Source organism: Corvus kubaryi, unplaced genomic scaffold, assembly GCF_017639235.1.
Source record: "Corvus kubaryi isolate FWS band 111438036 unplaced genomic scaffold, C.kubaryi_AGA036_p1.0 37357, whole genome shotgun sequence".
Classification (NCBI taxonomy): domain Eukaryota; kingdom Metazoa; phylum Chordata; class Aves; order Passeriformes; family Corvidae; genus Corvus; species Corvus kubaryi.
This window is the reverse complement of record NW_024581117.1, coordinates 12,000,596-12,072,684: the sequence shown is the minus strand read 5'-3', so window position 1 is coordinate 12,072,684 and position 72,089 is coordinate 12,000,596. Positions and strand designations below refer to the sequence as shown.

General features: G+C 41.1%; 2 long non-coding RNA genes across 2 annotated transcripts; one reads left to right on the top strand and one right to left on the bottom strand.

The window, feature by feature from the left end:
- The first annotated feature begins 36,066 nt into the window (after positions 1-36,066).
- Positions 36,067-47,235, top strand: LOC121667093. The gene is made up of 3 exons (XR_006016907.1): positions 36,067-36,531; positions 41,227-41,467; positions 47,155-47,235. It is a non-coding gene; the product is annotated as an uncharacterized LOC121667093 (long non-coding RNA).
- On the bottom strand, positions 45,363-66,625 carry LOC121667094. Its single transcript, XR_006016908.1, has 3 exons — positions 66,547-66,625; positions 62,775-62,867; positions 45,363-47,560 (listed from the first exon to the last, which is right to left on the bottom strand). It is a non-coding gene; the product is annotated as an uncharacterized LOC121667094 (long non-coding RNA).
- Between the last annotated feature and the right edge of the window lie 5,464 nt (positions 66,626-72,089).

The following is a 72,089-nucleotide window of genomic DNA, read 5'->3' as shown; positions in this document are numbered from 1 at the left end:
CTTGTGCCTTGAACTTAACATTATACATCTGCAAAGCATGGTTGGGTTATCTCACATATTTAATTTAATTTCTTTGTCTCCATCTCGTTGTCGTGCCTATTTTAGTTGTGCATCAGAATAAATCAATATCCTGTTTCACAGGAACTATCACAAAATGCAAATAAACTGCAGGGAAAGGATTCAGGGGGAAAATTAAGATGAGATAAACCCTCAGGTTATAACAATATCTTATTTTTATCATAGTCCCTTTAAAAAAAAAAAAGAAAAAAAACCAGAAAAATCATAAACATTTGTGTGGCTGTGGGGAAACTTGCACTCCACTTGTCTGTGAGAGTTTTCCCGAGATTGTTGCTATCAGGCACGTAAATTTCTACTGGGAAAGTTGTGTGGCTTCTGTCCTTTGCCACCAGCTTCTCAATTGCTTCCTAATTTTTGTGTGATACCACAGTTTTTACAACTCCCCTTGATGCTGGAAAAAAATGGATACACTGGCTACTTTGCCCTACCCAAAAAAGAAGGACAAGGAACAATTCACATACGCTCCTCCTTTGTGTTGACCACTGAAATGAAATGCTGACTGGGCACAGAGCTGTCTTGGGCAGTCTTTTATTTCTGGTTTCCTCTGATGGTGGATTTCTGCTGTAAACTGAGAAGACTTCTCCACACAGAAGATTGTACTGCAAAGAGATGATGTTAAACCTTGCAGGGTTTTAATTTCTGAACAACTCAGAGGCACTGGGCCTTGCTGTGATGGGGTTCCTGTGTGTCCCTCTGGACAAGTGGCACACCCAGCAGTGCCACCTGCTTACACCCAGGTGTCTACACGTTCCATAAGTGCAGATGCCTGGGTAACTGCCTCAAATCCTCAGTATCATGCTGATAATAGTATTGTGAGCACAGAAAGGTGTTGTACAGTTCCAATGTGCTCTTTGTGGCACCATAAAGTTTGGTGATCCATGCCTCAGGTTTTCCTCAAGGGAAGGAGCTGAATGAAGACATAAGAAATGTGGCAGTACCATTTCAGGTGAAGCCAAGCATGTGTTTTCTGTGCTTATGGCAATTGCAACTGTCTCTGGCAATATGAAAGGCAGAAGTATTTAAATTAATATTTAGGAAGAAGTCTGAATTAAGTTTTTGTTTTCTGTCTCTGTGCTTTAATATTACATACAGCTAAAGCACGGTATATAAAGATACATTGAGAAGAATTATCAAACCATGGATTCTTGAGAATCATTTAAAAAAAATCTTTAGAGAAAATGTCAAGGTAGAGAAGCTGAAGAATGGTGGCGGTCGGAAAACTAAAGTTTTAGACTGTGGTTAAAAGGAAAGCCAAGAAATCAATCACAATTGTTAGAAGTTGCTGCAAGAAAGCGCTGCATATGACAAAAGAAAGGGCACACTCAGAATACATCAAAGAAAAAAAAGGCATGATCAAGACATCTTAGAGAGGATGTGATGTCCTCCAATTCTTATTCTACAGCAGAGTAGAAATAAAGAAATGACAAATGGGGAGCATTTGGTTCACCTCAAGCATGTACAAAAAAATTTAAAAGAGAAAATTAGAAAATTAAACATGATCCATATCTCAATTAGAGCTAAACAAATGACAAAATAAAGTTACACATCAGAGTAGTAAAATGCCCTTTGCAATAGCATGACCCTTAGGGATAAAACTGAAATGCTCTAGATATTTCACTGTTTTCAGACCGGCAAGTAATGATGAAGAAAATCACTCCCATGAGAAAAAATAAGGGGAAAAAAAAATGGTAAAGAGAAAAGAGAAGGGAAAAATTAAATTTCATCTTTCTCATGAAAGTCTTTTTATGTTTAGATGTATGCCTCAGCCACAGTTAAAATTTGCCCTCTGTAGCTCTGACTCCTCTTCTGCCAGATGGAGCACCATACTCCCTCAGCTGGATTTCTGCAGAGAAGAAGTGACATCCAGTGACTTTTCCCCCCTGTTTTCCAGGAGTTTGATCCATGCAGGCAGCCCACCTGTTGCTGCTTTTCAGGAGCAGTCCCTTTTTTCACAGCTGAATTTCCTTATCCCAGACAAATGCTCATTACATTGATGTATCCCTTGCTTTGATACATCTGTCTCCTCTCCTATGGACTCACTCCCTTCTGCAATAGTTTTGCTCTTTTTAATTCCTTCTGCTCAAATGCAAGCCATTGTCCGTCCACATGCCTTTTCAGGACTTTGTGCATTAAGTATTCACGATTACGCCAGCTGTTTAGAATGATGTAATTGCTGCAAGGATGAGAGTGGCAGAGTCATCTCCAAGCCATACATATTGATTTGCTTTATGAATTCTAAGAAGAATTTTAAGTAACTCAAGGGGGACCTCGCAGAGCTAAGGTGATTAGAGGAGATGATGATGCAGACGTCAATTGGGAAGAATAAAAATGCAACACAAACTGTAAAGAAATGAGTTGTATGAAGGAAACCCTGTCACAGTGAGTGACTCAGCAGAGGTATCAGCTCTGTGCAGTGAGGGGAGTGGAGCAGAACCATCATGATTATTGACAATATATGCTTGTCTGTTCCATCTGAAGGATGCTCCTGTGAGCAAAACAAATGCAACTCTAATGTTCTCCCCACAGAAAACCATATGGCAGCAGAGCTAGAAAGCCTTGAGGAGTGATTACTGGATTAGTACAGGAACTTGTAGAGAGAAATTCATTTGACATTATCTCTGAAGTGTCTCAGAACAAGTTCTGTTTGCTTTAGTGAGAACTATGCATATGAAGTGTTTTAGAAAACAGTTGTATAGGTTGGTAAAAATGGATTTATTACTATTGAAAATACGATGCCTTATTTGGACAGCTGGATGAGTGTTCTCATTTAAGCTTCTGCATTTTAATCTTATTTTCTTTATCAAGAACACTTATTGGGGAAAAACTTTAATAGAAGCTGTCTCACAACCTACAAAATGGAAGGTATTCAAGCATTTGATCTTTAAGAGTACATATATTTCTTTCAGTTTGGGACAAACAATACTGAACAAAAATTCAGCCAGAAGTTTCTGCATGTAATTTGACTGTGACAGCTATAAAGTTTTGACATTTACAAGAGGTACTGACTAATAATAAAAAACTGTTATTTCATATAGATGCTGGAGCACACAATTGTATATATGGGGTTTTTACTCTAGTGCAGTACTGATATGGACATTCAAGCAAATCAACAAATTAAACTCAACTCTTCTTAATACATTATATTCCTTGCCTGAAGACATGAATAAGGCAAGCAGTGAAGTTTTCTTTAAAACATGAGATACTTATCTGAATAAGAACAAAGAGCAGCCTGGCTCTGTTGTGCCCAGATGATATTCTTTAAGTTTCTTAACTTTTAGGAAACTTACACAGCAACTTAATAATATCTCAAGGCTGTAATAAATGCCTTGATTCAAGTCAAGTTGAAATCAATGATAAAGTCAATGAAATCAGTGTAATGCCAGTGGAAATTCAGTCAGGTCCAACATTCTGGCAGGCAATTGCTCCTGTACAAAATGCTGGATTATGTCATCCTTATACTGATTTACTTCATCAGAATCAAGCCCCATGTACTGAAATGCCCCTAGAGGGCTGTAGTTTTAATTCAGTCTAAACTACTCAGACTAAAAGGGGGGAAAGACTTTTCTAAGCTTGGGCTTCCCTAGACCTCCCATGTTTTACTGCACTCAGTCACCAGAATAGTCATCTCTCTCACAGTCATATTGGCTCACTCATTTACAAACAATCTGTCCATCTTTCAATGGGATGTGCTCATGTAAAAACCGGCTAGCATGGAACAAGAGACATTTTCAGAAGATTATTTATAATTCATTAATTTAGAGCAAAGGATTTGTGCTTCAGCCCATGTGAAAGATGATTCCATCAGGTTAGTAAGACTACTCTCAGGTTGAAGGTGTTGCAGATTTACTGTTAGGATTTTGTTCCATTTATTTAGAGTAGGAAATGCCTAAGAAATTAAATGGCACAATGCATGATGTGTAGTTGAGAGCACTTCTGTGCAGCAGTGGGATACAAGACAAGATCTTCCTGTTTTAAATGAAGCTCCAGCAGTATCTCTGAAAGCAAAACAAAGGAAAAAAAAAGGGAAGAAAGATTAGAATCATAACACTATACTTGTACAATTTCTTGTTCCTTCAAAATTAACAGAAGCCAGAGTAGAAGATAAATGATCAACATGTTAAAAGTATGTCTTTGAACTGTTACAACCCACTAGGATAATGAAAGAAAGCAGCTTAGTTGGGTAGATATTCCCACTCTGCCTTTGTAGATAGAAATTGATTTTTTTGCTGTTGTTTATGACATTAATAGGGACATAATGAATTAAGGGACATAATTAATTAAGCCTGAATTTCAGTGGAGACTCTAGAGAAGGAACCTTAAAGTTCACAGGAGAGTGGTTACATCTATGCCAGCAGGAATTCAGCTTCAGAGGAGTGGCTTGGTTGACCAAAACAACTCATGCAGAGTTGTTATCTACTGATATTTTGCATGTCTTGGGGGGGGTTATACCAGATGAGAGATAACAACGTGGTCCTTGAGGATAAAGGCCTCTAGGGTTTGTGATTTGAAGCTTTGTGCAAGGAAGAAGCATTAGGGATGTACTGAGAGAGCTTTGTTGAGGCGACAGGGCCTCTTGGGCTGCGTGACTTGTGGCATGGAGCCATCCCAGGCGTTCATTCCTCCCAGAAGGAATCTACCCTGGGAGCATCAGGTCACTCTGAGAACTGAACCAAAGGCCTGTCAGGGGTTTCACTTCACAGCTGCCTCACTGGTGTCCAGCAAACCACTTGAACACAGCCAGGCATCCCCCATTCTGTCTTCAGACACTGTAGGGATTTGTAATTTTCCATAAATAATGGCATAATAGGGCATTTTGATGCAAATTGGTTTTGAGCATCTCTGCAGAACAATGATAAAAGGGAGAAAAAATAAATCAACTGAGTGGGAAATAACAGGGAATCTGTCTAGAAATGTCACTAAGAGGTTTCACATTATTAAATAGAACTGGAGTTACCAGTGAGATAACACAGGAAGAGCCAGCCCCAAAATTCCCTGCATGTCACACCTCAAAGCAGTGCAAGCAGTAATGCTCACAGTAGCTCCAGTTCTTGATTTTGACCTCATTTATCCCAATGGAGCAGCATGGGGCTGAGTTATAGGAATCCTTATTTCCACCAGCATTAGTAAGATCAAGCTCTTGTTTGCAAATGAGGGAAATCTGACATTTGGAGCTCTGCAAAGAGCAGTCAGTTGGCTTGTGCTTTCTGTCAGCTTTTATATATGCACCTAATGAATGGTGGGAAACGATTACAGTGGAGGCATGGAAGTAAGCATGGGTGCTATAACTTACAGCTTATAGCAATAAATAAGAGCTGATATAAATCAGTGGCATTTTATTGACTTCAGTTCTGCTGGTCTGATTTAAATCAAGAATGAATTTTGCCCTAGGGCCTGCAGAGAAATCTCTGGGACTGAATCCTGCCATCTTGGCTCAAATAATTTTTTCCTAAATTTCAGTGAGAGTCATGGTTGAACAAGGATCTCGGGATTCTGCTGTCACATAACACAAAAAACAGCTCTCATCAGCAGCTCATTTAGATTTGAAATGTATCTAAATGTTTCATGGAAATTATAAGCTTTAAAATAGTTCCTGTTGTGTTTTTAATGCTGAGGTATTTCCCCTCTTCATATGTTCAGAAATGTCACATTCTGCAGTTAAAAAAAATCAGAAGCATATATTAAAAAACCTCCAAACAAAATAATTTTTTTTTTGGTGTGTTACCTAAAATGTAGAAGTTGCACGTTGAAGAGCAACAAGTAAAATACCAGTGGGTTCAGCACTGTAGGTGGGGAAGCCAAGCAATGTGAGGTTTCTTCATTTTCCTTTCTTGCAGCTTTTCTTTTGGTGTTTTCAATGCAGACCCATCAACTTTACAGTGTCAGACTCTGAACAGAACCACACATTAAGATAATTAGTAATTATGGAGAAAGGAAAAAGGCATGAAAACTACATTAATTTTTTAAGAGACCTGGTAGTCTCCAGGTTTTCTACTTCCCAGGGTAAAGTAACTGCATTGCTTTTGAAATCACAAACTAAGGCGAGAGTATAATTCCATATTGCAGTTAAGTGCTAAAGCAGATCTACATTTTTATGATCTTCTGCCTCATTTTCAGGAGCCCATCCCTGTCTGTGTGTAAGAGAAGGATGGCAGGTCAGGCTCAAAACTTGCTCAGAAAGGGTAACTTCCATAACCCAGCATCCAACATGGAGCACACGCGCCCCGCCCCAGGATGGTAAAGGCTGCCAGGGCCCAGGGGAGAGTGAGCACCAGGGCTGCCCTCACACCTGGGCCTTGTGAGCCTTAATTAGGCTCAGCTGCAAAGCACCAATCAACCCTGACGAGGTAACAAGGTGTGAGGGCAGGAGGGACATAAATGCCTGAGCCACCACGCCCTCTAGTCTGTTACATTGGGATTCCTTCTCTTTGTCGTAAGGAAGCTTATTTCTCCTTAGGTTGAGCCAGGAAAGGTATTGTTCATTTGTTTTATGAAATATGTGGCTCTAAATAGGCATTTGAGGGTGGTGGGGCTGGGTTGTTTTTGTCAGAGTTTGCTCAGAACAGAAATACAGTTCAGGTTAAATAGGAAAGATATTTCTCTTTTTTTTTTTTTTTTTTTTTTTTCGGGGGGATGGAGAGAAAGGAGAAAGATGACCAATGTAAGTAACTAGCCAGTTTAATATAATCCTCAAATAGGTATTTCACTTTCTGTGGGGAATAGGAGATTGTGTTAAAAGTAAACTTGTATGAGTTCCATAACAAAACCATTATTCCCCTAAGAAAAAAGGAGGGACTTTATTTTTAAGATGTTGCTGTGATGGTTTTGGTTTCCTTGCAGTTTTGATCTGTTGGAATTGCTTGACCAGTTATTGTACACTCACATAGTGATTCAGGCAAATGCCTGTGAGAGGTCTTTCTAATTCAAAGAAAGTAGTCTCTTGTAATGTTTTCCTATTTCTTCTTCAGAGCACGTATAAAAAATTCTCAATTTGGCCTTTGACTGGATAAGGGGCTCTGAAGAGGTCTGAGTGTCTAGTTTCCATTGAAGCCATGAGATAATGTTCTGAGAGCTTGTAGCATTTCCCAGGGTTATGTTACTAGCTCCTGCTGAAGTTCTTACACGTATTTTAGCTGCTCCCATAACTTCGTGGCTCTGAAATGTCTGTCCCACTCAAGAGTGTGCTGCTTTCACAAGCATGAGCAAATTGTCTGGTTTTGTATTGCAATATCTGTAGGCTGTGCCTTTTTTTGTAGCAGATAGATTTTAGTTTGGGTTAGGGATGAGTAGCTCAAGGAAAATAGTGAAAATATCTGAGCTTTATTTCTTAATGATGCTGTGAGGGGATATCCTTCTGTCAGAAATCCAGCCTTATGTGAGTGGTTATGTGCTGTCCTCACCCAAGTTTGTCCTGGGAAAATTTGTGTGTCTCTTGAGATGTGGTCATTCAGAGTTTTCTAGGAAGAGGAAACTCCTGTTTAATTTACTTTAAATGTATTAAATGCAATTCCCCCTAGGAATCAGCCACCCTGGATCCCTCAGACTCCCTGTTTTCAGAGCAGCCCCTTTCTGCTCCTTTCCCTCAGCACAGATTGCTCCTTTCCCATCACCTGTTGGGCTGTTACTCATATTCCCTGACCTGGCTCATCACTAAGGCTGCAGCCAGCAAAGCCAGGTTTACTTTGCTGCTTCAATTTTCTGGGAAAGTGCAGCATTGATCCTGAAGCAACTCACTTCATTGCTGTGGTTTGCATATCCTGATGATGAATCCAGACTGTACTGCCTGTTGCTGTGCCTTTAGTGCACAGGCATCTCAGGTGTGCAAATGCACCCTGCAGAGGGGACAGGGCAGTGCAGGGCATGCTGGAGCTGCCTGTGAACACCGTGAGGAAGGGCAGTGATGTCGAGGACAGAGATAGCACTTGGCTGTCAGGCCTTGCTCTCCAGCACATTCCACAGCCTGTGCTTTGTGTTACATTCACTGCCTGCACCTGCCGACTCTGGAAAGCACAGGCTTTGCCCAGGGAGGGTTTCAGATGATCTGTCGCTGTGTTTAGGAAAACAAGTCGCATTATTTTTCTTTTTGAGGTTGTAAAAATAAGAAATAATTAATGGAGGATAGGAAGTAGCTATTGAAATCAGAAATAAATGTATGTTAATTGGTCTGTTTTCTTCAATTCCATTGGAACACTTTTGTGTAATATCCTTGGAGTTCCAAAGTGCCCTTTATCTGCCAGAGAAAGCTATCCTTTGCCATTACCATTTGCTTAGCCCTCAAGTGAAAACGTGTCAAAGAAATGAGCAGAAGTCAGTGACATTTATCAGAGTGGAATGATTAATTCTGAGTTATGTGGCTTAGGCATGGAGAGACATGATCAATGTTTCAGCTGAGTGAGAGGAGAAAAGCTAACCCTAAACTGCCCAGGGGAAACAGTAGGTTATACAGTGAGGGGGTATTTTGGCCAAGTGGGGTAAAGCAGCTTTGGGAACAAACATGACAGCAGAAGAGGATTCTGTAAAACAAAGAGCTTACACTTGGAAAGGAATACCGTGCGATGATGGTCTTCCCTGTTTCTTTCAACTTTGAAAGGAGTATATTTAGTTCCTGTGCTGTCTGGGTGAAGGTGGGATGGTGTGCATATGATCTCAGCCCAGTTTTTGCAGATGAGGTAGGTGCACGTTTCCATGTATATGGATGATTGACTGAGCTGCGGCAAACTTTAGACTCTGCTGAGGCTGATGCATGTGCTAAGCCTGGGATGCCCCAAGATGTTAATTTCAGTGACAGAAATCTTTGGATTGCACATTGCTCCTGATTTATAGCCACGTACCTCCATTATGAAGATATGTAGTATTCAGCAATACTAAAGATTTAGAATGCTTACCTAAAACCCCAACTGAGCTGGGAAGAAGCTTCTAATGTCAGTGTGGGTAGTTAGGAAAATGCTGGGGATTTGGGTATTTTAAGCCTTAGTACACAACTGCACTTTAGTGTTCTTTGAACCACTCTTTCTGTATTCTCTGAGGGAAAACACAATGATTTGTGGACAACATATCACTCTCTTAGAGTATTTAAATGTTTTCAGTGACAGGAATAGTGAGGGACTGTTGTTGCTGAAAAACATGTCCCTGCTTTGAGGGCAGAACCCTCCTGACACCCCCCAGCTCCCTGGGATGAAAGGGTGGGATAATGCCTTAGGGCACAGCAGGCTCATGAGGGACATGTGACAGCCCCAGGTAAGGCAGAAGGATGTTCTGGATTGCAATGGGATGGGAAATAGCCAATTGCAGGCAAGCACAGAGGACACTGAGAAAATGTGGAGGTCAGCGTGTGACACCAGATCAATGTCCCTTAGCTGGGTGGATTAAATAGCTTAAAGACAGGGTCTAACATTAAAGTGACAGTGAGGAAGAAGACATCCTTCCCTTGGCATGCAGAATTTAGTCCAAAGCCACAGCCCTGTTCAGAGCATGCTCCAAGCACAAGGATCACTGTCAGGTCTGGTGACAGCAGCCACCTGGCTGCAGCAAGGTGATACAGGGACACCAGGTTTCCAGTGCTTTTTTTGTATCGTTGTCTTGATTCTTCTTGATAGGTCAGGTCTGCTTTTTGTAAGGGCCATACTCTTCTGTTAAGGTGGAAACATTTATTTATTTATTTGGTTGGTTTTCCCTGCAGTGGGACTGTTGCCATGTGGCACTTTACACGTAGAGCTGTAAAGGACTTCCCTTGGAAAAGGTGTGTCACTGCCACGGGTTTGTTAATTTATATGCATGTGAGATCACCTCATCTGAGCTTAGGCAAACTTCGTTCAGCAACTGAACTGTATTATACTGGCATCAGTGATCTGAAGAGCTCACTGATGGGTTGTGTATGATGTTGTGTTTATCAATCTAAGCCATGATTTATTGTACAAGCTTTCCTGTTAATGGCTGTTTTCTGGGATGTGTGGCTTCTGAAAAATGAAGAGTTAAAAGAGCTGCATTTATCACTTGGCAGTTTTGAAAGTTCATAAAGCTCTGAAATAGCTGAATATTGCCCTCAGTTTCAGTTCCAAGCAGCCCTAGAAGACCTCAGAGAATAGTTTTTAATGGAAACACTGAGAAATCCCTCTGTTTTATGCTAAAACCAAAAACACATAGAATATTTAAAATATTTTTACTTTGGGTCTACCTACCAATATGAGGAAGCAAATAAAAAATTACCAGAAGAAATGTCCCTGAAAGAGCAGTCTGAGTATTCTTCCTTTTAGCAGGCCACAGCTGGAGTGTTTACCAGGCTGCCTCCAGCTGAAGTGTGCCACTGCTGTTGTACAGGGGATGAAACACAGAAGGAAAAAAAAGGGAAAAAAACCCACAAAACAAAACCCAAACAAAAAACCAAACAACAAAAAAATCCCCTGTGACTTACAACATTTGCATATGCAGGGTTTTCTCTTTCTTTTCAGTGTAGCTGGTTTGTTAGTTTGCAAATTGATGGGAGGAGTTGTGTTAGTTTTGTCTTGTTGGACTAATTCTCTTGTATTTTATTTTTGATTTTAGCTGAAGTGAAAAACTCAAAGCAAGTTAAGACTTAAAGAAAGCACCACTTCTAAATTGTATTTAGTGGTTAGTATTAAGGAAGATAATTGTGGAAATAACAAGGAGATACTGATGCTAATGTTTGAGCCTTTGTTCAACATGCCTCAAGAGACTAAATTTTCTGCTTTAATTGATGTCAGAAGAGATACAGTAATTAAATAATAGTGTTTAGAAATCAGGCTGAAGATGTTTAATGGGTTTAGTTGGTTTAAAGTTAATGCTATTTGAGTGTGGTTACTGTTTTCTTAATTAAATGTAATTTCTACTACTGAGTAAGCTAGGACATCTAAATATATCCTTTTGCATCACAGCTCTGTTTTGTAAACCCTGTCCCTTATCCTTCACAAGATTGAGACAGTGGGAGTTTAATCTCCTATGTTTCTGCCTTTTGCACCAGCTGAAAGGCACAGATCAGTGTTACAAGGCCTCATGGAAAATCCCATTGCTCCTCTCTACAGACTTTGTATTCTCTGCAGAGCCTCATGGTGTGAGGAGAGGCAAGGAATAATCATGTATAGCAGCTGGTGGGAGCTTCCCCTGAGCTGGGCAGGGACAGGTTCTCCAGAGGTGATTGTTTTCACAGCAGGGTGCTGGGCTGTTCCCAGATTTGCCTGGTTAAGTGATGTTTGGGATGGGTGTTAGCCTCTGTATTATCTCCTGGGTCAAACTGGGAGGCTGGGATGTCCCTTACCAGCTCCACAATGTGCACCTTGCCACATGTGACCCTGCCAAGGCCTTGCAGCTTCCTCCAGCACAGCCAAGGGGCCTTCAGCCCCTTCTTGTTCCTCACAGCAGCCCACCATCCACACCCCAGCTGCCTCCATGCAGCAGATGAGCCCCCTGCCTTGTTATTCTCAGAGAGCTTCTCCCAGATGTGAGCAATCCCAAATGCAAGATTTGACCCTTGTTTCATCTTCCCTATTTTTACTTCTTTGGTTGTGTTGTTAAAATACTAGTTTATTTTGGGGATTTGTGAGAAATGTCTGAAGGTAATTTTGGTAATTTAACTTATATTTTCACTGCCTGATGAGTTGGTTATGGTGAGAATGGAAGCAGATGAGATTGTTAGTACAGAGAGTGACTTCAGCTATTCCAGAGCTAAGTCAGCTCTTTCATGTAGCCAGTGGGAGGTTACATTTAAAACTCATGAAGATAACCCTGAAAAGACTAGATTAGTTCTGATGTGTTATTTCAGCCTTTACCCATTATACAAGCAGCAGATGGTTCATCATGTTATATCTTATTGACCTACAGGAAGTGATAGAAGAGGTGTTTTTGTCACTCCTACTTGCTATAAAGCCTACAAAAGTTGCTTTTAGCTGTTAACCAGTGACTTCAAATTGGGTATCTGTCTTGTTTAATGAGGAGAGGAAAAGAGAAAAAAAAAGATCAATGAAAGTAGGGTTTGTAAATATATTATCTGAATCCCCTGGGCTTATTAGGTAGGATAGTCTTGTAGACAGCAAGATCCATATGGAAATCCTTGAGGTAATTTCATGCAGTGTTGTTCCATACTTGTAATTCTTTGGCAGTGCAGATGATTTCTGATCTGACCAGACTAAGTAAGTCGGGTGAGTCACCCATTAAGAGGATTAAATGCTTCTGGCTAGAAGAAAGCAGAGACCAAGCTTTCATGTGTGGCATGGAAGCGAGCTGGTGTGATAAAAGGAATGCAAAAAACAATCTAATTTTCATTTCTGACATGCTTAGATAACAGAAGAATTTGTAGCTGCTCTATTTTAAATGGGAAACATAAATGGCTTACAAAGGACCATTCAGGAGTAAATCAAGTTTTGAATATAAAAAAAGCAACCTTTGTAACTTTTCTGTGAGTTATTCTCCTGAAACAAATGTAGTCTGGAGCTGTCTGTCTCTTGAATGTTTTATAGCCTTAGAAAGTTATATCAAAAATCTGTGCTTTGACAAAATTCTGACCTTAGGGCATAGGAACTCTACTTTTTTAACTTGTACGGAGAAGTGGTTCTGTCCAAGCCAAATTCAGAGATACGGAGACTGGGAAGTGTGGCTGCAGCTCCTGGAAGTGTAAACAAAACCCCTCAGATATGCAAGTGCCATAGTTCAGTAAAGTTTGCAGATCAGCCATAAAGCTGGAAGGAATTTATGGATATATTAATTTCAATCAGCGGGGCACAGGTGGCATTTACATGTGAAGGACTGAGGCCACAGGGATGAACAGACAGGAAAGTGGTCTCTAAGAACTGGTACCAATCCTGATTCATATCCAGCTTTGATCTCTTTGGACACCCTGAACCTGCAGTGGGAAGTTGCATATATTTAATGTAAATAATTTCTGAATGATGAAGACTCCTAGGGGTGGCTCTACTCTGCAAATTGCTTGACAGGTTATATCCCCAAGGAAAACTTTGGAAAGCAAAATGCTCTGAGGTATTTAATTTCCTTGGAGTGGGTTTTGAGAGCCTCTCTTGAGCCAATGTCTGTCCAGCTTTACTGTTCCTCCATGTGTGCCTTGAATGGGTCACCTTTGTGTTCCTCCTGCTTCAAATCTCACTGTTTACAGGAGGATTGCTGGTGATGACTTGTGCTTTCTTGCTGTAGTAAACAAGCCAGGTGCTCTCATTTCACACACAGGGAGAAGTGAGAGCACATTTCAACAACCCAGAAAAGACAGTTCATTTGGAAATCCTCTTGAATTATGGTTGGTACTTAGGGAGAGATGCCTCAAAAGCAGGCAAATGTAGTATGAGGCCAAGGCAACCACGGGCCTCTTGGAGATCTCATGCCTCAGTCAATCCTCTCTGCTGTGAAAGAGGCACAGTGGCTTCCTGATGAAGTAAGGTACTTGCTCAGCGAGTTTTGACTGGTGCTCAGTGTGGTTTTCAGCTGGGAAATTTCTTGTCAGCTCTGTAACAGCTTTCATTGACTGAGCAGAGAAGTCCAACCCAGTCAAAGACAATGAAGCAAAAAATAATTGACTTAGAGTAATGCCCATGTCATGTGAAAGCCTGCTGTAGTAAAGAGTACAGCAAATCTTCTTAAACATTTTTCCTACTTAAGTGCATTTTGAGTTGCTGAAGAAATGCAAACAAACAGCAATAAATCAGGGACTGAATGAAATGTGTATTTGAGCCAATTTTCCTGTGCATCCCAGCAGCTTTACTATAACAGTTTGGCATCTATCTCTTTTATCCAACAAAGCTTTGCCTTCTAAATACAGCATAATACTTTTTTTTTTTTTTTTTGCAATCTGAGTTAAGTCACTCAATGTCAAGATCTTTCTCTAGCAAATCCAGTTGGTCTATTAAAAAAGCAGTTTATTATACATACATGAAGCTTGATATAGGCTTGGACAGGGAACAGAATGAAGCCCTCCTCTGCTGTTGTGGCACCACTGTGCTACCCTTTGCCCAGAGAAACTGTGGATGCCCCATCCCTGGATGTGTTCAGGGCCAGGTTGGACAGGGCTTTGAGCAACCTGATCAAGTGAGTAGCAAATGAGTGAATGAAATTATAAGAATTGGGTGGTCAGAGACCAGACTGCAGTTTCTTGGAGAAGGTACTTACTCGTGTAAGGGAATCCAGCCTGCTTGGTCTGTATCCCTTCTCATACCCTGCAGCCACATCCCAGAGTCCTTGAAGTGGATCCCCTTCCACCTAACCCTCCGTTCCATCTGCCTTGCCTGTAGGAACAGGCATGATGCCCAGTCCACTGGGGTCTGGGCACTAATGTGTTGTGTGCTATGAGTTATTCACAGCCCCACTGGACTCAGTGTAGGAATGGAGAGATTGCAGCTCAGAAAGTGTCTGTAAATGTGTTAGCTCTGTAGCGTGCTTGGACTTGAAATGCAGTTGTGGGGAGAAAAATAACTCTAATTTACTCACTGAAGGTCAGAAAGGGGGAGCAAATAGTGAAAAATAGCAGAGTGGTGGCTGTAGGAGGTACTTTATCTGATATTCTTAGAGAGAAGCCCTGCAGAGCTGTAGGTATGTTGAGTTCAAGCCAGTAATTTTTTTTTTTTGAACTGTGGGGTTAACTGCAAAGCTGTGTGAAGTCACCCTGCACTCACAAGCAGTGGTTTGAGGCCTGAGAGCTCAGGGCTTGTCTGGCTGGTGCCAGGTTCCCTCCAAACTGTCCTGCTTCATTTTCCCTTCTCAGCAGGTCTCAGCCAGCTTACTCACTGAATGACAGCTTGGGACAAACCATGGTAATTTTCTATATGAGCTTTGCTTTGAGCAACCTATGCATGTCGTGAAAGATACCTGCATTGCCCAAGTGTTTTTCCTAAATTACAAGCATCTAGTCATATTGAGAGCACATTTCCTATTTGAGAGCTGGATATGCACATGAGTGGTTTGGCAAATGTTTTCTGAATAATGGACAAACAATTGGAAAAACCCAGTGTACATTGGCCACACACACAGAGCACAGGTGTGGTATGTGAGCTATGTTATTTTTTACTGATTTTTTTCCAACAGGATCTAATATACTTTTCCCTTCTCTTGAGGAGAGACCAGGGAATATGTTCTGTGGTGTATTTCTATTTGATTTCTTCTCTCACTGAATGGGGTTTACATTTAAAAATTATCTGCTGCAGATAAACTTTGCCAAAATGGCCTATTCCCTCATGTCAACCTGCCATTATTTTTCTCTCTCCTTATAGTATCCCACTTTTTTTTTTCCCCAACCTTCAAAGAGTAGAACAGTATTTCCAAAATCCCAAGCTACAGCACATTACCCTAGGAGCATCTTGCAGCCAGAGCTCTGCAAGGTGAGGCATGGAGGGGAATTCCCACTGCTGTTAGAGTACAAACAGACAGAAAATATGCTGTGCTGTTATTTGAAACATCAGTGTCTTCCCTTTAGTAAAGTTAATAGATGTGTGCAGGATCAACATCAGTGAAAAGGTGGTTTCTTCACTCTACTATTGCTGGAAAATGTTATTATTTTCTTTTTGAATTAATGGGTTTAAATCCTTTCCTCCCAGAGCAGTGAGTGCTGGAAAATAGCGCACCTTGGAGGTTGTCAGAATTAGGATTTGCTCACCCCTCGGTGCCGAACGCTCAGTGGCAGTGAGCTGTGTCTCCAGCCAGCTGTTGGCAGGGCCCTCAGAGCCCACGCAGGGCACAGCCCAGAGGTCAGATAACTCAGTATCATTTGCTCTTTCTGGTAGCTCTGCACTCAACAGCAAGAGCTAAACCTCAAAATGAGCTGCTGCTATGAATGTGGCTGTAGGGGGAGTTGCTTGTTCTGTGCTTGTTCCCTCTGGGTGTCCTTGGGGAGCTTCCTTTTCCTCTGCTGCTGTTCAAGCCAGGATCCGTGGAGTATTTAGCATTGCCTGTGTCATGGCTGCTTCCCTGTGTTCCCAGTGAGGATGGCATGGGCTGGCTTTGCCTGGCACAAGCTGTGACTGCTGTGTGTGACATGGTTTGACAGCCTGACCCCTCACCTTGGGGCTGCCAGGCGCCCTCTGCAAAGCTGTGCTTGCACAGCCCTTGACTGCAAGCCAGAAGGCCCGTGGGACCAATATTTGATTATTTGCCAGGTGGCACGTGAAGCAGACTGTGTGGTAGTGCTGGAATGAATTCAGAGGCCAGCAGAGCTGTGCCCATCACCTGCCCTGACTTTGGAGGAGAAGGGAAACCAGCCACCTTTGCCTCTGCAGCTGGAAACAACAGACCTACCCCAAGTTCCTTCAAGAAGTGATAACACTTCTCTTCCCAGCTCACCTTTCCCCCAGGTGCTCCAGGCCGTTACCATTTTGAGGTATTTGAATTAGAAAATCTTCATGTTTATTCTTTTGGGTGCTTTCTCTCCCCACCTTTTTTTTTGTGTGTGGCTTTCTCAACATGATATTTGAAATTATATCTCGAGGTGCTTCAATATTGAATGCTTTCCTCGCAGCTAACCTTGGCAATGCACAGGCACAAATATACACATTTTCTATTTTGATGTTGTGTGCAGTAAGTGATATCTATGCTCCTTCATTGCTTATTTTTATCCACTTATCCATTTTCATCCTCTGTTGCTACATTGCAGCTTTGCTAACCCTTTTCCCTTTCTGTAGCAAAAAAAGGACACTCAGATGAAGAGATCTTTTTCAGCTTTTGCAAAGTTTACGTTTTTTAGGTTGTCCTTTTCAAAAGTGAGATTACTAAAGGTAAAAAAAGAAAAAAGCATGAATGATTCTATTAAATGCAGTGAAAACTTTAAAGGGTAGGTTTTTAAGCTCTCTGGTGTGGGATTTTCTGGTGGGGGGGAGTAGGGGGTGGAGTGTATAAAAAAACTATTGAAAAAAATGAGCATTTGCTGTTAAGGACATAACTGAGAATTCAGGGTTCCCCAGCATGAGCATTTGGATGATTAGCAAGGAAACAGTTTGAGTATCCTTGTGAAAAATGTAAGGTGACCACGCAGAATTTGGCTTGTAATGATAGCTGCTTCTGGAAGTTACTACACTCTATTCCTATTCCACAGATTGCATGTGTGTAGCTGGAGGTCAAAGGTTACCAAAAGTCAGGAACAATCAACAGACTGGGATTTTTGCTTTCCAGAGCTGGCTTTTTACCTTGGGCAGGCATTCATTTCTCATCTTGTTGGATAAGAGACATGTTATTGTTTGCTGAGTCATTCAGTAGCTTGAGGTCTGAACCGGATGGGTCCCCCCCCACATTACCCATTGAGGAACAGAGGATTTCAGCTCTCCCAAGAACTCTGTGACTCTCTGTGACAAGGAAGGCTTATGTTCCTGGTGGAACTGGTGATGTTTGTTTCTGTAGGAACTGGTGAGGTTGCTGAGGAATGGTTTGCTTCTCCAAAGGCAGGGCAGTTCTGTGGGATGGAGTGGGGCTCGTAACACCCAGGATTTTTACATCCCACCACCCCAGCACACAGGTTTGTATCTGTCTCCATCTGCTCCCCCCTACAGACTGAGCCAGCTAGGTGAAACAATGCAGCATTTGCATTTCTTGCTGTAGGGCTTGAGAAATTCATGACCAGTTACTGATGCTTATTTATATTTGGATGTAAACACTGCATCAAATGTGCTTTTATTGCCATTTGTTCCAATAAAAAGGTAAAAATACATAATCTAAATGTAAATTTGGCAGTGAATAAAAGGGGGCCACAAAAATAGCTAGAAAGTTATCAGTCTTGCTGAACATGAAATACTATGGAAAAATATCGTAAATGCATATGGAAGGAGAAATGGAAGAAAATACATTCGTTTGGGGAAAAAAATTGCAAAGAAGGAGACAATTGTACTCCATTCTGCCAGAACATAATATAATAAGCTCTCCTGATTCTTCAGGGTAATTTTCTGTAACTTTTAAAACAGTAAACAATAAAAAACTAAGAATGCAATATGGATTACTCCTCTCAGGAGTGTCTGCAACTTTAGGCTTTCACAAAACCCTTGTCAATAGAACTTCTTGGCCTTTGTTAGGAAAAAGAAAAGTGTATTTGCTGTTCAGATCATCTTCAGAAGAGCAAAGCAAGGCAATAAGAAGATACTTGAAACAACAGGTTTTCAGCAGCACAGAGCATTCTAACATGCTGCTTCTAAAAGTCTGCATGGCTGGTGTGCAGCCCAGAACTATCTAAATGTAACTTCATTCAGAACTTTAAAAACAAGCCCACAAAATCTTTGTGTTAAAGCTGTGTCCTTCCCTGTGCTGATACAGGCTGGCTGGTGCTGCAGGGTAATGCACTGTCTGTTCCCCTTCATGTGGTTGAGACCCTGGGTAATTGCAGAGGAGCAGGACTCCCCTGGTCCCAAAGGGAACTCCTGAGCAAGCACAACTAATGAAACTGCTTTCTTCTTGGCTTGGGTCACTTGGGTCAATTCATTTTTAAACTTGGTTATAGATGGAGTGTTTTGCTGACTCTGCATACACCAGAATGATTTCTCTGCTTTTTTTGCCTTGAAGCCTTTCCCCTTTTCCCCACACTGAGTATTTGGCAGGATTCACCTGCAGAAAACAGCTGCAGCAACCATCACCTGGGTTTTGTAAAGTGCCAGCCTTTGTTCTCTAAGTCCCTGTTTCTGTAAAACTCCCAGGAAATTGCTGACCTTTGAGAAACAGGAAACAGGGGCATGGTTCATGTAGCATTATTGTGTGGTTCCTGTAACAAAAAAAATCCCTTGGCTTTTTCCTATTCCTGCATGGATAGCAAGTGGGTTTAGTGGTCATTTGGGGATTTGCAATTTGGGTGTATCTGAGTGTCCTGTGTGCCAGGTGAGCTGCATCTCAGAAATAAACTCAGGGAATGTGTGCAGAGCCCTTGTCTGTACCTTGTCAGCCCCAAGCCAGTGCTATGTAAAAGCTCATGCCTTTGTCTCTTACAGACCTTAAAGTGGCTATTTTTCAACTTTGAAACACTGTTTGAAATCATTAATAACCTGGAGTTATAGGGTGCTTCACAATCTGCTTTCTGGAAGCTTTCCTGACACCTGGAAATAACCTCCATGTGAGGGGACAAACCAGGCTTGGTTTAGAGAGTTTTACATGCAGTAGTATTAATTTTGGAGGTTGAAAGTTCTCACGACCTAATCTGAGAGTAAAGAAGTATTTATCCTATCTGATTGCACTTCAGGGTGGGTTTTTGTCCTTTTCTTAGCACATGGTCATAGTTGCGCTGCTCTAATGTAAGCCAGGAGATAGTGCTGAGATTAAAGAGTTCTGAGCTGCTTGACAGTGCAAATTATAATCAAGACATAAATTATTTTTATTCTAGATTGGAACAGCAGATTAGAATAATTTAGTATTTTAATAGTACTTTATAATAAATGTATTGGCTTTTATTACTTGTAAAAATACTCAGAGGATGCACCAAAGACTTGAAAACAGAACAAATACCAAAGCAAAAAGGAATTCTTGCTAACAGAGTGATATATTTGAGTAAGATTCCTTTGGTTTACACCAGTTGTTCATGTTCTTGGTTTTATGTTGCAAGTCTTGTATTTGGATAGTGGCCTTTTCTTCTATAAAACTCTTTTTTTTCTTTTTAATTCTCCCTTGTTCAACTGCAGAGCAATATGACTTAAGGTCCTGCCATGTCAGAGGCAAAGGTTTTAAGGATTTAGTCACTGTTGACATCGCTGCTGTGCTCCCAGGCCCCTCAGCCTCATTTTGAGAGACCAAACATTTGTGTGAATCATGAGGGCGGCATTGAAACAATCAGGCAGGGTCAGGCCAGGAGTGCTGAACGGTGTTGTCCCTTTCGTGCTGGCTTTTGTCCCATCTTCTTCTGGGAAGCTACTTACAGTGTCTTTCTTTCAAGGAGAGCATTTAATTTTGGTTTGTGTGGAGCAGCATGGAAATGGGATTGAAGGGATCAGCTACTGAATTGGGTGTCCTTTGCCTTTTATTAGAGGTGTTAGTCCACATCTTGATGAAGGATGTATTATGTGATCACAAAAATAAAATAGATTTAACTCTTTTTAAATGCCTTTTATCAATTTCCTCTTGCCATAAAGTATGAATTATTGACAAACCCCAGGCCTTCTGTCACACCTACTCCTCTGGTTTAATAGCCCTCTCCTACGTGCCCTTGTTGCTATGGTGCTCCGTTTCACAGCTACAGCGCCTTATATATTGTAATAAGTGACATATGCTCAAGGCAGCCCAAAAAAGTCAGCACACTAGCAATTGATAACTTTGAATTCTTAAGCAAAAAATTGTGAGGTAGTAAGGCTACCAAAGGATTGATGGTAATGGCAAGGGTGCTCAGGAGATAATTCCCATGCTACCTTCCTCTTGAAAAAGCATTATGGGATGAGGGATTTGACTAGAAGTGAATAAAAAGACAGTTTTCTCAGATGTAGATTATCATATTTTATTGATGTTTTTGGCTAAAATTAAATAAACAAACCTATTTTCTATGCTGATTTCCTTCTGTCTTATAAGTAAATATTAGCAGGAAGAGTGCTGATGGCTTAAATGTGTGTGAGATTTCAGGTGTTTTTGTGCAACAACTCGAAATGAAAAGTCTGGAATTTTTCAGATAGGAAAAAATACCCAAGCAACTTTCCATTACCTCCTTTCCTATGATAACAACTTGTATTCTGCACCTTATTTTGCATAGAACTGCCAGGATTATTTTAAAAAGAAAAAAAAAAAAAAAAGGAAAGCAAAACTTCAGTCTTGGGAATTGAATCTTTAGTGTTGTTCCAGGAAAGTTTTTGAGATAGTGCTGTCCTCGTTTGAGAAGCATAGGCCATTAAGACAGCTGTCCATGTAAAAAGCATTTTCAATCCCCAGTGTTTGAGCATGCGCCTTCATTGTAGTGCTAATGAAAAACTTAGTAAAGCTACATTTATTCACTGAATATTAAGGTTTGTGCATTATTATTCATGCACAATAAAGTGAAATAATATAAGCATAAAAAGTAGTATTTGACATGAGCTGCTAGAAAATGTCAAAGAGAAATGGGTCCAGGTGTAAATCAATTCTTACTATGTTAAAACACATCTGTGAGGGTCTTTCTAGATGAGTATTAATGCTAACACTATACTGAAGCAAAATACATCACCCAAATTTTAATTTTTTTTCTTCAAAATATGGACTGTAAAAGTGGGAAATAAACACAGTCGTAAAGATCATGTTCCCACAAATTAATGGAACTGAAGCACAGGCCAGCAGTTCTCCTGACGCTCAGCTGGACATGCTCTGTGATGGGCAGCCCACCCTTCTGTCAGCCTGAGTGGGAGCATTGGGAGCCACATGGACAAGACACATTTTAGAGAAAGTGTTGAGTGTCTAGTCTTGGTGGACATTGAATTTTCTGGCAGTGGTGAGTCCCCTGGAGGGCAAAACCCACTTAGGATATCCTGCAAAAGGAGGGGTTTGTCTGATTTTTGTCCCATTTGCAAAGTCCTCTCATCACTGTTTTTCAAGGTTTAGTTGCCCAGCCCTTTTCTGGCTGCCCAGTCCTTGTTCTGAGCTGGTTCTCAGCCCTGCCAGCCCCACTGCCAGGCAGGTGCTGCTGTGACCCTGGTGGGGAGGGCAGGCAGGTGGTGGCACACGACTCCCCAGCGGTGGCAGTGCTGCTGCTCCCACTGTCCTGCCATGAGCTGTGTCCTGCTGCCAGCACAGAATGAGGCAGACATCCTTGTCTCTCTGCTTTTTCTCCTGTGTCACCTTGTGATGTTTATCTAGCGAGCAGGAGTAACCTTAAAAATAACTCTGGGGAAGAAGTCTAACTCTGGCTTTGTTCTGTCTTTAACCTCAGGCAGACTGTGTCAGCAAGAGACTTTGAAATGATTTTTTTTTTCCCCCTCATACCAGCTTTTTTTCTACCAGGCAGCACTGTACTGAGACCCAGAGACACAGACTGTATTCCCAGCTCTGATGTTTTTGGTACCTCTCTTTATCCCTTTCCAAACCTTCCACTGTGTATCTGGCTTGTCATACACCACCCCTCTTGGGCATCAATTTTTTGCTCTTTGCTGCACGATTTTACGCCGCCTGCCAGGTCTCTACTGGGGTCTCTGGTTCCATGCAGAAGATAAATAACAAAACTAAGGGGAAATTGCTAATAGGACCAATCTCAAGATTTCTTTTTTTTTAAATATTCTACCAAAAAGCCTGAGTAAAAGGCAGGAGGGGTAGATAGTGAAAAGCACAGGCTTTATTTTAGCAAGAGTCAAAGTGATGTGTGTGCATGCACAGCAGCTGCCAGGCAGAACTTAACTCCATGGAAATTTCTGATCTCTTAAAATATGTTTTCAACCCAAAATGGACAAAGGCTGCATTTTGAGAACCTTAGAACTGACATGTTCCTAGTTTTTGGTATGTCAGATCATTTTTCAGAGTACACAAGAGAATTCCTTGCAGGGAAACAAAACTGAAGTCTTTTTGGAATAGGGTCAAGGCTCTATGATATAAACATCAAATAACATCCATTATTAAGCAGGCTGTATAAATAACAATTGCCACTAAGTTCTTTCACTCATTAAATCATTGAATAATTTAGGCTAGAAGGGGCCACTGGGAGGGTTGAACAGTCAGCTTGCTGAGGGGTTCATGCAGCCCTGCACTGACCACCTGTGACGGAGACGCCACAGACGTTTTGGACAACCTCTGTAGTGCTTAACCTTTTCATGCTGTTCTGTTTGACTTTTTTCCCCTCTCACCTTATAGACAGCCATGATTTATGAACACTTCTTTAATCTTTCACTGACCACTTCTGAGAAAGGTCAGCTCCATCTTCTCTGGATCCCTCTCCAGCTGATTGAAGACTGTGGCAGGTGTCCCCCTTTCTTCTCCTTGTCTGGAGGCTGAGCAAGCCCAGATCCATGGGCCCCTCCTGAGCTGTGTGCTCCATCCCCCTCCATGGGGTATCAATAGCCCTCTCCTAGGGAAGGACAGTGTTTTAGGCACTACATGTGTGATTGAACCTTCCAGATGCCCAGTAGTAGGAAATAATTAATTTCCAACCTGCTGGCTGCTCCATTGCTGAAGCTGCCCAAGGTGAGGGTGCAGGGCTTGCATTTGCCTTTGCTGAGCTCCTTGAGGCTCCCCTGGGTTTTTTCCTCAGTTATTTGGTCCCTGGTAGAGGTGCCCCTGTGTTGATTCCTAAGGATGCCACTCATAGCCAGCCCCTGGTTTGAACCACTGCCCACCCAAACACTTCAGCCCCATTCAGGCTGTTACCCATGCCCAACGACAATTAATTGTTACAGTGCTTCTAAGAATTATTCTTTCTAATTTAATTAAAAGTGAAGGCAAACAGAATGGAAATGGGAACAGTGGCATGTTTTCCAGACCTGAAATGGTGTTTCGGCATGCCTTAAAACTGGTGTGAGTTATTTTGATATAGTTATCTTTCCTTTTCCTGCTTTTCATTTAAAATTCAGAGATTGCTAGAATCAACTTCTGAATTATTGAATTTTTAAACAAAATTAAGTAGGCACTGTCTTGGCTGTTCTGAAAGTAAAATTAAGACATAGGAATGATCCTTTGAATTTGTAACAGAATTTCAGGATATATATATTAATTTTTTTTTTATTAAAGGAAAAAGACAGATATGGTTGCCAGCCTGGACCTGAAATTATGAACACCAAGGAATAATAATACACTGTTGCTCAGTTTCTTGCTTTTTATTGGCTTGCTTGAGTGTTATGGCTGCTCTGGAGTACCAGTTCTGCTGAGAATGTTTGACAGCAGCCAGACAGGTTCCCTCGGCAGAGCCGGCACGAGGCCGGCATCAGCGCTGCTACTGCTAGGAATTCCACGAGGCATCTCCCCATAGCTGGTCTGAACGTTGTGATGTCCAAGATTTATCTTGGTAATTTTAGTGCTGGCCCATTGGAAATGTTTTTTAGCCTTCAGGCATGCTGCTGGTCAAAGCTTTCCAATGGGATGTGAGCCACAGACTTTCTCAGTCGTCATAGCTGAGTTAGTTTGCTACTCAGCTATGCAGAAGCAGCAGGCCTTTAGGCTAATTAATAAATCATCAACGCATTTGTGGTGTGAAAAATGAAATATTTATGCTTGCCAGAGTAATGTTTCTGTCTTGCAGCCCCATGCTCTGTTGATGCCTGATGGAGGATGAAGTAAATACCAGCTGGTGCAGAATGAGCAGAATATAATTACTTTCTACAAAGTTAACTGAATATTAAAAATAGAATTCAGAGAAGCTGGCAAAAAGGGAAAAAATATATAGATACATGCCTGTGAGGCAGGACACAGCCAATACATGAAGGGAACACTTGCCTAACTGGTGCTGTGGGGCTAGGAAACCTGCAGGATCCATATTGTGTACAAATGTGTCACACAGAGGCCTTTTCACAGAGCAGTTAGTGGCCAGCTGGAATAGTTAAAAGGCCTGAAGGGAAGCCAAGGATGCTCTCCTTTTCTGGTTGGTCATCACTGGGGGACCAGTGAAGGACTTAAAGCATCAGCTGTTGTTGCTTTTCAAAATTGTGTCCACTAATAAAAGAAAGAAAATATTACTTCTAGGTTTTAAGGCAACCAGGAGCTAGTTTTGTTCTTTGTGTTCTGACACAATAGTAGATTTACTGGGGCTGTGCTGGGTGTCATTTTTGCAATCACTGCCCTAGTCCTTCTCCACAGAATTGAATGTATGAGCACCAGGCCAATCAAACCCCTTGAAGAAAAACATTATCATGCAACAGAAAGAGGATTTAACCCCTTATTTGAAGTGGAACCTCTTTAAAATAATCAGCTAAAAGTGATTTACACAAGTGGCTGATTTTAAGTGCTGGCAGTTGCAATCAGAGGGATTGAAAGGGTGAGCCATCAAAAAGGCTTTTCGGACAGGTGGAGGGGTGGCACTGTGCAGGTCAGGCATCAGCCTTCCCCTGTCTCCCAGTTCTAATTTCAGGGGTTTTTTTCCCCTGGCCAATTTAGTCTGACTTTTTCCCTTTTGTTTTGTGTGTACAGTCTGGGGTTGTGATAAAATTCAAATGTTCAAAATCCAGGAAGAACATTTGGATTTTTGTGATTTTTATTTTTTTTTCATTTACTTTCACAGCCTTTTCAGAGATTTTGTTCAGGGGTTCAAATCCTGTTGAGTAAATGAGCCTCTGAGCCTGTCTAGGCCAATCCTCAATTCCAAACCCTTCTGACTGGTCACACCACCTGTTGTATTTGTTCAAGTCTGAAGATTTGTAGCAGAATCTGTATGGAAGGATGGACTTCTAATGTGGATTATTGGTCTAGTTAATGAAGCATTTGTTTTAAAATAACAAAGAAACATAATTTTCCCTTTTGGTTGTGACATTTCTGAAAGCAGGCAGTGGCCTGAGGTGGGCACACAAGACAGTAGACAGGTTATCAGGCTGTTCCTCTTAAGGGGAGTGGTCGGCATCAAGAGGAAGAAAAAAGGTTTGCGAGTTGTGGGGTTTGGTCTGCTGGGTTTTTGTTCTCCTGTTAAAGATTTGTTGTGGAATATTCTTACAGCATCACTGTAGCTGTTTAACAGTTGTCCCTGATGTGTCCTTAGGGCTGTTATGATCCAATGTCCCCATGGGATAAAGCATTGTCCCAAGGCACTGCTCCCTGCCCTCGAGCACCTTGCTGGAGGAGTGGAGGAAGCTGGAGGTTTTGCCCATTTTCTCCCCATCACTTCGAGTTTGTGAGCACCAGGGCAGTCATGCAGAGAGGGGAAGTGACATGCAAGAAGCTGGAAGTCCTATTCCCAAACAGGGAACAAACAGGATGCAGCCAGGTCCCCTCATCCCTGTCAAACTGCCTGCTAATTAAGATTTGAAGGAGCCAGTGGTATAGGAACAGAGAGGGATGGATGTACCCTTTTGCACTTGTCTGACAGATTAAAATCAACGGCTTTCAAGGAATTTGAGAAATAGATATAAATATTTCAGGAAGAAGTAAATTTAAGATCTTCAAATGCTACTTTAAAAGGATGCTGGACCATTTGAGAATACTCATTTTAAGTAGAAGAGTTACAGAAGCAGCAAATGATCTCTATTTGCAACAGGGATTAGAACTAAATGTCATATTTTAGGTCCAAGCTTCATGTTTGCTTCTACAAGAACAGACAATTTAAATGTCAGTTATTATAGCTTGTCAATAAATTTCAAAATCTAAGCAAATCTGGAAAACATGACTGACAGCTACAAATTAATTTATCTTTGTTAAATAAGCAGCCAGCACTTCACTGCCATTGCTGACATGCATCACAGTATAACACTACTAATTCAGAGTGTGAGCTGTTGTTTTGTCATGAAGTACAAATTATGCAGATTCTACTCATTGCCTAGGAAGAGAGAAATCTTTGAAGTTGTGATGCCCTTTAGGAGAAGAAATCAGTTATCCCAAAAGCTCTATGGTTTTATACTCACAGAGCAGTGGTATGGTTTAAAACAAAGCACGCCTTCATCAATGCATAAAATCATAACTACTAGTGGGGATGGTAAAAATCACTATTTGCTGCTTAGTAAGAAAAGAAATAGTGTGGAAATAAAGGCCTTCACAAAGTTAGAAGTGAGTTAAAAGCCAGCATGAGCCATTGGTTGGTATGAATATGAAGCCATTAATTTAATCACTTAAATAAAGACACAGCAGACTAAATACAGGGGTGTGTGTGAAACACCAGGCTCTATCCATACTGGGGTGTTGTACCTGAAAATAATTCTAAGATTAATGCCAGTAGCTGGGGTTAGAATTGCCAGATGCTTTTGCTGCAGATTATACAATAAACAGTGTCCTTGACAGCAGTATTGCAAAAAAGAAGAGAAACAGTGTAAGAAGGGGTTTTATTCAGAGCAGGTGGCCAAACCGGGATGATGTAGAAATTGCCAAATTGCTTCAGTGGTTCTTAGAATGGTTGGGATTGGAGGGGACCTTAAAGACCATCTAGATCCAACCCCCCTGCCATGGGCAGGGACACCTTCCTCTAGACCAGGATGCTCAGAGCTCCATCCAGCCTGGTCTCAAACACATCCAGGGATGGGGCATCCATGACTTCTCTGTGGCTGAAGAAGTTCTGGTGAAGACCGAGGCAAAAAAATCATTGAGTACCTCAGCTCTCTCCATATGCCACTTTATGTGTGCTGCTCAAATTCTCTGCAAATATTTGACCTTTTTTGGGTTTTTTTAACTCTTTTCTATGTTTAGGTGGGTGGGCTTTTTTCATAATTTTTCACTGTTTAGCAAAACATTATGAAGAAGGAAAATAAATTCTTGTTGTTTTTATCATGAGGCTGCTTCTCCAGAGGGATTCAGCCTGATGTGTGCTCTCCCATAGAACATGCTAAGTCAATCTACAAAACTTACAAAAATGCTCAGTTATTTCAGCTGGCTGTTAATCCCAGGGTTTAATGATGATGGTGCAAATGTCAGCACTATTAATTATTTCATAGAGATGTCTAGAAATGTTTCTGTGGTTTGAAGCCTTTTAAGAGACCAGTCGACAGAAGTTAATTTTGAGGCTATAAAATACTCCAGTTGAAAATTTTTGTACTTCAGTAGAAAGCCTGAGAGGAAAGCAGAGAGAGGTGTGATTTGTAGAGCTCAGAGGGGAAATAAAGATATTCTAGGAGACTGGATAATTGGAATAGTTGATTTTGTTTAAAATTATTCCACCACAGTATGACTGCTGTATTGTATAATTTATCTGGACTTTGAGAGGCATTGTGAAACCAGGTTTGAAAGCACCTGAGCAATAATCTGAGGGGAGAACATGGCAAAATGGACACAGTTTCTCTCTCTGCTCTAGCAGCCACCATGTAATTTAAAGTAACCTTTTCCTGCTACTTGCCATTCATCTGGCTCACCATCCTTCAAGTCTGCTTGCCATGGGATTGTGGTACCCTTTGGATCTACCTGGTGCTGAGCATTTTGAAACTCCAGCTGTTTCTTGAGGGCCCAAAATAAGAGGTGGCCTGTGTTTTGATGACACCTGCTATGTGCCACTTGTAGGTGGCAGCCTAGGGGTGATATCCTTGCAAGTCAGGAAGTGTTTTGAATGTTTTCAGTGCTTGCTTAGCCATTTTCCCTGACTAGTCTCACAAACTAAAGTTTTCTGTTACTGTCAGTCTTTTCAACGCCCACAAGCATCCCTGTGATGTCTTTACTTTTGACCACTGGAGCCTTATCTCCTCAAGCATTAAATTAATGTGTTATGACAAATAACACACTATTTAACACTGTTAACCTCTTGGGTTGGGAGGCTCAGAGCTTTGTCTCCTCTGTCCAAGGGCCCAGAGCCACTGTTCATTTGATAATCACTGTAGTTAGCTGATCAAATTTGCATGCCATGAACGTGTCAGGTTTGAGTGTTGTTTTTTTGGTGTGGGTTTGTTTATTTTTTCTATTCTCCTGTCAGATGAGGGAAGAAAGAAAGGTGATATAAATAGAACATGTAATGAAATTGGCCTGAGCAGGAAACTCATCAATCTAGAACTCATAGGTGATGCAAACCCAACAGGTAATAGATAAAAGGTCATCCTATTTCATGGACATTGCTTCAGATAAAATACCTGTTGGAGTTAATAATTCTCACAATAAATCTTGCTAACATAAAGAGCTCACTTGTACAACTGTAGTTATTTTTACATCAATGGCCTTAATTAATATGAACTGTTTGCTGTACTGGATTTTGCTCTGTCACCTGAGCGTGGAGGTCCCCAAAATGACCACTAGGGAAAGGAGTTTGTATTATTGCAGTATTTAATTTGTGTCTGGTACCTTAAATTCCTCTAACTTACAGTGAACCGTATCAGATGGACCAGTAATTAGGTTCAGCATCAAACAAAACATTAGCAAGGAGCCATATAAAGCACTCTCAGTTTGGAGTCAATCAGCCTGGTTTAGACTTTGACTTACCTCAAAAAGAGGTTTTGGACATATACAACATCTATATGTTTGGACACCTATAAGTTTTTCTATGCTTTTAGGTGATATGAGTTGGCCTAATGAGAGCTCCCACCTCCCACTAAGAACCCAGCTTCCACATATCATGCTTATACAAGTTAAATTTATTAGTTAAGCATAAGATTAGGTCTGAGCACCTCTCTGATCAACCCTTCATGGGGCCATGTTTATTCTCCCTGCACCACCAGGGTTTTCAGGTCAAACATGACCCTCTCTCTCTCCCTCTCTCTCCTGAAGCTGTAGAGCTAGACTGTCTGGAAGAGGGTAGCAAAGAGCTGAGGTGGGCAGAGTTGTTTGAATTTAAGTTTCTCTGGTAATGGGTTTTTTGTCAGCATAATGTGTAAATACAGAACATTATTCTGATTTATGGAAAGCTTGCTTTATTTCTACACTCTCTTGTGAAAGAGCTGAAAGTTTTCTGCTTGCATTGGGGAAGCCTGAGAACCACCCTGGGGGATCAGGGGCTGAGTGTTGGTATTTTGTCTTAGTCAGCCTCTAAAATGAGCTTCCTGGAACTAACCATGAATATAAAGCATGTCTCCTGCAAAAATTATCCATCTCTTCTTTTCCTGAAAACAAAAACCAGGTAATTACGGGGAAGACTACAGGTAATCTCCAGGTTATTGCCTTGCTAGCTGTGACTTCATTCTGATATTTTCCTTGTGTTTTCTGTTCAGAGATAAACCTTCCTTCCCTCTTAGGTTGGCAGTCTCTTTCATGGCATCAGACAGATCCTGCTCTGGGTATCACAGCAGGCATTTGTTCCAGGGCTGGCAAACACCTTTGCTGCTGTGTTCGTGAGAGAGAGAGGCAGATTTGGAATTAGTTTTTGAGGCTCCAGGACTTAGATTAATTGGTCAAGAGGTCTGATTTGAACTGCTGTAATTGTGCAGCCAGCAAGTGTCCACTGCATGTGTTTATTCTTTCCTACTTTTAAGCCAGAGGGCTGAGATCAAGTTTCTTAATTAGTTTCTGAAAATAGGAAGAAACCATTGTTCAGTCAGTTCCTACAGAAATGAGGCACGCTGCATATGAAGCAGGGCAATGGGCACAAAAGTTACTTACAGATGGAGGACAAAGTATGTACTCACTTAGTCCGGAGGGAGTTATCTCTGAGTCAGGCGGCAGGACAATGATGGGCCATTAACAGAAAGATAGTCTGGGGGGAGGAGGCAAGGAAACACTGCCCCACCTGATTTCAACAGCTCATGAGGAGGGTAATGGAATACACTGCAACCCAGGACACTATCTTCTGTTAATGAGCCTAATCAACACTTGGCCTCATGACTCATTACCCCATTGTGAGATGCTCCACCCAGAGGGAGGAACCAAGGATCACATCGTGGATATAATCTGAGATTCTGACCACCAGAGACAACCCTTTCCACTGGATTTCCAGAGGACAGGAGCTACACAGCCACCACTGGACTTCCTGAGGAAGAGCAGACTCTTTTACTACAGGATCACTGCTTCAGAGGACTGCAGCCACCATTCTACCAGACTGCTACCACCACCCTGCCTAACAGGGTGTCAGGTTGTACCTTGACTCTGTCAGTTTGAACCAGTGTTTTCTTTTACTTTTTTTCCTTTTCTTTAATTTCCATTAAATTGTTATTCTGACTTGGTGCCTCCCACTGGTTTGTTTTCAAACTAGTACACTTAGGTATCTGCTGATAGCTGTGCTGCCAGCAATAGCTTATGGGTGTGAAGAGGTAAAGCAAGTTCTATTTCTGGAACCTTATAATTTCTAAGCTTTTTTCTTTTTTTTTTTTCCCCCCAAGACAATTCTTGCTTTCTGAGTAAAAAAAATAACAAGGAGAAAGGGTTACAGTACCTTAGAGTAGGGTACTTGTGTGCAAAGTACCTAAGAAGACTTTGTAATGAAAAGCAAATTAAAGGTAACTTATAAAACATTCTTCTCTAGCATACAAGATTTTGTGGCGTTTAGTTAAAGGCAGAACTAGGTGAATGGTTATGCTTTATTAAGTGACATTAGTGGAAAAGGAACTATGGAGAGTACAAGAAAAAAAAGTTGTAAGAAGCTAATAGAGTTACTTGCAAATTTAACATGGAACATTTCAACTTTTCCTAAGTAGAGATAATCAGACCTTGCTAATCTGTTTTACAAATTCTCATCACGTAGGGATGATTATATTAAAATTGCTTCTTAGTATAAAGCAGAATTCCCTACCCATACTAATATGACAGATCTCTCCTCAAACTATTTGCTTCAATGAGTGTTCCTTTAGTATGGTTCAAGGCATCCCAAAAGCTTGCAGTGAACTGACAAAGGTGCCTTTGAATACTTTAATCGTGTATAGCCATCTTCACCCTCTTTAGACTGAGACTAATCTAGATTACATGATTGGTTAGTCTTTCAGAATAAGTTGACCCTTAAATTAAAATGTTGCCTCTTTGAAGATTACCAATCAAATTAAAACAACCAGTCACACTTTAACCTCTAAAATAAATTGGGTTTTTTTAAAGTGTTCTCTTTTAATGATCAGTTCCTATAAAATAATTTGTAATTGTCAGTGCTCCACACTACAGAAATTCAAGCTCATTTGAAGACTAGGACTGCAGTGGGCCCTTCATTCAGCACTTTCTCATCTTTAGAGCTATGGTTTTGGTAAGATCAGAGAAAAAATTGGGATAACACCACTCTCTAAATTGGGTTCACGGTTGAGATGAACTGAGTAGAATGCCTGAAAACCAGTTCTCTTCTGACCACCACGTGAAGAATTCTAACTGCAGAGTCAAGATCTCTTCTTCCACTGCTCACTGAACTCCAGCACATTTGGAGGACTTTCCAGCATACATCTAGTTCAAAGCCTTTTGAAAAGTTTCTGCTTTTGCACCCTGCCTCTGAAGCTGGCTGTGTAATCCCAATGCTGGCAAGCTCCTCTCCTCTTCTTAAGTGGCTTTTTTAGGTGGTATCACCCACAATGGGGGAGGCTCCCTGAGCCCCTGGTGTGTTCTGGGACTCCAGAGACCAGTGTTTCTTCCTCCTCCTCCTTGCAAATTTGTTCATCAAGAGGCAGCAGATAAAACGAGAACATACACTCTTTTTTCTTTTCTTTCTTTTTTTTTTTTTTTAATTTTGTCTTTCATAAAATCTCTTAAAGTGTTCTGTGAAGTACTCTTAAGGTACAGCTAGAGCTAGCTGGCAACAGCTATTATTATTTTTTTTTTATTTTTTCACATGCATGTCTCAAAAATACTTAACCATAAGAGAATTTCATCTCTATATTGACAAAACTGGTAATTAAGAGCTGATGTAAAATTCTTGCATGAAACTTGCACATCACTCCTTCAGTGTTATCCTTCAGATAGTAATTACTATTACTCATGTTGGTTTAAGCCTCAACATTGACAGTGTGAGTTTGCATCCAAAAAATGTGATGTTTGATTTAAACCAGTGTTTTTCAAGTATGCTTGCTGAAGTTGTGAACTTGGGGGATATGCTGGGTGCTTCTACAAAACATCTAATTCAACTTTTTTTTACACAAAGTGATCAGTATCTTTAAATCAATACAATATTTCAAAATAGCTTTAAACTGGAAATGTTTTTCACAATAAAAATGTGTCTGTGTGTCATGATGCCGTATGTGAGATTGGGGGGATCTGCTGGATCTTCATTCTGGTCTCTTTTTCTTGCCAAGGAGAAAACTTGGGGATCTCTGGGAGGGGTTTCTCCTCTCATTCCAATTTCTGACAATTTTTGAGCTATTTTGTTGCACACATCATGCATATGAGCTTATGCCCACTCTGGTCAGTATGTATCATCTGAATTATTCCATCAATGGATAAATAACTATAATACAATATTATATAATGTATAAATAGCTATTTCAGTATTTCATAGACATGATTGTGTTCCTGGGTATAGTTATTATTTTAACTCAGAGTTAAACTGTGTCTTGGGCTTGAGCCATCATAAGGACAGACCTCATGAACAAGGGTTTATTCAAAAGCTGAAAGCACAGGCATGCCCTGGTAGATGTGGCTCTACTTAACAATTTCAAATTAACTCAGCTGAAGCTCTGTTTGAGATGTTTAGCAAAACCTAATCAGGGTGTGTTCATCTGGATGTTATTTCTCCCCAGTGAAAGCAGGAGAAAACAGTGCATGAGAGAACAGAGCATCGACAGCAGTATATAAAGCATAAAAAAAAATCAATAATTATAAATAATAGAAGGTACTGTAACAATGAAATAACCTTTAATGCCAGTTCTCTATCCACTTCTATGAACTTCTGAGAAGATACTTTAACTGCTACTTCCTTCTTTTCCATCTCCCTCACCATATGTGGGGTTATACACAATTTTTTCTTAATGGATCTAAAAAGCCAATAATACAATGGCCTGAGCACAGAAGTGCAGTCAGAAAGGCTTTTCTTTCCCACTCGACAGAGATTCAGAGGCTCTGCTATCTAGCCCAGTGTATTGATCTCTGCTTCTTACATGTTAAGTAGGAAATTCTCTCCAGAGTTTATTTGTACTGACACTTTGTTGCCTTGAGGTTTCAGTAAATAGCAGAATTGCACAAAGCAGTTTCTTCTTTGTAAAAATATTCCTTTTAAAGAAAAAAAGGTGTCTATTGCTTTGCAGTTGCATCTTTTCAAGGATCTTCCCTCTTTTTTTTTTTTTTTTTTTTTTTAAATATTACTTTAGACTTGGAGCTCTGGAGGCAGTTCAGAGCATCTCTTGAAAGACTGGATAGAAAGTTTATGTAAATGAGCTTTGTACTTTCATCTCTCTCCTAGTACACCTTGACAGAATATTCTTCCCCTTTTTCTCCATGGTCATCAAAAAAAGCGAGAACTGTGTTCTCTTCTAAAGGTTCCCTTGCTGTTCTGTGATTTTGTGGACTCCACAGGTTTTATTAGTGTAAACTGGAATTACTTTCAAAAGCTCTTAATTGGTTTGTCCTGGCTTAGCATATGCCTTGTAGTATTTTTGCAGGTTTTGTTTGGTTGTTTGCCCAATCCTCCCACAACTGTCTAGTTGATCTAGGAGACTTTAGATCAAGTGTTGAAAAATGACATCATGGCATTCTGTGCCTCTTTGTTTGAGCTAAAAAACTATCTGTCTGGAGTCTCCAGGGGGTCACAACCCAGCCACTTCAAAGAGAGGTTCTTTTAGTGATTTACTCTCCGGATTCTACTTAGGGTCTATAGATAGATATGTGTCTTCTCTGGCTCACAGTAAATAATTCACTGTACTTTGAGGAGAAAAATACATAATTATATATATAATATACAAAAGCCCACAACAATATTGAACATGCTTTGAATTTCTATCATTTTTACTTGACTTTGGGTATGCCAGTAGAATGGAAATTAAAGTGCTGTTAAATGGCATTAATGTTGACCACAAAGCAACTGCTTTCAGAACACCATTCTTGTGGGCAGTGTTTTTGCAAAATGGTTTGATTTTGTTGTGACCTTTTCTCTTTTATTGTTTGAGGCTTACCCAAATGTATAAAATTGATTTTTTTTTCTTTTTTTTTTTTTCCTTTGTGCAATTACATGTTGGGGGAACTTCTTCAGGGACCTATAAACCTGTATTATGCTTTTTTTTGTAACTTATGGCCGTTGCAGTTTGGAACCACTGAACAAGGGAGGTTCAAATGTGAATTGAAAGTATCTGACCTGGTGAGAAGAAAGTTCTGACTGACTGTACAGCAAATTCCTCATGTATCTTCTTATGCATAAGGATGATTATTGTTGGTCCCAATGCACATGGAAACCTCACCTTCTTCAAAAACAGCAATTTTAGGGACACACTTGAAGCATTCTTTCCTGCTGGTGTGCAGTCCTGCCATACGTTTGGGGAAAATGGGAATGCTACCTGGAAAGATTAATCCTTGGCACACAACCCTGAAAGCAGCCAAGTCTGGGAGAGATTATGACTGAAATTTGTCTTGATTCAAGTTTCTCTGAAGGGCAGAACTAACCTCAGTAATGCATGGAGAGCATAGGGGACCTCTGCAACTCAGTGGGTCATGCCCCTTCTGGAAACAGCTTATCAGTTTCTGTGTTTATTCAGTTTTAACTCAATGGGCTTAAAAAAAAAAAGTTTTGGAACACTCCCTCCCAAGGCATCTCAAAGAGCAGTAAATGAGAAAATATATTCAAATATGTTTCTGTGCTCTTGCATGACAAAAAAAAAGGGCTTTTGGGAAAGAGGTTTCACAAAAACATTTCAAGGAGTTGGACACCTTTTCCCATTTTTCAGTAAGTCACTGGCACTACAGGGAATCCCAGAAATTATGTTTGGGGGGATTTTTCTGCTTCATGCTGGAGAAGCCAACATTAGGATATGGTTGATTTTGTAGATACTTTGGAAATAATCTTATAATTATGTGTAAAGACCTTGTTGAGTAAGGTTAAGAGCATTTGCTGTTATCCTTTAGGGAGAAGTTGTTAAAGCTGAGGTCCTAATCTCTTGCCTGGTTCCTCTCTATATCAGGTTGAATTTTATTAACAACAGATGCTGAAAAGTGACAAAGTGTAATTTCTCCATCTACTGCAGAAAATTGCTCATAATTTTTTGATAGCCATTTAGTCTTGATAAGGTCACATCTTCCAGCTAAACTAGGCTTAGACATATTTATTTCTCTGTATTTAAGGCTGATAGCAAACACTATTTTAATTTTAACAAGTATTTATAGTCCAGGTCTGCACTGCAGTTTATGCCAGGGCTGTGGCTAGTTCCTGGAAGGTGTGAGCTCATCTGTGTTAAGGAATGGACTGCAGGATGAGTGGCCTTCTTTGAGGAATCCCAGGAAAATAAGTCCATGTACTCGACTCAAAGAGACAACAGTTTATCAGTTACTTAGATGTGCACTGAAGAGCTTGGTGGGCTGTGTTTAACTGGTGGCTTGAGATGCTATAAACAATGGAATTGAAAACACAAGCACTCCCTGATAAGTACAAGCTCCAGTCAGTAACAGGTGATCTTTTACATTTGCCATCTTTGGAGGGAAAAAAAGTCCAGTGCATTACGGAATTAATTTTATTGAAATGCTTAATAGATTTTACTTTTTAAAAGCTTCCAAGTAGTTTACCAGTTTGCAATTCATCAAGAAATGCATTTGATGTTCCTCCAAAAGGCACTTTCATCACTCCTTCTTTGAGAACATAACTGAATGCAAAGTAAAATATCCAATTGCTAGTAGGTTGATGGGACAAAGGGTTTTTTCCATAGGGGAAGAGAACAGAAATAGCTCTAAAGGCAGCTTTGCTAGGCGTCTGGGGATAGAGCTGCTGCTTGGGGTGTAGTGTTCATGAGCTGTCCATAGCAGGAGGGAAATAAGCAGTGTCCCTCTCTTTTCCATTGACTTGCAGTCTGCACTGTCCAGGAGCAGGAAATGAGATTGCACTGGCTGGAACAGAGAGCACCAGGCTGGTCCCAGGAGGTGCACCAGGCCCACAGCCTCCCCCAGGCAGTGAAACAGCCAGGCTTGGGTGACATCTGAGGGATGTGGAGTCCCAGAGAGACCACCTGGGAATTCTGACAGCATTACATCAAGGTGAGAAATGCAAAATCCAGCATAGATGCTAGAGGTCTATTTCCCTAATCAAACAGATGCAGATGAGGTGAACAGGACTGGGACTGCCAACAACACTGTTTTGACTGTCAAAAATTAATATATTTAGCATATAAAATTAAGCTTATTGCAAATGTGTTAGATTTAATGTAGGATTTTTATCAAAAGTGCAGTATCTCTTCATGCATTACATAACTTAGCTTGCAGGTCAGGGCTTTGCCTCACTGTTGGACTTCTATTGTGACATTTGATCTGAAAGCCAATATTTGAAATGAGGGCACAGAAGCTTTCCTTCAGGCCTGCAGGTAGCTAAAGTGACAGCTCCATGTCCCAGCTTCACACCAGAGGTTCAAAATTCTGCACAACCAATGTAACCTGGGGTGTTTTGCTTCACAGCTAAGGGACTGTGATCCTAAATATTATTTACCTACTTAGTAGTAGTTATTTAAGAAATAGTAATTAGGCACATTGAAATAGTTAACACATATAAGTAGTTTATGTTAATGTAATACTTTTAAACTGACATCAACAACGTTCTTATCAGACCCATTTGTTGATTACTAATTATTTTAGTCTGAAAGTATTTTTGTGGGTGTGGGGAGAAGTGACTTTAGCAAACAACTTCAAGTGCTCCTGTAGTGAATGTATACGGTGATGTCAGATAGAACAAAACCTTTCTGGTCTTGTGGCCTTGTCTCAGTTCCTTTGAATTTAATTATTGAAATTACCTACTATTGTTCCTAAATTAAATATTTAAGCTTTCTAAATGGCTGCCGTCCTGGTTTAGTTAAGGTGAGGTGATTGGTACTGACAGAAGAAGTGAGTTGGATCCTGGTATTGGGGGGGATCACAACTTGTCACTGTTTTCTCAGCACTGCCACCCCTGTGAGGGCCAGTCCAGCACTCTGGTACTGCACAGGCTAGGAATTTCCATGGAGATTTGTTTGCAGTGTCCTGGCTGGGCAGAGGAATATCTGGAGCCAGCTTCCACCTCTGGAAGTACCATAAAAGTGAATATCCTTTCTGCATTACCCGAGGTTTTTTCAGTCTGTGTTTTTCACTTCTCTGATGTTTAATGAGATAATGAAGGAAAGTCACGAGGGGAAGAGAGTCAACTTAGTAATGCATTCTTTGTTTTTGTATGATTTGAATGGAGCTAGGTGTGAATTTTATGCATCTATCTGTCATTCTAATTATGGGGGGAGGGAGGTGGTGTAGATATCTGCAAAGTCCGAAGGCTGTAAGGGTACCCCGTACACAAGAACTTAAATTAAGGAGTAATAAAATAAAGTACCAGTTTATTGCCACTATGGTGCTGAACAAAAGGGCTGGGAATGTCAGATTTATCTTTGTTGCATGCCTTTAGTTTTTTTTAAAAGGCAGGTGATTATGTTCTAGCTACATGTTTTCTGATTTTGGTTTTTTGGGGTGTTTTTTGCATGCATCTTAAAACTTTTGAGAGCATGTAGAAAAAAAAATATTTTTAAAATAATTTTAAAATGAAGACTGCGAGACAGTCACATTTTCTTGAATATAATGTGAGATTCTAATGATAATTTAAATTATTCATAAAGCCTAAATAATTAGTCACTCTAGTTTTCAAGCAGACAGACAAGCAATATATACTGCATAACTAAGGTTAGAATTCTGTTTTAGGTGTTAAGTAGCATGAACACATTTATAAAATCTTATTTTTAAGAGATCCACCTTGTGCTTGTAACAGCACAGCCATCACATATTTCTTCTCAAATTTTGTATCATCAAGCACAGATTCCATGCTAACAGACTTTAATAGTTAGAGGAACTTGAATATTTTTAAGCCCCTTCATTTGCTGTCCAGGCTGCATTAGCCCAACATGTCCCTCATCAGATCTCCAGGAAACACTCGAAGAATGAGGCAAGGGCAGACTGATGTCCCCAGGGTACTCTGCCATCCATAAAGGATGTATGGCAGCTGATTTCTGAGCCACACATGCTGTCTTTTGACTTCCATGTCCTCCGTGGTTTTTGGTGTTCTCCATGGCTGTGTCTTGTTTGGTTTTGATTCTCTGCAGCCTTTTAACTGCAGCCATTCAAAAGCAGAGCTTTTTCTCAGTGTAAAGTCACACTAAGGGAAGAAACACTTCCTTTTGTTTGTTTTGAAACTAGCAATGATACGCTCATATCCTTCTGTTGTTCCTAATCACTGCTTTACAGATAGCTGTGACTGTTCCTGACACACACTCTTGCCCAAGGCCCATATTTTATCATCCTCTTCCAAGTCATGTTCAGACACATTAGGCTCTGGAGTGGCCTTGTTAACGTAGTCCATCACGGAGAAGCTGATTGATACCCGATCATCCTTTGCACCACCTTTTGTTTCTCTATGCCCTTTCATGAGACATAAAGAGGCAGGAAAGCAGCACAGCAAGCAGTAATCATGATACAGGCAAAGCAGAGATTTATGTATTGCCTAATGAAGGCTTTTCTTTGTGCTCTGTGCCTGGCCTAGGATTGCTCATATCAGTTTTCCTTTATTCTGTTGTTGTTTGACTGTTAGCACTGTGCTGAAGCTGCCCTAAAGCTGGCTTGGAGGTATGGCTTTTCTCGGTCATTAGGGAGGATGCAGAGGCAATCTTTTCATATGAAAAGCTGTCTGAGGGGTGGGGGCTGAGGGTAAAGGTCTCTCATGTTCATTTCTGTCACTGAATTTCCTCTGCCTTTTTTTTTTATGCCTTAAATATGATTTTTTAATCATTTAATAGTCACGAAGTGGTTCTTTCTGTGGTCCTGAACACGTGCTCCTCTCCTTTGAGAACTGTGTTTGCTGTCTTGAGCAGATGTCATCCATCCCCTCCCTGTTAAGCCCCACTGAGTCATTTATAACAGTGTCTGCCTGTATTGGTCCCTGAAACCTCTCCTGTAGCCCTCATCTCTTCCGTAGAAAATTATATTCACATGTCACACTTGACCCTATTCTTCAGGATCTGGCCTGGAAATTGTAAAAATTCAGCCTGACACAGAGCCTGGCACTTTCCAGTTTCTATTTCCTGGGCAGTGTTAGAGCTGTGGATGGCATATAGCAGCCAGGAGTGCAGGCACCCCACTCCTGTGATGGGTGACAACCACTGAGCCACCTGCTCTGTGCCCATTGCTGCCTGGCACAGAGCAGGGTTTGGGGCACGGGGGGCTGCCGAGGCCCTTCCCAGCTGGGGTGTGCGTGGGGCTGGGACTGCCGCTGGCTCTGAGCGATTGGTGCTCACCTCTTGGTCCATGATGGCTTCTGCCACTAACAGCTGTGACAGTGTCTTTGTTATTTCCCTAATCCCCTCCCCAGGTAAGTGTTTCCAGCACAGGACATCATTAACATTCTCTCACATCATCAGAGATACCAAGTAAGAATTTATTTTTCTGGCGGGAAGTCAAATATGCACTAAAAAGAAATGAGAACCAATTGTGAGTATTTTAAATCAAAAACCTGCTAGAAATGGCATGGCAGTATCCTGTTGCCCACTTCTATGGGAATTAAATATGACTCCTGACTTGTAGGTACTATTTGAGTATTTCCCTGTGCAATATGCTTGGTAATGCAACAAGGGCTGGAGCTCAAATACATTTTCACATGTAAAGATTGTAAGGGAATTTTCTCTAGGAAGAAAAAAATAAAAGAGGCACTGGAGAGCAGAGCAGCCTATAAACCATGCAGAGACACAGCTCAAAAGTGACTTTATTTTGAAACAAAGGAGTTGCTTATTTCCATGAAGCTGAACTGTGTTTATTTCAACTCTGATAAATGGAGACACATGTGACAAATGAATGTCTTAGTAGTTTTGGACAGGGAAACTGATAAGGTCCTATCTTGTTTGCATCAAAGTCCTAAAATCCATAGAATTTAATCAAACCAGAAGTGTTCACCGAACTTTATAACAAAATAATACCTTCTATTTTCCTTAATAAACCTGACATCAGCATTGTTAACATTTGGCCTTCAATTTCTTTAAAATTATTTTAAATGTCACCTACTATCAGTATAGAAGGAATGATTTCTAGTAAGACACCAGGATTGAATCACTCTGTAATTATAATAATTGTATTTACAGAGGAGGAAACAGGTTCTCTCATAGGGAGAATATTTTAATTTGTTCTGCTGTTTGTGGTGTCTCCTTTTCTTTTTCTTTTATTTTTTTTTCTTTAATTCCCAGTGGGTAGGTTAAAAAGTAAAAAGACAGAATTTTCCCAGGAGAGTGATTCTCCCCAGGCAGAATACATATTTTAAAGTGACTACCATCAATGTGATGTGGTAATAGACCTTCATCCCTAATGCAAGCACTGGCAGCAACTGAGGCATCCGAGGCATCATTTACTAGAATATAACTGCAGATGACTTTTTGTGGCTTTTTGTAGCAATCTGACTTCAATTCAAACCATAATCAGCTAATCACTGGCAATTTTCAGATATGAGTCAAGCTAATTTCAAGACAATCCGCCTTAGTTTCATTGAGCAGCCCTGGGGATGATGTTTATGTTGATGTCCATTAGTATTCCAACTGACAGTAATGTAAGCTCTGCAAAAAGGAAAAAAAAAAAATCCCACAAAAAAAAGGCCTCTCTAAAATGAGCAATAACAAAAAGTCTGCCAGCCTTTCTGCAGAAGTGCAGAAAATGGAAGTTTATTTTTCACCACCTGTGTTCCCCCAGCAGGAGATCTGAACCTGGGATGGAGCTGTGTAAGTAAGCAAAGGGTCATTGAGGATACTTACCCTGACTGGAAGGGGTACTTTAGCTTCTCTTCAGCACTGAACGTCAAAACATTTGCTGTGCCTCAAATCATGGAAACTAAGAAATGGGTTGGAATCAAGGCCTCACAACATGTCTGTGACTTTTTGCAAGAGCTTTTAGCTTCAAACCACCAACAACTCCCCTGCCATGCACCACTAAGGTATGTAAATGAGTCTAGAACCTGATAGATTGAGGGGTCTTTTTCCTTGTGTTTTGCCTTTTAACCATTACTTGAATTGTTTCTCTCTTTGCAGCCTGTAGACTTAGATATACACAACACCCCATTTGCAGAGAAACATCCCCCACAACACAGAGGTGTGGGTCTTCGAGTCATGCAGCCAAAGAGATGCTGTGAGACTGAAGTGGATAACTTAACCAAACGAGCAGATTTCTTTTATGGAAACACTCTATAAGTCCATTAGTTTATGAGCAGAAATTGGGTGGGTAAATCCTGTCCCTGGCACTGCTGAACACAGAGGGGGGTGTTTTTGGCATCTATTTCATGGTGGGGGGAGTAAACACTGAGGTCCATTTCTTGATGCAAGATAATATTGTTATTGCAGTACTAACCTTGCCAGGGAGCATTTGTTTCATTTTGCCATCGTGGTTAGCAACTGCAGCTTTGGAGCTATTGCCAGTGCTTCCTTTGCCTTCAGCATGCCAGTAAGAGGAAATTCAAGTGCTGTGGGATCTCTTGGCCTCTTCTTGGGAGCCTCGGAGAGAAACTTCTCAGTGCCTCAGTGCCAGAGACACGCAGGGTCTGTCCCTCCCACCTCAGAGGCCTTAGTGGTCTTGGCACCTCACTGTGGGGGAGGAACAAGACAGAATTTTCACCTAAACCCTGATGGGGAATCCACAGAGAGAGGGACAGGAGTCTCTTATTGCAGCTACTATTATTTGATCAAGCTTGAAAACAGCAAATCCCATAAAACCCCATGAAATATGCAGCACTAAAAAAAAAATCTTTATTCCAAATCAATCACCACTTAAGCAGACTGAAATGAACAGTAAAAAACTACACCCCCAGTGTGTTGAGCAATCAGATATTCAGTGCTTCATCTTGAGTAACACCAGCCAGGAAACACTTCTGTGGCCATGCCCTGTTTGGATCTCTATTAACTGTGATCACTGAGGAAGTGGACCTGGAGTCATAAACAATTTTATTCAGTGTACAAGGGTGGTGAGATGGCAACCAGAGTGATAACACAGCTAAAAAGGGAATACAGATTAATAGAAAGTATTCAGAATGTCATTTGAAAAAGCAGCGGTCCTTCACCCTCGACAGCGTGTTCACCTGGCTGCATCTCAAAAACATGAAGAGCAGAAACAGTTCTACAGAGATAACATGATTGGTTCTGTAGGAAAACTTCCATAAGGAGAGAATGTGAAATGACAGTACCTGTTTATCATGGATGAGAAAAATCAGGCAGAACAAGCTCCTGTTAGACAAAGTAATTAACGGCATCCTTGTTCTCAGAAAGGTCTTCTTTAAGGAGATTTTAAAAAATAAAACATGATTTAATTATGGTGGGTAACAGCAATTGTGAAGCTTGCACTGATCATGCAACATAAACATTATATTGCATGTCACAGCTGCACATTAGAACATAGGCAACATTCTTGCGCTATCATATATGTTTTTATGTGGCATATGGCATAGAATCTTCTGATGTATTATATTGGACCACATTAACTTTTATTGCAGTATTACACTGTGATAAGTTGTGTGTATATATCCACATTACAATACATTATGTATGAGATGTACAATGTATGCACACAGTGTTATAGGTCCATGGCTATATAAAACATAATTAAAAATCTAATCTTAATATATTAATACCAAATTTCTTTTTGGTCACATTTAACAAAAATATAGGAGAGAAATAAAAGAGAGGAACCTAAGATGGATGAGAAGAAACTCCCTAGGTGTGTTAGATATAATTATGTAATTGCTATATGAGTTTAGATTATATGAGTATGTATATTTTTATAGACTCCAGATTTGGACTATATGTCTAAAATGCATATTTCAAATATATATACACAAATAAAGCACGTTATTATTTTTGTATTTATAAAATCTACAAATCCTATACACGCAGATATTTTTATATATGACATACGTAGAAGAAGAGGTGCCATCATGCTCTATGGGTATATGGATTGATATAACAGCAGTTTTTTCCACGCAGGTCATTCCATAATTGCTCATTAGGAAGGAGGTCGCCTGAAAAACAAAATACTGAGTAGCAGCAAAAAAATAATTACTGTGGAGTACTGGACACAATTTTTTCTGTGTGTCAATCTGAGACACAGTTGAGATAGTTACACGTTGGCAATGTCTTACAGCAGTTACAAAAGAAAGCTTCCAAGGCCCTTTTTGAGGTGGCTCCCACCACACCCAACCACAAATCCCAAGATCTGTCCAACTGCAATAGTTCTAAATGTCATTCCTTTGTCATTGCATGTTGATGCTGTAGCCGGAAGGGCAGACTTGGTGCTGTTTGCTGGGGCCCATGGAGGTGTTAAGAACATTTCTGTGCATTTGGGAAGAAACTTCTGCTGCCCAAAGAGGCTCCCAGCTCCACAGAGTGCTGCAGTTGATCCCACAAGGCACCTCATGCCACTTTGGCCTGAGGGGGAGTGTGGGAAGGTGTAGTGCCAGTGTGACTGGCCCACAGAGTGATTTAAAATACCTTCCGTGCAGATTTTGCACAGCAGCACTGACAGCGCCATAAATATTCATGGGAAGCAAATACAAGAGGAATTTGTGCACAATGAATGTATTTTAAAAGGGTTGTAAAATACTCAGAGAAAATATGTCCAGCATGAACTAGAGGCCCAAGTCTGGGAGTTACTGACATATTCCCCCAGCACTAAGCACCTGATTGCAGCTCCTCAGACTCCTGAGACAGGCCTAGGTCCTGAGCAAAACAAGTACCCATAGGCTTGCTCAGTACTTTGTGTATTCCAGCCCTACCAGAGTGCTTGATCCAGAGATACTCTGCTAGAAGCTCTTAAAGCACTCTCTGACCTGTGGTGCTGCCATATGTCAAAGTCAGATATTCAGTGAGAGAAATGTGGAATTCCCCTGAATAAATAACACAAATGGAAGATTATGAATACAGTTTTGCTATTAAAATGAGAATTTCGTTCCACATTTAAGTAATTTGTCATTAAAAAACACAGCCCAAGTAGTAGATCCAACAGTACAAGAGAAAGGTAAAGTCATGTTTGGTAGCAGGAATGCTAAGCTGTTTTTACCTGGGCTCCTCTCAGAACTATCTTTTAGCAGGATCAAGATTTATTGAGCCCTGCTTGTTTGAGATGAACAGTGGCTTCCCCTTCATAGCTTTTTGCTGGGGGGGAGGTATTCATTCCAAAGGTGAGGAAATGAATCAATATCCATTCCATTGGATGTTGATTTATTGCCATTCTGAATTCCTCCTTCCTTGAAAAATGATGAAATATTTCCATCATTGTGTGTGTGCAGAATGCACCCAGTAAAGCCTCCAACAGGATCAACATTGTTAAAGGATGGTTTCAAGCCCTGGCAAACACAGAGGTCACAGAGCTCTCCTCAGTCAGACTGATGGGTGGAGTATCTCAGGAACATGTGTGCAATACCTGGGCACTGCACCTGGAGGGCTCTGAGGAACAGAAAACAAAGGCTGTGCTTCAGCACAGACCCCAGCAAAGGCGAGGGCACAGCCAGCAAGCAAGAGATTGAAATGGGAAATTAAGCAGCAGCAAAGGCCAGTGCTGGCAGTGTCAACCCAGCTGTTTCCTGTGCTGCAGGAAGGGCTGGGGACAGAGTGTCCCAGGCTTTCCCGTGGCTTGCCAGGGTGCAATTCCAGCCACCAGCCCAGTCTCATCACTGTGCATCAGCTGTGTGACCTAAAAGGGGGCGAGGAGCTCAGTGCAGACAGACCTGCATCATTACCTGCAGTGAAAATCCCAGATCCAAAGCCTTCAGGTGCTCTGCAGTGATTAACAGTATCACAGCATCCTGGTGATACATCTTCCTAAAAAACACAGGCTGGGAATAATCCTAAAGTTCATTAATTTATTAATGTGTCAGATGGCCACCCAAACACCTGAGCTGAAACCAGGAAAAGTCTTTAGCAAACTTCAGTTGCCTCCAGGCTAAAGTCTCAACTTGGAGTGCTACTGGGATGGCTGGGAAGGGGGTCCACAGAGGCACAGTTGTCTCACATGTGCTCTTATTAGCACCCACTCCTCTACTGCCATATGGCACCTTCTGTTGAGATATGCTGTAAACAAAATTGCAGAAGTCTAAATAATATTTAAGTAAAAGCAGCATAGGCCCAAGTGCTTCTTGGTGCAACTGAGAGTTGTAATCATTCCTTTTCATCATTACAGCTAAGTCTGCTCAGCTGCCCTTACAGTGAGTTTCATCTCGGTCTAATTCTTTTCTGAAGTTAGAAGAGAAAGTTCATTTGACAATAATCAATGAATCACACACTATTGGCACTGGGTTAGTTGAGTGCTGATGTGGATGGCAGCTCAGCTGGCCTTCTATTGTAGTAAAGAGATTGAATTTTCAGTAAAACTGGCATCCTTGTAGAGCCCGCACTGAATTACGGCGCCTGTGGGAAGTCAGCCTTTCCTGGCAAGGAAAAATGAAGTGAAAAGCAATTTTCAGTTAAGAATTTCCTTTCTTCAATGATGAATTCTGGAGCAAGTCTTCAAGTTTATTTGTGCCAGACACCCACAAACACAGGGCTGTGCAGCTGCAACCCTTCTGGAGTAATAGGTCAGTACAGCAGTACAAGGAGAGGTGAGACGATGAAAGTAGTAGTGATTACAAACACTATTCACAGAATCACAGAATATTCTGAGTTGCAAGGCACCCATAAGGACCTTCAAGTCCAGCTCTAAAGTGAGTGGCCCATACAGGGATTGAATCTACAACCTTGGCATTATTAGCACCAGGCTCGAACCGAGTTAATCTCAGGGTCAACTCCAATAACATTTCAAGGAGATTTTTGTTGTTTGGAGAAGATAGCAATATGTGAAGCAGGACACATGGGCAGCAGTTCTAGACAAAAACTAACCAGCTTCAGCATTTGTTTAACACTGGCAAATCACCAGCTCCTGTGGATTCCATCAGACACTTCTACTGATTCCTGTCATGCCCACACTAAACCCACCGTTTTCCTGCCTCTTTTCAGTAACTCCTTCCATAGCATTAGTCACAATAAAGGACTAAACTGTAATCACTATAACTTTGTGGTACACCTGCATTTAACCTGACAGAACAGACAGTCCAGAAGAAAATAAAAGAAAATCTTGCTCTAGGTTGGGAAAAAACTTTTTTTATTAAAAATGGGTCTTAAACCCTGTGTGAAGTTAATTGCCAATAACTTTTTTTTTTTTGTCCCCCTCCCTTCCCTGTAAGGATGCTTTTTAACTTTTCCCTGCAATTGACCTAAGCCTTGTCCTCTGCTTGCCATGGCTATCCAGTGTGTGTGTCAATCAGCTGCAATGACATACATTTAGTTGCAAGTAATTATGTTTGGCCAGATAAAATTGTACAGTTAAACTTAATTATCACCAGATGTGTTTCAATATAGCCTTTCAACCTCTGAATTATCCAATATACTCTCACTCACACTTTATCTCATTAATTGACTCAGTAACTAATCCCAGGCAACTATCTGTACTGTAACTATAATGAGGGAGGTTAAGCTAGGTCATAGGACTACAGGCTAGGCTGTGGCTTTGCCTGAGCTTCAGAAGCCTGAAAGCCTGGCTTTTGAAAGGGCTGGCTTATGGTCCCGAGTTACTCCAGTACCTTAGATATTACCTGTTACCTCCCAGGCACAGCTCCATTGGAATGTGGAGGTGGTTTTGTTTGCATCTCCGTTGATGAGTCAGAGGAAGCTGGGGACAAGAAAAGAGCTGAATACATCAGTGTTCCCATTCACTTGGCTGAAGAGAAAGCAGAGGAAGAGCTTTGCCTCACAGCTTGACTTTTGGTTCCCAGGACAGTCCCAGGGACACTTATCTATGTGGAGTCCATGGATCATTGCTGGTCTTGGGGCTTTTCGTCCCAGAAGAGCCCCTCAGATGTGAGGAGCAGGAAGATCCTTTGAAAAGAGAGGAGCCAGGCCACTGCGACCTTTCTTCTGTCAATGAAATTGAGTTCCTGCCTTTTTTATTTTTAATGTATCTTCCAACCACTTCTTTTTTAAATTTGCACTTCCTCTAGTAATGATGTATCCCACTGGGGGGAAGAAAGGGAAAACTTACTGTTTACCTTGGAATCTTTGCTGAATTGATTAAAGGTATGATAAAATACCCAAGCACTTATTGCCATGATTTATTTAATATGGCTATATAAAAATAGACATTCCAACACCAAATTTTATTCAGAAGAGATAATTCAGAAAGCATATGTTTTATTAAAAAGATAATAAAATGAAGGCAACAAATCTTCATAATTCAAAGTATACTAATGGCCAGATTCTATGATCAATAGTGAGCTCTCTCTTCAATAGTGAGCTCTCTCTTCATTTTGGGTGCCAATTATTGGTAGATAGGGTTACTACAGTAAATTCATATTGGACATTTCTTTCATCTCCATACCAAGCATGATGTAAAAATGGAGTAATGAAAATTCCCTGCCTTAGAGAAAACTTAAAATGATGAAGGTAACACATTTTTGAAGAGTGTTGGCCCAAAAGGCCTAGGAGAACAAGGTTTAAACTGAAGAGGTGGAAGAAGGGTGGGAGGAGGGATGTGGAATGATATTGTCAATTAAACCCTGGGTGAGGGAATGAAAAATGACATCACCTGCATATTTCTGACATCCACGCCAACACACAGGGCTGATAAACACAGCAAATTTCAGCTTGGTGAAGTGGGACACTTAAGAGTAGATTTAAAGGGACAGTTTCTCAAATATGCTGTTTTAGGGGACAAAGAGAACAATAAAACGGCTGTGTTATATGTTTGATGCTCATCCAAAATGATTTTGTCTGGCTCATGAAATAGTAAACTTCTTGCCTTAGAGGTGGTCATTCTTCTCATCCTTTGCTTATTCCTTTCTTTCCCTCCCGCAATATCAAGCTCCTTAAAGAAACAACAAAAACCACCACTTTGAATGAGTGAGTTACCTCATCTTCAGGAGGCTTTTATAAATGGAAGGATTAGAGGTAGACAGAGAAATTAAGGATAGGAAGACCAGGAAGACAGGCATTTATTTTATTGTATGTGTGCCATACTGTCAGATGATCTCAAACTTGTGTTGTGCTCATGTTTCTCACTACAGAACAGTGATCTCCCTTGAGAAGGTGAGGATAAATCTCCCTTGGAACTCCACAGGATTTTAGAAAGCAGCTACTGAACCAACAAGCCAGGAGTTCATGGCTTGCCTTTGAGTCCTAACCAACAGAAGCATTTAGGAACCTTGGACAATCTAAGCCTCTGATATGGGGGTTATCAACATCTGGCTTTTAGTGAGTGTGCACAGACCTTCAGGGACAGGAGATGGGCACAGGGCAGCAGCTCCATGCTGAAACCTTACAGCTGAGGTAATGCTAACCTCAGACACGCATGAGTTGTGACTGCAGTGATGAACAGCAAGACACCTGGGTCAGTGCCTGGATGGTCACACCTTTTCCCAGCTCTGTGGTCACTGCCAGTGAGGAAAAGCAGAGAGCAGGGAGGGCCCAATGCAATGCACAGGCTCTTGAAAATCTCGGTCCTCAGAGAGAAGGAAAAAATCTAATAATAATTACAGATAACATGTAGTTTGTTCAGGAAGCACTGGTTTCCAAAATTAGAATGGGCTCCTTCTACAGCAGTAAAAGCCCACTACAGTAACAAAAATTTTAAAATTCCCTGTCTGTTGCTCAGAGTGGAGTCATGAGTCAAGCATGGTGTGAGCTTCTGCCCTGCACACCTCTCCAAGCCCCTGGCTCAGGAATGTCTCATGCAGCCTGGCTGGCTGGCAGCACCCCAAGGGCAGCCCCTCACCCCATGTGCCTCACACAGTCCTGCCCAAGGTCCCCCTCGTGCCCACCACACGTGGCTGGCTTTCCCCAGGTGGGGCAGGGCTCACTGCTGCCCACTGTCCCCAGCCCCCTTGCTGATAAGATCGAACACAAAGGGCATTTTCAGCACCATATCCATGGTTATAGCCAAAGAAAAGCAGTTTTCCCCTCAGGAGGTGAGTCCTATGAGCTCCTTTGCACAGTAACCTCATTGAGCAGCTCCAGAAGCACAAGGTTACTGCACTTACTTAATATGCAACCCAGCACTGTGTATTTTCATACTTAATATGCAGATCTAATTGCTTGCCTGCATTTTGATTACCTTCTCTTCCTGGAATTTGCTCTTGTGTGGCTAATCCTAGTGAACTTCAAAGCATGAACTCGGTGGCTTTTATTTTTTTATTTCTGCAGTTTGTGTCTGAGGCCAATGTCAAAACTCTTTGTAAGGCGCAGGATTTACGTTTTTTAGTTTAGAAAAGAAAAAATAAAGTCTCTCAGCAGTCAGTTGTCCTCTTTTTTTAACCTCAGGACCTTTGTGTTACTGACCTGGAAGGTTACCCATTTGCTCTGGCCTTAATTAGCACTTCCACATTGTCTCCTGCCAGCAGCATCCTCAGTCCTGCCTACCTAATACCAGCTTCAAGAATGGCTCATATGTAATCCCTTTCAAGACAAGGGCTATTCTTCATTTCTGTGTAAATGCAAAGCAATTTGTCTAAGTACTTCTCTGTCTCAAACTGCTAAACCCAACCCACACAAATGCATTTCCCTGTAAGTGCCCCCACTTCCCACACTCTCCCTCACTTTTCACATCTTTTCCCATTATCCACCTCACCAGCAATAAAATGCAATAAATTTGTTTGCCTCTTTTGATGTGGTGAGTGTCTACTTTAAATGCCACCTTGTTTAGAGATTAAAAAAACAGAAAAAGGAAAAATAGCCACAGAACAAACTAATCTCCCTTTCCAAATATAAAATAAAAGCTGTCTTATTTTTAGGCTTTGCAGCAGCTCATGTGTCATTTTCATCATTTCTTTCTCTCTCGATGACTGAGAAGCAGTGAGAGGAGGCGAGAAAAGACTATTTTTTTTTTTTTGTTCCCCCTGGAAAATACATATTCAGAGCTTTCCCTAACCTGATTTCCTTCTGTATTAAATCACCCATAGCCAAAGCTAAAATGAGCCTCAATAACCTGACGTATTTGTCAACTTTTTGTAAAATGTGTATCAGTGATTAGACATTAATATAAGAGCATCAGCAACGTGAATCATGGAGGCTGTAATTTTTAATGTTGTAAATCATTAGATTTGCAGCACATGGCAGCAAGCTAAGAGAAGCAGGGCTTCCAGGGGTGGTTGAGAGCAGGCTGGGAAGTAGGGCAATTTCATCAGAAATGAACCGTCCCTTTAGCCCGAGAGCAGAGGGAAGAAGTAGTGCAAGAATCAATTTTAGACAATACTGGGCCCATTCAGTATCTTGCATGAGTCACACAGGACCTGACTCCTGCTCAGCTGGACCAACAATGAGCTGTTCCAGCAATTCCAGGGACAGCAGATCCAGCCATTAACTCTTTCAATTTCTTGGATTCCTCATGAATAAGAGGAGATTTTTTTTTTTCCCTTTTAGTTTTTTTTTCAATACCCTTCAACAGGGAGATACCAACATCAGATGAGCTTCGAGCTCCTGCCTTTGAGACTTAATTTCCCCAAAATGACAACTAATACCTTCACAGAGAGCAGCATTTCTGGCAGGTATCAGCTCAGTGAACACAGGTGGTAATTCATTCTGATGTCTGTATGTCTCTTCACAGGAGGTTTTGTTAGCCAGTGTACTATGCTAGTAGAAACATCTAGCTGGGCTGCACAATTACAAACACAACATTCTGTGCCTTAAATATTTGACTTTTAGGTTAAACTGCCAGGAGAAAAAGGTGAATGCTTAGTTCATACTACCACAGCTGCTTTGCATCAGAAAGCCCTTTCGGTGTGTAAACACTGAATTTTTCTAAAGGTGTTGACTACCCTAGGAGAAGAAAGCATGAATACATCCAATAAACACCCTTGAAATCCATTCTTCTGCCCTCTCAGCTGTGGTGAAGAAGGTTATTTGGGGAATCTGCCAGCTGATGCACTTTACAGTGATGTTATTTGCCTGTTGGGACCTTTGGCTGTTGATTACAAGTTCCAAGCGTAAGGAGCGAGGGCAGCTGCAGAAGGCCTGGCTGTGCTGTGCTGTGCCCCGGGTTTGTCGCTGTGCTCCTGAACAGCAGCTCAAGATCTGGCACCACACGCTGCTGTGAAGGGGTGGTACTGCTTTGCCCTGAGCTCTGTGTGCCTCTCCCCCCTTTTAGCCCTAGCACCGGGCCTATTTGCTTCCCTGGTAGTTAAGCTGAGTATTCGCTGACTAAACCATAACTCCAGCTCCTGCTTCTTCCTTAGTCTTGCTCCCCAAGCTGTCCCCAGGCCTCTTGCTTGAACCTTTGTCCCAGCTTGCCATCAGCCATGCACAGCCCCAGTCCCTCTGTGTTGGACACGCACCACCCTCTGTCACAGTCCTGCCTTAAAAATAGAACTTTTCCTGTTTCTCTCAAAGACTGCCAATGTTTCTAGTGGAGGAGCTGGAATAAATAGCACATAGCTATTAATTAACACTGGTGCTTCATCTGAATGTTTTAAAGTCTGACAGATCTATTAATAGTAAAGGGGCAAGGCACCTAATTTCTGGGTACTCTAAAATTCAATATCAAGTCTGTTTGACTGTCCTGGATTTCTATTGAAAATTATCATGCGTAAGTTTCTGCTAAGTTGTGTTTCTTTGTCTTGATGTTATCAAGTTTGGTGCTTATTTGTTCAATGGATAATCTGGATCCTGCAGCAGACTGTCCTCAGGACTGATGCAAGATCCAAAAGGATTGAGGAAAATGTCACTCTGCCAAACTAAAACCACCAAACCCCACAACAATCTCCTGAGATTAAAAAAAAGAGCAGAAGAGACAGTAAAAAGCAAGAAGTCTTGGAGGATCTTTTTCAAGACTCCAGAACTGGACAGGAGTCACAATTTTCCTTTAAGGACTGCAATTAACCTCCAATCTTGTCAGCTGTTGGTAAGGGTTTTGCTCTATCCTACTCATCAGCCACAGCTGGCTGAGGCCCTAAAGCACAGGGCAGCACAGAATCTACATTTAGCTGGTTTTAACTCACAGCAAGAGCATTAGGACAGGAGTAGGTGCCCTACAAGTCTTTTCTTCATATAGTGGAGGAAGTAGTTTTCTGTCATTCGAGAAAAAGAGAATATGTGGCTGGATAAATGATGATGACTATTAACATGCCCAATAATAATAGTAAGCAGACTTCAGGTGCAAGGTAACATTGTATTTTCCTTTAATATTCACTATTTACCTATCCTCTTGTAGAAGGTCTCATCACAATTAGAAATTTCAGTTCTCGTTCATTAGCACTTAAAGCAGCATAATGTTAATGCTAATTGGACAGAGCAAACAGACATCCTGCTTTTAGAATGATAACTCCCTCTGTGTGCATTACCCTTCTTCTCATATGTATAGTATGGATCTTGCACACTGTGTCTTGTAAAAAAAGAAAGAGAAAAAATAGAGAAAACACTATGTTTCTGAAAGCTAGAATAAAGATTTAACACACAATCTTAAAAAATACAGCATTAAAAGTGAGAAATGCTGAGAGTGAACAAATGATTTTGTTAATTTTTGCATCCATGCGTGATGGAATTCACTCTCTCATCACAGACTGGATTCGTTCCTCTGTTGTGCACTGTTCTGGACATAATGCCACAGAAACTGATAAAGATAAATGGTGATAAAGAAGCAGGAGCAAAGATAGAAAAACTATGAAGGATGAGGTTTTTATATCCAAAATAGGGACCTGACTTTTAAAGATAACTACACCAAATAAGATCAATAAAGGAGTAAATTAGACTTGAATTAGGTCCTGCAATGAATCTGTGGGACTTTGTTATTATTTAGCTAATTCCATGCCAGCCTGAGGAAGCTGGAACAGGGGTTTGTGTGAACAAGGATCCCCAGGTCACACCAAGGGCACCAGCTGCATGAATTGCCCTGTTTCTTTAGCCACCAAACCAGTACACAGGAAAAAGTGCACATTGGGTCCTCTGGAAAAGCAGAAATCCAGATGAACCACAGGGACTGTGGGACCAGAACCAGCTGGAAGAAACGCTGAAGTGTGGAATGATCTCCCCAAGGACAAGATCTTTGCAAGCCAACAACCAGGGCTGTGCCAGGACTAAATCCAACTGCTTGTTCAAAGACTATGGAAGAGTCCTTAGCTATAACTGTGAAAATACAAATTGCCCTGTTTTATTGTATAAACTCGGGTTTTTTTCTTTCAAATGTAACTCAGGAACTATACACCCCTGAAATAGATGTTTCATTCATCCTGAAACTTCTCTACACTCAGCTCTCTCTTATAAATAATAGCTCGTTCCTCTGATCAAACAGTGCCATTTGGAGCACATCCAGAACTGTGGATCAAAATCCACACCTCTTGGGCAGTAACTCATGCCTTGGGAAGCCTCCTATCCATGCTAAGAAACCATTCAGAAGCACAGCTGTCTAAACAAACAGGCTAAATAGAATTTATTATTTTTTAGTATAGTTTAATGCTCTTGTATTTAGCCATTTTTCAAGTAAAATATCTCTCTCTACAATAATTAAGTAATTCCAGGTGCATATGAGGGACAGTGCAAAGGCCAGTGTCCAAAATGATTTTGATTTAATATTAATGTAAAAAATATCATATATTTACTATAGAGAGTTTGAAAGAATAGCATATATATAGGTGTCACGTATATTAAAAAGAAAAGGAAGGGACACTAGGGAGAACTAGAATTCTAAGCTTGTTCAAAGATGATAGAATTTTGAAATTGGATAATTTTAAAGCTTTTCTCATTTTAAAGACAAAAACCCCATGATATAAAAACTCTCCAGCAAAGGTGCTTGCTTAAATACTGAGTCTGTATCATAATTTTCACAGCCAAAAAAAAAGAGTAACACAAGAGGCACTATTCTCCAGAAAAGACACTTCTGTAAATTTTATATATTCTCCACCCTGGACTTCCATTTCTGACATGCAGTCCACATTCTCTTGATATGGAAGGATGGAAGGAAAAACAACATTTCTTAAAAATACTTTCTTTGATATGGTTTCAAATCAAATTTAGTTTGGAGTTAGACAAGACTTTCACTAAGAAGGTTCAAAAGCAGATTTTAGTCACAAAATACCCCAGAGGCCTGCTGTATTTTTAGTACCTACAGAGGCATCTCCAGGGCAGGAGCTCTTCATTCTTTCTCTCTCATTTTCCTGACCTCTTGATTGGGAGAGTATTTTCTAGCCGTCAGGATGTTTTTAATGAGAAATATTAAAAACTTCATTACTGTGAGAAAAAGTGGGGGGTTTGGGAAAACACACAATGATTTTGTATTTAAAACCAAGTCTTTATAAAGACTCTGCTCTTCCAATTCACTAGACATCTCTATTCACAAGACCTAAAAAATGATAATTACCCCTGACATGCAGTTTGAGTTGAAAATTTAAACGATAAGCTTTACATTAAGACCACAGTATAGGAAAGGTTTAGTAATAAACAGAGAGTTTATAACAAAAAGTCTTTATAATAAAACTTATAGAAGAGATAAAACATTTCAGTAGAATTTTCAATAGTATTTTTTCACAAAGTTTTCTGTAAAGAACCTGCACCTAATTTTATCTCCAAAGACCAGGGGTGTTAACCACTGATTGAGTCCTTATGTCAATTATATCCAAATTTCCCAGATTGCCTAAAAATATCAGTCATTAAACTCAATGGCAGCTAATCTAGTTACATCCACAGAAACAGAGTTTTCTATTTATTTCTTTTGCCTTTTTCATCTCCATTTTTATCCCTCTTAACGAGTTTGGGTCCAGAAAAGATGCTCTCTAAAAACTGTACATGTAATTTCTCAGCTCTAAACAGGAAAATATACTCACAGTATGCATAACTGAATTTCTTTTCCCCCCACATGGAGAGCTTGGATCCCATTTGCAACACTTTGACTCTAAAACATTCCTACTTTTTCCTCCTGGGGGGCACTGATAAATAGACTTTGGTGTTATTGCTCCACAGTGACTGAAGTGTGCAGTTCATTGACCTAAGTTTTGAGGGCAAATTGCACACTGAGGCTCCTCACTTTCCATAAGGGTGAGACTATTTTTTTTTTTTTAAACCTGCCAAAATATTATTCCTATTTTTTAACGACCTTATAATGGGTTCAGCATACTCTTTCCCATATTGAAGAGCAATGGCAAAATTACTCCACTGTTGCCCAGCATGTCTGATGCCAGAGCAGTTAAATTAACATTTTTTGAGAGTATTGAATACACCCATGGGCACAGTTGTACACATTCGTACAAGTTATTAACATAAATAAGAAAGAAATTACTGTAACACTTGAGCTGACCTATGATCAAATTATCTGCTGACAAGTCCCACCATATATCAAACAACTTGCTTTTATTCTTTAGCAAAAGTGATGCTTGACAGAGGCACAGTTACAAAACATTGGAAGAGGAGTAACCAAAAATTCTCCGGCTTTACAAGAAGTAAAAATTTTGCTATTTTACAAAAATAGATTTTAAAAAATACATACCCTGGGAGAAAAAAACCCCCAAATCACTATAATCTTGATATATGCCAGTTAAAATTCATCTCATTCCCCCCACTTTCCCTCATAAATCAAAACTGAATGCAGAGATCCCAGGGATGAGGAGCAGGTGGTAAAACAGCATAAAAATCTCTTTTCTATACTTCCACAGAGAACCAAATTCATGTTGAAAAGAATGGGTCATTTTTACTGCTAGTTTAGCCACATGGCTCCCAGGTACCAATTTTGTGAAGTATTATCCATTTTTACTGTGGGTCATTTGTTTCCTCTACAGATCTCCTTGAGACTTACGGAACCTACAGTCATGGATTATTCCAGTTATGCTTTTGAGCGTAGAATGATGATCGGACAGGTTATCTTCCCTTTAATCTGCACAAGGCATGGCAGAGAATGCAGAAATTCTATCCTCTCTAACATAAAACAATTCTCCAATCCCAGCACCTGAAAGAGACATGGGCACTGATACCCTGTAAATTGTCCATGCCTCACATTCCTCTAGGCCAGCTGTAACTGCTAAAACCAAACCTACCAGGCAGGTAGCTCAGAAATAAATGTACACAGTTGGAGATTTGCTATAGAAAAGCTTATAGCTTGGATTCACTTGAGAAATAAGAGCCTTGTCCTTGAACAGAAAATCTCTTTCCCTTATTAACCTCCAACTCTTCTCCAGCTTCTGTCCCAATCACATAAAATCGTTTGGTTTCCTTCATTTTTTAATATCTGCTCTAAATCCCGAGGCACGTGTCCCAGGTCTCTGGCCCTAAGTACTTCATGTCAAAAACCTAATGATATCGAGACTAGCAAGTCATGTATCCCTGAGAGCCAAGAGATGGAACATGGATGTCACCAAGTCATGGGTGTCACTGAGACCCTGGACTAAGCAGTGACACAAGAGCCCTCATGCCACCACCACAGAAGGCCCCTGGGGACAGTCCAAACCAGAAATCTCGGATGCATCAAGGCTTCTAGTTTTTCTACATCTCTACTTATGTATGTAAAGAGAGCTTGGGGTGGCTGCTGAGACATTTGCTGAGCTATTGCCAAGACAAATTGCTGTGCAATCCTGGGACCAAAGGCAGGTCTGAGAGTTAAATTCTTCTTGTTCATGGAAGGTAATGTTCAATCCTCAGGCACGGGAAGGAAAAAATATCACGACAAAACACCCCGAGAGAGCAAAGCAAAACAGTGCAAGGCTGAGCAAGCATTCTGTTTCCATGATCTGTGTGTTCAATCACACAGCACTGGAGAATTAAGTAGTATTCAGGAGGCTGAGAGCACTGAATAGAAATTCATATCAAGTTCATTCTACGGTATCAGACATGGTTTGTCACCACATAAGGAAATGTATTTGAGCTACATGAAGGTTGATGCCTTATGTTTTTTAATAAAGTGGAGGACAGATTACAAACCTTTGCCTTCAGCCCCAGCAGTAGATGGAAGCTATTTCCTTTGACATGCAGAATAACTTGCCTTTTTTGAAGTTACAATAAGATAATGTAAAAAGCTTTGAATACCACATAATGTGAAGTGGGAAGGTGTTAAACTACAGCATCTGAAAGAAAATACTGCTGGATGTAAAAGAAGGTAGGGCACTAGAGCAAAATAGACCAGCAGAATAAAATCCAAAATGACCATGTGGTACCAGTCTAAAGGGAAGAGTAGACTGATGTTTGCTCCTTTAATTATGGTTTCTTGGAAAGTTCTAACATTTTAATACAGTGCTCCTCATTCCTATCTATGCTCCAGAAAATAAAAAAAAGCAAACCCTTCCAGAGCAGTTAAATCAAGACCTGCTTCCTCCTGGCCATGCTCCTCAGCCACCAGGTCTCTTCCCCTCAGTGATGGCCCTGCCCAAGGCCAGGCTGGCCCAGGCACAGGATGGTGACATATCTCCCTCCTTTCTCAAGTGCAGTCAGCAGCCAGGAGGGATGCTGCAAGCATTCAGCTGCACGGCATGGGCAGATTCCTTGAAAGAACCCACTCTGGAGCACCCCTCCATCTAAACAGTAGATATGGAAGACAGGCAAGGATAGGCATCAGGAACTCCGCTACTGGCCCAGTGAAGAGAGAGAAAAATGTTTAATTGTCTCCAGGAAGTTCAGAAGTTCACATCAGCCCTGGGATAAAGGCAGGAAGGTTGTAGGTGTTACAGGAATTATGTGACACAGTTACTGACAAAAGTCTACTAATCCCTTAGGGCACCAAGTATTTTGAGACCTTTAGTATGCTTTATATCCAGTCTGTCTAAAACTCACAAAGCTTAGAGGCACAGCTCCCTTCTAGGGCATCTGTTTTGTTTTGGGGTTTTCCTTTTTTACTATTGCACATGCTTTAATTTAATTTCTTCACTTCAGCCAGTGTTGATGCTCCCTTTTTAAGAGAGCTTTCGAATACTGCAAAGAAAGACTTTGCAGAAGCAGATTTCAGAAAGCTGTTTAAAGATCTGTATCTCAGTGGCCCTGACATCCTCCCACCACAAAGCTTTCCAAACACAAACGTGCATTTTTATGATGTCTCAGAAGAGGCATGTCAGCCTTCAGGGCTGGCTCCTCACAATGCTGAGGAGGCTGTACAGCAGATGTAGGGAACTAAATCAAGCCAGTTGATTCCTGTGCAGTGTCATGGCTGTAAAATCCTCCACGAGGAACAATGTGGAAAGCAGTTGTATTTGTGCATTCATCATACATGCCATGACAAATGACAGTTTTATGGTTAAATGCACTAGAATGGAAGGTTAAGGTTCATCTCTCTCCTCTGCCCTAGACTTCATATATCACCTCAGGTAGAACTAGGAGTCAAATAGTACCTTAAACAGCAGATTTACTTTCCCCTGCCTTGTATTTTCAAGTGTGTAGTAGCAATTCTTCCCAAGCTTGTCTCTTTAGATTAGGCACTTGTGCCTGGAGGTTTGCTTGGGGCTTGGAGCAAGGGCAAGCCTCAAGTCAGGCAGGGACCCTGGAAGCTGTAGTGAAAGCAAAACCAGCAGCACATAAAGGAGGCAATACCTGAGCTCAGTCCAGCTCCAGGGAAGACAGTGTCACGCTGTCCTTTTCTGGTTCTGAGCACTTCCCCAAGTCAGCTCTCAGCTGCAGAGAGCTCCTACAAGAAACCAGGCCCTGGCGCTTTTTCAGAGTTGTATCAGAACTAAGGTTGAATTAAGGCCCTGACAGTTCCTGTGGCATTAGACACATAACAGACAGGTTTTATTTTCTTGTTTAAATATGTGAGTTTCAAAATACTCATAAATCTGGGAGGAGTAAGTACACAAATTCTCTGTATGCAATGAGGAATGCGCTGGCCAATAAGTTTGTTAAGGCTAAAAACTGAAAAAAGAAAAAAATAATTAAACCAGAATGCTTCTGTCATTCTTGAAGTAAACCCAAAGATAGGATTCTGAACTTTTATGAAAATCAGAAGGCAGTGAAAAGGTGGGGATTTTTGCCAGCTGACTGTTCAGCACTTTGCCAAGTTGTTGGTGTCTCCTCTCCATCACCTTTGCATGCTATGAACAAATGTATTTCTCGGTTGCAGAGGTTCATCAGTTCAGTCGTGTTTATGAAGCCCTCAAGAAACTAAAGAACTGCATACTTTAAGTACATGCAGATTTCTGGAAACCACGACATTTTTTGGAGCTGCTCGTTTCTCTACGGGTAAAATAAATTCTGAATTTAATTGAGTGGGTTTTTTTCCAGCCACGGTGAAAGATAAGGGGGATGCTGGTTAATGACTACACAGGGGCTGGGCTCCAATAACATTGTGGGCATGGTGGAAGCTGTAGAATGCAGAGATATTGCACATGATTTGTAGGTTGTAAAAAGAGAGTTTTGTACATTTTGCCCTGTGTACTAAAAGAAAGGATTTATTTAATAGGCTGGTGGGGATACTTTAAATGGATAGCACTGTACCTTGAAAGTACTATCCTTGTCTACTTAAATAGATTGGAACTATGCTCTCTTCCTTGTTGCTCCCATCCCAGAGAGATGTTTTAGAGGCCTTGTGTGTTCGTTCTGCAGGCACAACCATCAGGCAGATTTTGCTGCTTTACTTCCAGCAGTTAACCAAATCCACATTTCTCCACTAGTAATAGCAGCTGCAGTTTGGCATATTGAATAGGAATCAGAGAGAGACAAAAATCACACTCAAGGAAAGCACAGCAGTGTCTTCAACTAACAGCACTTACCACAAGAATAATAATAGAAGATATGTTAAATGGAGGTATAATTCAAGCAAAATAAAAATGTGTTTGCTAAAAAAGACTGTAAGAAACAATCTGGGCATTGATTATCCATGTCATAAACAGTTTAGGGGAAGAGAGAGTCCTGAATCAGTCTTTCCCATGCTTTTTTCTCTGCTGAATTCCCTTACTAGTGTAATAAAAAATTCCTGGGTAGCTCATACCCCTCCTCAGCATGTTTCCATTTATTTGTTGGGTTTTTTTTTGTTTGGTTTGGTTTTTTGTTTGGTTGGTTGGGTTTTTTGGGGTTTTTTTGTTTTTTGGGGTGTTTGGTTGGTTGGTTAGTTGGTTTGGTTTTTTTGTGGGTTTTTTTGTTGTTTTTTTTTTTGCTTGGTCAGTTTGAGGTTTTTCCTCCTTTAATTTTTTTTTTACTCTTTATATCTGTTTTTATCCTCTCTCATGCTTTCAGTCCTCTTTCTCCATCTCCTTCCTTGTACATTTATTTTCTTGTTGGCAGTTCTCTTAACTTCCTTTCCTAATGTATCTATTTTTCCAGGTATTTTCCCCTCTCCTGGATTTTTTCAGAGGTGCTGGAGATGCAGACAGTGCTGCTAAAGCTCAGGGCTGAGCTCCTCCACGCTAGGAACAGGGTGAAAAAAGGCTGAAGAGAGCAGGAACAGCTGCCTGGAATCTGAGCCTGTCACCTGCTCCTTATCAGCTGTTCCTTCAGGAGAGTGCCCTGGGGTCAGGAGGAGTGGAGAGTTCACTGGGAAGGGGGGAAGGATGTGCAAAGCCCTCACTGAGGCCCAGACCCAGATCCAAAAGCTTTTCACAGCCATGAATTGTGCCCTACCCATGAGTGGTCTCCTGGTAAAAAGAGGCAGTAGTTGCCAGGTTTGGGAATTTGGAGCATTTGGAACATTTTCTCAGACATGCTGTTCTTCAGGCTAATTATTTCACATTTTTCATCCAAGATGAAGGTCATTTGATGCATTGAGCTATCATCCAGGGCCTTGGGGGCTTTGAGGGGACAACTGCACGTTATGAACATCAGCTGTGTTTCTTCCCAATTATGCTAAGAGATACTAAGCCCTAAGAGAGACCTAAAGAAACAAAACTTGCCAGATTGTAGGGGATTGTATCATTCAGAGGCTCTGACAGGCACCAGTTGGATCAGCCATCATGCAATGCAGCTCCCATGATCCAGGATTAATCAGCCAGAGCTCAGTCCCTAGAAAACCCCTGCAGAGCAGAAATTGCCAACCAGCTTCTCCTTCAGCCCTTCAGCTCATCAATACCTCTGAGGCTTTAAGAGTTATCCTGCTTTAATAAAAATGCAAAGCTACTAATAGAAATCTCCACATGGAAATTCTTTGTGTTGATTCAATTTCCTAATCCAATAATTTTATAGAGTCTTGAGGAGAGCAGGTATATCTTGATCAAAATCTTGGATTTTTTCAGAACGGGAAAGATGCAAAATGTAGGAAAACATTTGTGCATTGAGGCTAATAAAAGAGCCAAAAAAAAAAATATTTCATTGGCCTTCAAGGCTTTTGGAAAAGCCATTCCTGTGGCCAGAGACAAGCAGTGCAAATATGACTGTGTATTTACACAGGTTCTAGTGTTAGAAATCACCAGTGTGGCCCTCAGACCAGAAGATCCCTGTATCACCATCCACTGGCTGCTGGCACCTCTGTGGTGACAGGCTGTTACAGCAATGGATGAAGAAGAATACTCAGTTTTTTGGTGGTTTACTAATCTGCAGTGAAATGGTTAATTTTTGGGAGTTTCACTGCACATTCATTACAAGGCAATTTGACTGGAAATTTAATAGGATTATTTTTGACTGGCTGAGGTTAATGGTATTACCTGTTTGGCTTTTATGAAATCTCAGTAATTTAGCAATATTTATCTGAGTCACCATAAAAGTATAGAAATTGATAGTAAAATTAGAGACAGCTGGGAACAGGAGGAAATGAGACAAATTAAACCAAATCCATGCTCTTAGGAAAACACAAATGCCAAATTAAGTATGTTAGGATAACAGTTTAAATAATCCAATTTAACACTAATAAAGGTACTTTAGACCCAAGTTCTGCCTGATTTTATATATGATTGTGCAGAGGAAAACATCAGTCGAGAGACAGAGAGCCTGGGCCCCACAGGGATACCAAGAGAATGGGCAGCTTGGACACCTGTAACTTTCCATACTCATTTCATGTATTCCTAATAGTTTTTCACTAAACTACAAAGGCACAGGTTTTGTCCTAGAGAATTGCTAAGGGACAGCATTTATAATGAAAAAGTATATGGAGCAACAAATGGTTTTGGTGTTTCTTAAGGCTTTGATTATTGTAATATTTCTAATTGGTTTCTGGGTTACACAGAGAGAGACTGTTTATCCCAAAGGTTTTGCCCCTGTCTCGTGGCTGCACCTCTGTTTGAAAGCGATGATTCAGGAAATTCTTTTTTTTGACAAAATCATTATTTAGATGGAGGTTCCAGCTAAAGTTTTTGCTTTTTATTTGTCCCTTCATTTTCTTTGGATGTGGGCAAGCCAACTGAAGAGAATACTTACAGGTTTTACACTGTGGTGCCACTTGGTGAATTTTACTCAATGGTTGTTCAGACAACATTCAATGCATATAAATCTTCCATTCCACAAGCAGAACTGAAAGAAAAGGAAATTTCTTTTCAAGGATTGAGAGCTTTGTTTCACAGTACAGTACACATGTACAGTATGTGGCCAGGAAACAAAAGTCAAAGAAATATAAAGAGAATTGTTACATGGCATACATGAAAAGATGTCAACAGCTGTTCCAAAAAGCAAAATAACTGAGTATGACTATCACCCACAAAGGATGATGACACTGTAACTTTCACATAAGATGCAATTCCCAAAGATCCTTGACTCTTCTTGTTGTTTTATTGTTAATGTTTTATTCCTTTTTCTGTATTTTCATGTAGCTGTGATACTCTTCATATCTTGCTGTTTACATCTAAAATGGGTACCTGAGATTTTGTACATGTAAAAGATCTCTTTGGATCCATGCTAGAAGAATACCCTCACAGGAAGGCCTGCAAGAAAAGGAAGCAAATAGAAAAGGTGCTTCATACAGAGGCCTGCAATGACTGTCAAGGTGTGAAACCACTCCAATCTTCCCCTTTGTACAAGCAATTTCACAGACATCACTAGAGCAGGCCACTCAAGTTATGTTCATGAAGAAGCTTTTACTGTAAGCACCTCTGATTCAGAGCCTCGTGAGTCCAGGTCTCCTGAGGACTTTTGGTAGATTTACAACAGAGAAAAGTTGTATGTGTTGACTTGCTGCAGAAAAAAAACCCCAAACAAACCCATGTATTTATATTGCTGCATAAATGTTAATAAAAATATGTTCAACTCTAGAGCTATGACACTTGGAGGATTCCCAGGGTGCAATAGTTCAAGGAAAAGAGTACTGATACTTAATTGTGGGGACATTTGCTATTTCCTATCTCAAGATTGTACATCCAGGGCTCATTCTATGGCTGAACTCCTAGACACAAGGATGAACTTCCCTTATTCAGGCTAAATTGAAGAAAAATATTTTAAAATCAGGTTAAATTTAAGATTTAAAGAAAGGAATTTGTTCCTTGCAGCTGGTTTTAAGAGCTACTTTATCAAGAGATTTGATAAATCTCTTCATGATTTTGAAAAAGGAATAGCAATAAGGTCCTGTGTCTGGACTTCTGCCTGTGAAGATATTGCCTATATATGCTGGCAAGTGCTCCAGAGCTGGGTCTATGGGACTTTCCTGGCTAGTGCCAAGCTGGAAGAGCATCTTTTCTTCTTCTCTTCCTGCTGGAATTTGAGCAGCGAGAAGAAGGAAGGGTAAGCCAGGGAAGTTCATTTCTGGAAGGAAGACACTCATTAAGTTCAAATGGGTCCTGGGAGACAAAAAACTGCTCCTTGACCAGACCAAGGGATAATGGAATGTACAGAGAGTGAAATGCAAAACCAGGAAAAGGAAACCTGTGTTAACATTCTAGTTCATACTGCCCTTGTGCTACTCCACACCCCTGTGTTTTGGTTTCCAGCAGTGAGCAGGACAGGCAAACCAGGCCCCTTTCAGATAGAGTTAAACTGAAAGGTGTGCTCTGCTTGCTCCCTACAGGACCAGGCTAGAAGCTGCCCAAAGCAATATCTCCTAAAATGTGCACAGGGTGGATTTCAACCACCAGCTGCATGCCAACTCCTATCATCTTCAGATCTTCTCCTCATTTGCTAACATCAGCATAGTCCCAGAGACCAGGGCTTCTTGGGATAACAGGAATGGGAGGATACCCACAGTTGACAGTCTGGGACTTTGCTGACTAAGAAACCTGGAAGGGTAACATCTGGTGAAGCATCAAAATAACAACACAAAGCCTTGCTCCCTCTTTAGCCAGTGGAAAAGAATAAAATGTAGTAGAGGAACTGGAGTGAAAGGAAAGAGCTGATGACCTGGCACAAAGGGGAAGAGGGAGAGGGAGGGGAAGGCCGAAACAAAAAAGAACTCAGACATCGTAGCTTGAAACTGTGCTTATGTTTTACACCATAGTGAGTGTTTTATCAAACATTTCCTTTGATGCCAAAGCAAAACATCATCTCTCTCCAAAAGCTCTTGCCCTATAATGGAGTCTGTTTAAAGTATTTTTGAAAAAATGCTGAAAATGCTTGAGGTTACCCCATGATCAAATTACAGCTTAGGGAGTTAGACTCATGGTCTATTAGAATTCTGGTTAGCATGCACATTTTATCACAGATGTTTTATTAAAAGGGGTTTCCTTGTCATTATCTAATGACTTGGTTTTTCAATCATGATAGGTCCCGGGTTTGTGACGTGCTCCTGAGAGTTAAACAGAAAATAAATATTCCAGTTCTTACCTGCTGCCCTTCCAGTTTGAGGTAGAAACAGTAAACAGTCTCATGGATGTATCTGATTTGATTTGCATTGCTGAGAAAGTAAATCTTACCAGAGAGAAATCTAAGCAAAAGGATATGCTACTTTCTTTTTTTCAGTCTGTGTTATTCCATGCTGGATGAGACTATACCGTGCCACATCTTCAATTTAACTGCATTCCTCAGTTTCTCTGCTCCCCAGTATTTTCATCCAAGGCCCTAAAAGGGGTTGCAGGTCTGCAGATGTTGGCTTGTGGTGCCTGAATGTTACTTGACTGAGCAATAGAATGATGGGATACTTCCCCCACGTCTCGGAATGAACAAGGAAACCAATTAGCTTACATGCATCAGCTGAGAAAAAATAAAGCAAGTTGGACAGCACCCAAGCAGAGATACTCAGCAGGAGGAGGTGCAGCACCAAGCACATCAGGAGGACAGCAGCATTTGAGAGGTTTGGTTCAACCAGGTGACAACTTAAAGGTTTCAGGAAACTGGATGGAGATAAACTGAGACTGAAGAGTAGATTCATCTGTCTTCAGCATCCAGTAATGGGTACCAGATGCTGGAGAGCTGCTTTGGTCACTGAGAAGCCTAACTCAGGCCATGACCTCCTGACAAGGCAGAGCTCAGCCTGCCTGGCCCCAGTAGACTGTGGCTGATCCCAGACTGCAGATCTACCCTGGTGCTGGGTAACTGAGGGCGGAGCCGCGGGATTTGGCACACATCAAGACCCCAAGGAGTAACACCCCCATGGTTTACTGTCTGATGACAGCTCCATCCATCACATCCTATCATTCTGCCATTGCCTAGAGGTCTCGATTCAATAAAGGCAGTAAAAAGGAGTCTCTGCATTACTGCTGGTAGTGGTGCAAATGGAAAAGATTTCTTTATGTAATCACGTAATTTATGAAAATACTTTTCAGTATTTTCTGAAAAGTTCCAAAAGTCAGGAGTTCTGCTCACAAGAGCAACTGAACTCACATACTGCTCCCATGGCCAGTCCTTACAGACTCCCAGACAGGTAGATTTTTAGCAAGGACTGGATAAGAATTTGCATAGCCAGATTTCAAAACTTATTTTTAAGTACTTTCATGCCAGCAATCAGGGACTGGTTTCCACTCCCTTCCCTTTTCCCACACAAATATGGCTTTGCACCTCAGAGTCCCAGCTACTCTGCTCGAGACATTGCACTCTGCTCAGCTGCCTGCCTGGTGCAAGTTTTGGAATGAGAGCCACTGAAGAACAGTGAGGAAGGCTCTCCTCCCAGGAGGATTCATGATGGGAGACCCGCACTGCAGGACATCTGAATATATCTGTATCCCAATCAAAACCCAGGCTTAGTTACTGTTACATTGCAATACTGCAAGATGTAAAAAGAAATAACATATAAAATGTTATACAAGCAAAATAAAGAGAAAAAGAAACTTACCAAAAATACAGAGGCAATATATATGTGACTCATCATCCCAAAACTGTTTGAATGCCATGCCCACCAGAACCCTAGAAAAATCAAGAAAAATAATATCATTTGTGTTTGTTTACCAACCAGTTTAGATTTATTCAGTTACAGGGATTTTTTCCCTTTTCATAAAGAGCACATTAAGGGAGGAGCACATTCACAGTGTGCAACATTCACACTAATAGGGCAAAGGAAGCTATGGTAAATTGATTAGGGAATTCACCATTCAGTGCTTCCCTCAAGTGTTGCATCCATCTTTTACTGATTAATAATGAAGCATTAATGAAAATGTTTCTGTGTCTCCATGCTCCCACCAATTAAATGTGGTGCAGAAAAAAACATACAGCCTTTGGAAATTTTTATTTGTCTCACTTGCCAGACAAGCAGTAGAGTAATTCTTTACTGGGAATATTGGTAAAACAAGATCTGCATTTAGGGGTTCAGACTGGTAAAGATGGATTCTTAAGCTGACATTTAAGAATCACTGACTCTCAAATACCACATTAGCAATCAAGAAATCAACAGTGTTTAGAAGAAATATAATTAGCTCGGCATGCTCTGCTTGAAACAAATACTGTAGCTATCAGCTGCACCAAGCGCCAGAAGAAAAGAAATGGGGAATTTGTTTTCCATTGTAATACATTATATTTTACTTTATTAAAGCCATAAGAGCTTGAGACATTAATATTTCTGAGAAACTGCTGGAGCCAGCTTAGATCAGGGTGGATTTTTCTCCATTAGCTGAGCGAATTCTGGGAAAACAATCTGTCTTCTTCTTGCTTGGTCTGTACTAAATGCATTGCCATGACACTGGGCGAGACAGCTGGGCAGGATGTATGCAAGGTTATTAACGTGTTTTCATTTCATTTATGTACAGAAGTTACTGAGATTGTGTTTGAGACGTAATTGCATTAGGCTTTATCTAAATTGACCTTCTTATTCTAGACTTAAGTGGGGAGGATGTCAAGCAAACAGGCCATGAAAGGCAGTGCTGCTGGGTACAGATGGCAAAGCTTACAAGTAAGGAGAGAGCAGAAATTGGAATCAAAGTAGTAAATATTTACTCAAAGCCAGTCAACACTGGAAGGGCTTTAAACTGACTGCTGCTTTGAAACTTGTTTATGTGTGTGGTGGTCTCAGACCACTGCAGGGTTGAAAGCTGCCACCCTTCCTGGATTTCTTAGCAAAGAAGGTGTAGATTAAATCCTAAATGTGTTTGGGAATTGAACTGTACACACAAAGCTGATCGCTCCAGTACATAATACAGGATGACCATTAGCTCCTACTGTACCTCTTCTCCAATCAAAAAGGGGCTTTCAGTTCCTCACTGTCTATCACTTTAGCACTTCTCACAAGTACCTTTTGTGCATTTGGAATTGGAGAGAGAGCTGAAGCATGAAATCACACTTCCTTAGCTTGCTCAATGCCAGCACCACACTTTTCTCATCAGGGAATAAGAAGGAAGCAACACCCTTCATGGCCGTGGACCTCCCCAGCACTAAAGGTTCTGTCCCTGCCGAAACCACAGGGTGCAGTAACCCGGGGAAACAGGTCACCCATCACTTGCTGACAAAGCACCACTTCAGCCAACAGGTACCAAGAGAGCGAGAAGTCTGTTGATAAAAATTTCATAGAGCCAGAGACTGACAAAGAGTTTTCTAAAATAAGCAAGAAATTTGAAAAGCACTGGGTTGGAGAAGAGTGACAGAAACAGGAAATGTGCATTTTTAGGAGGAGGGCAGGGACACAAGTTGCAGTGAGTGTTGTGGTGCTCTTAGACTGCGAGCCAGTGTGCCTAGGTGCCCTGGTCAGATAAATAGCAATGCATTAGTTTTAAAACTCTGCTCTGAAATGTCACCTTCATCTCCATTGATCTCTATTACCAAACAGGTCCTTCACTGTCACTTGTGACAAAAAGCATTAGTCAATGAAAAGCTCTAAATAACTTGAGGAAGACAAGAAAGCTCTTCTCTCTTAGCCACACAAAATAACATTAGAAAAAAAAGGCTAAGAAAGTAGGGCACTGAAAAAAAGCATCTCATACTGAAACTAAAAATTGAAATATTCTATTCTAATCCTGTCACATTTATCAAAAATATTTGGTGGTAGGGTTATTTTTTTCTCCTCTAGAAAGGATGTTTCTGTCAATGAGGAAATAGCCTAGTGAAATGTTCTTAATATTTAATCCCCACACTACACCAACTGCTACACCAACCAGGGCAGCTGGTGCCACAGATCTACTGCAAGACTGAAAGTTACCCAAGATGTCCCAAGGCTGAAGTTGCATTTGAACCACTGAATGATCTCCACCAAACCACTGAGAAAGAACTGGTGGCTGGCAGATGGCAACAACCCAGGCGACTTCAGCAGCCTCTTCACACCAGGTGTCCTCCATCCCCTCTTACTGAAACACAAGCACCACGCTCCCTGGCATCTCTGCTGCTGCAGGACAAGATATTCCCCTGGTGTGTAACCAGCAGGATGTGCTGTTCCTCTGTGTGCTTATGAGCACACCCTTGATTTTAGGATAGGCAGCTCTCTGGCTTGTGCCACAAGCTGTATGTGCTTCCCCACTTCAAACCCAAGCGTGCATCCACCACTCATGGAACAGACAAAACTTGTATTTTGGGTGAGACTAGGTCACAGACTTGCTCACAAATCACACCCTGGAGCTCTGAGCTTGGGAAATGTATCAGCAGTGTTTAAGCACAGCTGCTTACGGTAGGGAAGAGGGCACTGTTTAAATTTATCCCAACTGCAAAATGAGCACTCTGCTTTCCTGCCCTAACAGTCTATTGCAATATTTGTTCCCTGAGCAACAGACTTGGTGCTCAAGATAGGCAGTTTTGCTACCTGTACTTGGTGCTCAGTCCAACAAACATTGTCAGCAGAACCAGGGTGGGTCAGTTGTGATGTCCAAACACTTTTGTCCATCGGCCTGCAGTCAGCCTCCCCTGGGCTGTGCTCCTCCAGCCACGCTAGCTGTGGAGTACTTGCCTGCCATAGTGCTGACCATGCCACCGTTTGGGGGGCATGCAAAGTAAAAACTTGGTTTTAGCAGAGCAGTTGTCCATCAGGAATAAAACAGGTGGGTTTAGGCAATGATTTAGAAATCTGGTTGCACCAATTCCTATGACCAGTTTGGACAGGCACAGCTACATAAGAAAAAAGAAACAACCAACCAACAGAAAAACCACAACCAGTTTTGGAGATGTTTTTGTCATTGCTTCAGGACTGAGAGCAATGGCCCTGCTGTAACCACTAACATATCCATGAACTGCCATCATATCCATCTGTCAGAGCTCGGTGTTTCAGAAGCTGTCACTAGAGAGGAGTTTCCAGGGAATTTATGTTTCTCTGTTCTTCCCTTAAATCTTAAGCCAAAGGCATACGAAGGTGGCTGTAAATCCCCCTGGTGCTGTCCACTCAGAGGGACATCTCCACAGAGCTGAAGGCTGAGGCACAGTTCAGAGCAATCCTTTCTATGACACAGCTCTGAGACTGATTTGCTCTGCTGACACATCCTTCATAGCAGAGAAGACAAATGGAAGCAAGAAGATGTTATGAGGGAAGGGGTGCATGTACTGGCTCCACATCGCCCAGCAGGATACAAAGGGAAGGTCTGGGCTCTCTGAGGTCTCCCCAGAGCCACCACCCTGCCCTACAGCTTTTCTTAGATCATGCCTGTACCCCTATACTCTGCAGCATAAATGTTGAACTACAGCTTTTGTTCCTTGTTTTCCATAAATATTGCAGTAATTAGCCGAATTTAATTACAGTTATCATGAAATAACAAGCATTAATCAGATTCTAGGAGCAGCTGTATTTTGCTCTTTTGAAAGCAAGAAACTATTTTAAAACTATTTCATTAAAGGCATAAAATTATTTTAAAATCAAAGCAAAAAGCATTCTATATATAGAGTGGCATTATCCCAATGCACACAAACACCTCAAAATAATAATAAAAAGGCCATCTTGATAGGATGATGTTGCATTAAGGACTTTGTACAGGGACAGAATCAAAAGTAACATTTAGCTGGATAGTGCACTGGACCTAAAAGAGACACAGAGAGAACAACATAAAATACAACAGTTTTCTCATCTTTACCATTTAGGCTGCTGACATGTGCTTTCTGTAGAGATGCCCATCTAATTACAGAATCATGGAGTTCTTTAAATGTGCATAAATTGCTCTAATTCACACATCAGTTCCTCCTTTGCATTGCAAGAAACGTGTCAGTGCAATGCAGATCAAGCCCTTTATAGATAAAAAGCAGTTTGCTTTTGAGATCCTCTGCTCATTAGCTTTCCGTTTTCCCTCCTCCTCGTGTCATGTGGGATCCATCTGGGATCAGACATAAAAGAGCAGAAGTGCTGTGGAAGGTTCCCACCTGCAGGCCACTGAGGACAGTGGGCAGGACAAGGTGTCTCCAGGGAGTTTCTGGGAAGTGCCTGCACATGATCACACTCGGTATGGTTTGTTGCCTGTCTCCTGCACATGTTCAGGGTTCTGAACCCGTGGGATTCTCCTGGGAGTTTTTTGTATGCATAAAACTATAGATGTGTGAATGAGTCCTGATTTAGGCTCAAAATTAAGACACTGCAAACTGCACAGCATGTGGAGCATCAGCTACTCATTGTTATTCACAGGAATTAGGATTTAGATCCCATTTTTGTCTTCTGAAACTGATTATCTCATCTTACATGAGCACCCCTTCTAAGCTGAAGGTGCTGTTGTTAGGATACAGCTATTGCTACTTATGATGAGAAAATGTACCAGACAGCGCAGCAATTCCAGAAAGATCTGTGATGTCATGCAGTGACCTGGGCAGCTGCACCACAGGCAGAGGGAACATGTGGTTACTGTACCCCACACATCACCATACCTGGGAGCAGAGAGAGCCCCTCACTCACGGTACAAACCCCAGGAGCACAACAGCCCGCAGGACTTCTCACTACGCACACACAGGACAGGCCCACCCGTCTGCTTGTCCACAGGACTTGCAGAAGCACTTTAACAACTGGTTCATTCCCCTCCAAGCTGAAGTGTCCTATAAAATGTGTCAAGGCACGGTGGCAGTGCTTTACAGACAGGCAGTCCGGGGCACGAGGCCAAGGTAAGTTACAGCTTTGCATAACTCTCAAGTTGTAAAACAGCTTACACAGATTGCTATTTTAACTCCGGTACTTTTGACTCTCCTCCTGGCTTTGAAACCAATCCTGCTGCTTTCTAGAGCTTCTCAGGAGAAGCACCCCAAGTTGTAACATATTTCATAAGTGCAGAGATATTAAAACGTGAAGTATCAAGTCTCTTCTTATCCCAGATGAAGAGGCTTCCCGTGATTCTTCACTACAATGACACAGAAAGAGAAATACTTACCATTATCAGACGAATACCTGGAAGCAACATAAGCAATATAAACTCCCTTCTCCCCCTTCCAAGTTAGAAGTCAAAGTTTAAATCATACTTTAGGAGCTCATATAATATATTTATTCCTCCAGGCCACACACTT